Source organism: Bos indicus x Bos taurus, chromosome 3 (genome assembly GCF_003369695.1).
Source record: "Bos indicus x Bos taurus breed Angus x Brahman F1 hybrid chromosome 3, Bos_hybrid_MaternalHap_v2.0, whole genome shotgun sequence".
NCBI lineage: Eukaryota > Metazoa > Chordata > Mammalia > Artiodactyla > Bovidae > Bos > Bos indicus x Bos taurus.
Window position 1 is genome coordinate 18,896,857 of NC_040078.1, and position 72,089 is coordinate 18,968,945.

General features: G+C 40.3%; 1 protein-coding gene across 1 annotated transcript; it reads left to right on the plus strand.

Annotated features, from left to right (window-relative positions):
- Positions 1–7,048: 7,048 nt before the first annotated feature.
- THEM4 (thioesterase superfamily member 4) lies at positions 7,049–56,372 on the plus strand. The gene is made up of 6 exons (XM_027533270.1): positions 7,049–7,264; positions 20,239–20,425; positions 30,183–30,342; positions 31,322–31,423; positions 52,581–52,705; positions 55,759–56,372. Exons 1-6 carry the CDS (start codon positions 7,166–7,168, stop codon positions 55,797–55,799), a joined length of 714 nt encoding a protein of 237 aa, XP_027389071.1. The 5' UTR covers positions 7,049–7,165; the 3' UTR covers positions 55,800–56,372.
- The last annotated feature ends 15,717 nt before the right edge of the window (positions 56,373–72,089 follow it).

Sequence of the window (72,089 nt, forward strand, 5' to 3'; positions counted from 1 at the left end):
GTCTGGATGGGAGGGGAGTTTGGGGAAGAATGTATACATGTATATGTATGACTGAGTCCCTTCAATGTCCACCTGAAACTATCAAAACATTGTTAATAAGCTATGTGAGTGCTGCTTGCTCATCATGTCCAACTCTTTGTGACTCCGTGGACTGTAGCCTGCCAGGCTCCTCTGTCCATGGGATTCTCCAAACAAGAATTCTGGAGTGGGTTGCCATTTCCTTCTCCAGGGGATCTTCCCAACCCAGGGACCAAACCCACAACTCCTGAGTCTCCTGCAATGGCAGGCAGATTCTTTATCCAATACAAAATAAAAAGTTTTTTTTTTTTTTTTAAAGAAATTATGCAAGTGAGAATATAGTAGAGCAGTGCCTTAAAAATACTAGGGGGAAGAAAACTGTCAGTACAGAATTGTATACTCAGCAAAAATTTTTCAAAAGTAACAGCAAAATAAAGACATATTCAAACACATGAAAGCTGAAAGAATTCATTACCAAAGAACCCACTAGAAGACCCCCACACTACACACATAGATACATAGTTCAAGAATATAAAGGAAGTACTCAAGCTGGATCTTCACAAATGAATGAAGAACCCTGGAAATGACAACTACATGGGTAAATGAATAAGATTTTTTTCTTACTATTTAAATTCTTTGAAAGACAAATGGCTGCCTAAACAAAATAGTAGCAATGTAATGTGAGGGTTTTTAATACTTTAAAATGTAGAATGTGTGATAAAAAGAGCATAAATGTCATGAGAGAAGAAACAACACTATTGTAAGGCTCTTACAGTAGGAATGGTCCTGCATCTATCAAAGAAACTGAATGTATAGTTGAAAACCCTCCCACAAAGTAAACTCCATGCCCAGGAGGCTTCACTAGTGAATTATACCCAACATTTTTGAAAAAAAAAAGCCAATTCTACACAAGCTCTTTCAGAAAAGTGGAAAGGGTAATACTTCCCAACTCATTCTATAAAGCCAGCATCATTCTAATATCACATCTAGAAAAAGATACTACAAGAAAACAAGGTTAGTTTTACATTCAAAAATCAATCAGGGTAGACTTCCCTGGTGGTCCAGTAGCTAAGAATGCCCCTGCCAATGCAGAGACACAGGTTCCATCCCTGGATCCCTAGTCTGGGAAGATCTCACATGCCATGGGGCAACTAAGCCCCCTTGCCACAACTACTGAAGCCTGTGCACTCTAAGGCCTCCACGCTGCAACTGCTGAAGCCCAAGTGCCGAGAGCCTGTGTTCTGCAACAAGAGAAGCCACTGAGATGAGAAACTCGCACATACCACAACAAAGACCCAACGCAGACAAAAATTAATTAATTCACAATAATAAACAAATTTAGAAAGAAAAAACACACGATCATCTTAATAGATGCAGAAAAAGCATTTGATTAAATCCAACATCCATTCCTAATAAAAACTCCGCACATGAGGAACTTTAGGTAGGATTTCTACAACAAACACATAGCTAACATCATCTTTAATGGTTAAAGACTGAATACTTTCCCCCTAAGATCAGCAACAAGACAAGCATATCTGCTTTCATCACTACTATTCAACATTGTAGTGGAAGTCCTAGACAGTGCAATAAAGAAAAAAAAAAAAAAAAATAGAGCTGTCCAGATAGTAAAAGATGAAGTAAAACTCAGATAACATGACCATATTTGTAAAAAAATCTAAGGAATCTATTAAAAACTTACTAGAACTAGTAAATGAATTTAAAGTTTACAGATATAAGATCAATATATTAAAAAGTAAGTGTATTTCTCTATACAAGCAATGAACAATCAGGGATTGAAATTTTAAATGTTCTTAATAGCATCAATATATATAAACTTCCTAAAGATAAATATGAAAAAAGATGTATAAAACCTGCACTACAAATTGCAGCTGAGGGAAATTACAGAAGATTTAAATAAATGAAGAAAAATAACTTGTTCATAAGAAAACTTGTTTAAAGATATAATTTGTTCATAAGAAGACTCAATTTGCTAAGATATCAATTCAAAACCCCAGAGGTTTTTCGTAGATATTGACACAATGATTCTAAAATTTATATGGAAATGCAAAATATCTAGAATAGCCAAAACAACATTGATAAAGAACAAAGTTGAAAATAATTTCAAGACTAGTCACAACACTTCAGGAATCAAGACGGTATGATGCTAGTGTTAAGAAAGGTAACTAGATCAAAGGTACAGAATAGAGAATCCAGACCAATACACAAAAGTGGATAACCAAAGAATTCCCTGGCAGTCCACTGGTTAGCATTCCATGCGTTTACTGTAGAGGGCAAGGGTATAATCCCTGGTCAGGGAACTAAGATTCCATAAGTCTTCTGGTGTGGCAAAAAAAAAAAAAAATCAATTTTTTGATCCAGGAGCAAGGACAACTGAATTGAGAAAAGAATGCATTTATTCATATAAAGACTTGTGCTCAGAGCAGTTTTATTTGTAATAGAGAAACACTGGAAACTACCTAAATGGTCATTGACAAGTGAATGGGAAAATTGTGGTACATCCAGACAATGAAATACTAATCAATAAAAAGGAATGAATTATTGATACAAGCAACATGGATGAATCTCAAAAAAAAGAGTATATACTATATGATTCTATTTAAAACTTGAGAAAATGCAAACTAAAGTGACAGCAGATCGGTGTTCACTTAGAGGGTAGGAGGAAGAGTTTACAAAGGACATGAGGAGGAAACTTGTGGGTGCGAGATAGGTTCATTATCTTGATTGCAGTGATGGTTCCATAGCTGTATGTGTTCATACATGTTAAGTCTCTTCAGTCATGTCAGACTCTTGTGTGGCCCTATGGACCATAGCCTGCCAGGCTCCTCTGCCCATAGGATTCCCTAGGCAAAAATACTGAAGTGGGTTGCCATACTCTCCTCCAAGGGATCTTCCCAACCAGGGATTGAACCCATGTCTCTTATGTCTCCTGCATCAGCAGGTGGGTTCTTTACCACTAGGGCCACCTGGGAAGCCCTCATAGGTGTGTATGTGTATCAAAATTTACCAACTTGTATACTTTAAATACATGGGGTTTATTATATGTCCCCATTTAACCTCAATAAAGCTGTTTACAATATTAAAGGAGAATGGTGAAAATACTATTAAGTTTCATACAGTTGGCTTATTTTGTTATAGTTCTATCAAAAACAAGGAAGAAAATTTAGTCTTTATATAAGCCACACAAACACCAAAGAAAAACTTTTCCATATCCACAGGCTACCAATTCTATTGCTAGATTGTCACCTTCCCCATCTCCCTCCAAACTTGGCCAGATATTTCGTATGTGTTGTCAACATGAATACCTCGGAAAAATATCTGGTGAAGGCTCTAGGTCAGAGTGTGGGTGACTGGGCCAAATACATTGCTGCTATCTGATATATGCAGAAGTTATATTGAGTATAACTGACCTAGGAGAGCTGTTGGTACCTTTACAATCTCAGCAGAGCTGGAGTCTATTTAGGGGTTTTGATGGATTCTAACTACATGTAATATATATATATATATATATATATATATATATATATATATACACACACACTTTTAAGTTATCTGTATAAACTATCTTCTTATTTATTAAGAGAAGTCATCTTGATTTATGGATTTGATTTATAATGTGCCACTATCTGCACACACGATGTGGAAAGACAACAGGATACTTTGGGCTCTTGCTGCCAAAGAAGTATCGAAGCAATTTGTGTGAGTTAGTAAAAGAAGTACTACAATTAACAGGACAATTTGGCACCATCCATGCCCTGAGGAAACTGGAGTACTCTATTGGAAAGGAGACAACTTAGGCAGTCTGCTAAAATTACAGAACATCAACAGCCACCCCTTATGCCAAATCATCTTCAGTTTGAGTCATTCTTGCATGCTTTATTTCTCAAATTCCGTCTGTCTCAGAATGGTATACCTTACCCCCAGTTAATATTGTGGATTTAAAATACTGGGCATTCTTTCCTACTGACAAACTGATGGAGAAGTTCACATAATCATGGAAAACTGTTGTTGTTGTTAAGTCACTCAGTCATGTCCAACTCTTTTGTGACCCCATGGACTGTAGCCCACCTGGCTCCTCTGACCATGGAATTTCCCAGGCAAGAATACTGGAGTGGGTTGCCATTTCCTTCAGGGGATCTTCACAACCCAGGGATTGAACCCTAGTCTCCTGCATTGGCAGGTGGATTCTTTATCACTGAGCCACCTGAGAAGCCCCAATCAAGCAAAATATCTGATTTTTATATAAAGATATTTTAAATAAAAATACTAATTGCTCACCAAAAAAATAGACTGAGGATCTCTGAACTTAGACCCAAACCCAAAGCCAAGTTTGTTTATCTCTGATAAATCTCTCCTGATGATTCCTCCGGTCCCACCTTTACTGTGTGAGTAGTTACAGAGCTGTGTTGGCAGAAAAACTTTGTGTACGGATGTTCTGGGGGTAAGCAATTCTAGTAACCCTTAAGACTTAAAACTAAGACTGTGGTATATTGGTGAATATTTAATAAAGTAAGAAAGGAAAGCCCTCAGTTGCAGTATCTGAACGAATACTCCTAGTCAGTCAGTTTTAAGCTACCACTGTGATGTGACCAAATGCAATGTTTGGAAGGGGTGCCTAGTGTTCCCACCATACAAATGTGACAGAGATAACCTCAAGAGCACATACAACAGCAAAATGTATTAAAAATAATTAGGCAGGTTTTTTACATTCTAAAAGAACTAATCATTTATTACAGAGCTAAACGATTGTTGGTATTTCATTATATTCCTAAAGAAATATTTTTTTAAGTTTCATACACCAGAATTAGAACAGCACTTATAATTGCTTGTGGCTATGAAAAGGCAGTCAACTTCCACTTAAAACTGTAATCAGTGATGAAATATACTTCAAGAACATAAACAGTTTTTAGTATCTAATACTGTCACCAGCGAAGCCCACGGACAATTCCCAGAAAATAAAATCTGGGTAGGAAAATAAAATCTAACCTTTTTCCTTTGTGCTTAGTCTAGTTTCAGTTGCTCACAGGATGCCCATGTGCAGAGATTTTACACCAGGCCTTTCAGACCAGAGTTCCTAGTGCAAAAAGGCTGTGCCCCCACACCTCAGCTCCAGGAACCATATTCAGAAGCACTGCAAGCAATATTGCAATTCAAGATAGCTATCAGGCCCAGGGCAGGTATGCTGCCCCTCCCTACATTGCCTTCTGAAAGCTTGAGCCGCAAAAGTGGGGGCAGGTGCTTGCCAAGAACCCACCCCCTCCCTGCTGACAAGAACCCTATGAAGCAGCCAGGCCAAAGGCCTATGAGGAAGACCCAAGTACTTTAGAGCTGGAGCTCACATCTCTTCATTTTTTGATTTCCTTTGATTCTGAACCAGACTTGATCTCCTACTGGCTCCAAGATACCAGGCAGAAGAACCTTTATTGGGGACTGACTCAGGGGTGTTGTAACAACACCTTCATTTTTAAAATACAACTTATTAACTGTAAGTTTATATAACTTACATTTTAAATAATGGAAGTGTTTAAGAATTGGCTAGCCAAATTCTTACCATTTTAAAGAGTCTGTACAAGCCCCATTTCAACACATTACTAGCCTGGGGTCATTTTCTTTGTGAGCAGGATACAAGGTAACCTCAAATAACTTCTAACTTAAGTGACTCCTACTAAAATAGAAGGTCCTGGTGACAAGTAAAACTTGATATATTCTTTTTAATACAACAATGAAGAAATAAGAGGACAGGTACAGTTTAAAAGTATATAGTGTTACAGGGCTTCCCCCTTGGCTTAGCAGGTAAAGAATCCACCTGTAATACAGGGGACACAGGAGACCCAGCAGGATTCCTTGGTCAAGAAGATCCCCTGGAGGAGGAAATGGCAACCCACTCCAGTATTCTTGCCTGGAAAATTTCATGGACAGAGGGGCCTGGCAGGCTATAGTCTTCAGGGGTCACAAAGAGTCAGAGATAAGACTGAGTCACTAAGCACAAACCCACCCACGGTGTTAGGTGGTGCACTGGACTTTGAGCTCAGTTATGTCTCCAGAGCTAAGAGATGACTGCATCCTTCAGGTGTTGCTACAATTTCTATTTTTGAAAAAGTCAGACTTAAAGACTTTTATAGTTCTACTCCCTTAAAGATGTGTGTGCAGGGGTGTGTGTGGGTGTGTGTGTGTGTGTGTGTTTGGGGGGGTGGTCTCCAAGAAAAATATTCTATTCCTACAATCTTCTGTGTGCGTTCCTACCCGCCTGAGGGCTTAAGTCAGCTGCCAGCAGTGCAGTGCTAAGTCTCTTCAGTCGTGTAACTCTTTTGCGCCCCCATGGACTGTCGCCCACCAGGCTCCTCTGTCCATGGGATTCTTTCTCCAGGTAAGAATACTGGAGTGGGTTGCCTAGCCCTCCATGGAACCTGCGTCTCTTACGTTTCCTGCATTGGCAGGCAGGTTCTTTACCACTAGCGCCACCAGCGGCGGGAAGGAGAACTATTAGGAAACAGCACAGAATTTTCCCCGGTGGCTCAGATGGTAAAGCGTCTGCCTACAATGCGGGAGAGACCTGGGTTCGATTCCTGGGTCAGGAAGATCCTCTGGAAAAGGAAATGGCACCCCACTTCAGTACTCTTGCTGGAAAATCCCATGGACGGAGGAGCATGATAAGGTACAGTCCATGGGGTGGCAAAGAGTCGGACACGACTGAAGTGACTTAGCAGCAGCCGCAGCAGCAGCAAGAGATGGGGAAAAGACCAGCGAATCCTCACCAGCTTAGGTGCCGGGGCTGGGGGGCTGAGCCATAGTCGCGGACCCGCACTTCTGGCTTCCTCGCCCTCCCCAGGCCGCGCGGCCGCTGTTGCCGCTCTCCCCTCGGTCCAGTGGCCTTCACAAGTCTTAAAAGTTTCCCCAGAAAAGGTTCAGGCGCGGGAGGACAACTAAAGGCCTTAACCGACACTGCGCTTGCCTTCACGCCCCTCCCTCCCTCTGCCCCTCCGAGACACGTGACACCTCCCACCGGCGCGCCAGGCCCCGCCCTCACAGCGCCTCAGTTAAAGAGGAAGAGCAGGCGGGTGGGTAGCTGCGTGTGCGAGTCAGCTTTTACCTCAGCTGGCGCGAGCCAGCTCCCTTACTTCTGGAAGCCATGCTGAGGAGCTGCACCGCAGGACTTCGCTCCATCTGGGCTCTGCGCGGCCGGCGGGAAGGCGCCCCCCGGCTATCGATGGATCTGCAACCCGCGCGGGTGAGTCCAGGTAGCCGGGCAGCGAAAATGGGCAGAAAGGCAGGACTTTTTCGTCAGGAACTAGCCTGTGATAAAGGGGTATGCTGCTGCTACTGGTGCTAAGTCGCTTCAGTCGTGTCCGACTCTGTGTGACCCCATAGACAGCAGCCCACTAGGCTCCTCTATCCCTGGGATTCTCCAGGCAAGAACACTGGAGTGGGTTGCCATATCCTTCTCCAATGCATGAAAAGTGAAAAGTGAAAGTGAAGTCGCTCAGTCGTGCCCAACTCTTAGCGACCTCATGGACTGCAGCCTACCAGGCTCCTCCATCCATGGGATTTTCCAGGCAAGAGTACTGGAGTGGGTTGCCATTGCCTTCTCCGGATAAGGGGTAATGTTCAGCTGTTTATCCCTTTCCTCAGCCAACTGACCTCAGAATGAAAGCTAACATTAGCTCCAAAAGATATCAGTATTAACAAGGTCACCGGATCTTTCAGTCTTGAGAGTCAATCCATAAGAAACTGGACAGGAGGGTGACACGGTTTTGAGGCAGTGTGCAGGATGCTTGAATCGCATCTGCAAGTCAAAGTATACCACTACTACTAATAAAGAAGGGTTATGACTTAAGCAAGGTCACGTGCTTAAGAAAACACGTGGTAGAGTTGGAATCTGAACCTAAGCAGTCTGGCAAATAACCATTACCTTATACCCTCAGGAGGATCAGTTTCCTCAAGTTTAACACTTGTTACAAGATTTACATGAGATAAGGCAAGTATGTAACAGCAGTGTCTGGCGTTAGTATTAAATATTGTTGTTGTGAAGTCGCTAAGTCCTGTCTGACTCTTGTGACCCCATGGACTGTAGCCCGCCAGGCTCGTCTGGCCATGGGGTTTCCCAGGCAAGAATACTGGAGTGAGTTGCCATTTCCTTCTCCAGATCTTCCTGATCCAGGGATGTCGCCTGCATCTCCTGCATTGGCTTCTTTACCCCTGGGCCACCAGGGATGCCCTAAATAACTCTGGCCTGTTGGAGAACTGTTTCCTCCTCTACGTACCCTTAGTACTCTCCCATTGTTTTTGTTGTTCAGTCACTGTCATATCTGACTCTTTGGGACTCCATGGACTGTAGCACAGCAGGCTTCCTTGTCCTTCACAATCTCCTTAGGTTTGCTCAGACTCATGTCCATTGAGTTGATGATGACATCCAACCATCTTATACTCTGTTGCCCCCTCCTCCTCCTGAATCTTTCCTAGGATCAGGGTCTTTTCCAATGACTTGACTCTTGCATCAGGTGGCCAAAGTATTGGAGCTTCAGCTTCAGCATCAGTCCTTCCAATGACTATTCAGGGTTAATTTCCTTTAGTATTGACTGGTTTAATCTCCTTGCTGACCAAGAGACTCTCAATAAATAAATATTGCCTGTTCTTATATCCCTATCTTTTGATTCATTGATATATTCAATTAATATTAATCAAGCACTAACAATATGCCAGACATCAGTTTCTAATGCTGTAAAGACAAATAAGAAACAACGCTTTCAGAGAGCTCAAGTCTAATTTGGGAGAAAGGAATGAAAGTGCAAAATTTTAAAATAAATGTACTAAGGGAAGTACTAAGGGTTCATAGAGGAGGGAACAACTCTGTTTTGAGCATGAACTAAAAGCTGTTGTACCTTGTTTTTATTTTTTTTTTTCAACTTAGGCATTTAGGCATTAATATCATAAGTCATTCCCATGTTACAATTTGAAAACACCAATACTAAGAGAACAGAGCACTGGATTCAGATAAATTATCTTTTAGTTATCTTCAAGTTATCTTTAAGCACTTGAAAACTTTAAAAACAGGTTCAGGTAGGGGAGAGGAGACTCAGCAGGCTTCCTGAAAGGACAAAGACAAGAACAATATCATTTCACTTTAGTATAGCAATCCAAGATTTCTTTATCTACTAGAAAAAATAAGATTTTCTTTCTTATCATTTTCTACTCAGCAATTAATACAAATATTTGCTGCCTCTCGCCAGCTATATCTAAGGAATATGTAAAAATAATAGTTTATAAGGATACTGACTTAATTCTAGATAATTAAATTAAATTGTACTGCTTAAATTGCCCTCTCTGAAGGAGATCAGTTAGGTGAAAATAATCATTTTAGACCCTTATAGGACACGCACAAATGGATTCCATTTGTGATAGTTAAAACCATTTTAACATCTCTGAAAATGTTAAGAATTTTGAAACAGTTGCTATACAGTACTTAGTATTAAGCAGTCTACTTGAATTGAATAATGAAATAATGTTCACTTTGGAAGATTCAAGGTAACTAATAATAATTTACAATAAAATTAGCTTCCCCAATTATTTTAATATTAAAAATAATAAAGACAATTAACTTAATATTAGTTATTGCAGAGCACATGCTTCTCATTGCAGTGGCTTCTTTTGTTGTGAAGCACAGGCTCTAGTGTGTGTAGGCTTCAGTCATTGCAGCACACAGGCTCAGTAGTTGTGGCTCCCAGGCTCTAGCATGGGCTTAGTAGTTGTGATGCACTGGCTTAGTTGCGTCGCAGCATGTGGGATCTTTCTGGACCAGGGATCAAACCCATGTCCCCTGCATTGACAGGCAGATTCTTATCCACTGTACCACCAGGGAAGTCCAAGGCTGATACTTTTAATAGAAATATTAATTAGTATTGTAATGGAATTCTAATGGTATTAGCTGTAGGGAATAAGTAATAATTGATGAAATGAGGATGTTTTATTGATATTTATTTCCCCAATTACTTAATTTTTCACTAGAAGTCTAAAAATTTGGGGTTGGGTATACAGAAGAGCATTAAGTATGGGCCATTTATAAGAGCAAAGACATCAAAAGAGTATTTTGAAGTTATAGGCTCATTCCCAGGCTTATGCAGAACATGCTTCTCTTTTCAACGTTGGGTTAAAAAATATCTACAAGACTGTGGTTGGGAGCCTCCAAATAGGGCTATTCAATAGTCATGTTTCCTTCTTCTGGGCCTTTTGCCTTCTGCCAGTTCTTCTCAATTTTCTAGAGACAGGAAATGATACTTCATTCCACTTATCACCATCTTAAGGCATTCAGGATTATCTTGAATAAGTGGTTCAGTTTGTACTGTTTTACTTAAATTCTTTGTTATAAGTGGAAACCTGACTTTGACAAGAAAAAGTGAAAGTCACTCAGTCGTGTCCAACACTTTGCAACCCCATGGACTGTACAGTCCATGGAAATCTCCAGGCCAGAATACTGGAATGGGTAGCCTATCCCTTCTCCAGCAGATCTTCCTGACCCAGGAATCGAACTGGGGTCTCCTGCATTGCAGGCGGATCTTTACCAGCTGAGCTACCAGGGAAGCCCATAACAAGGATGTCAGCCATAAATGGCTGCCGATTAGGTTCACCATATTTTAACCACCAGACTGTGTGCTGTGTGCTTAGTCACTCAGTTGTGTCCAACTATTTGTGACCCCATGGACTGTTACCCGCCAGGCTCCTCTGTCCATGGAATTCTCCAGGCAAGAATACTGGAGTGGGTTGCCATGCCCTTCTCCAGGGGATCTTCCCAACACAGGGATCAAACCCAGGCCTCCAGCATTGCAGGTGGATTCTTTACTGTTTGAGCCACCAGGGAAGCCTGATCCTCTGCTCTCACAGTCAGAGTGTCCTGGTTGAGGAGATGTGTAACTCGCTTGGCATCAAGTTGCAGACATTCATCAGTTTTATACAGTTCAATAAAATGCTGATGAATAAAGTCATCTGCTATTTCTTTCAATTCGGGACAGTCTAGACACTCTGCTAGCACACTTAAACTGAGACAGTTTGAAGCATCAGCTTGTTCTTCCAAAAAATCAACACACAAACTTCCCTGGGGTCCAGTGGTTAAGAATCTGCCTGCTAATGCAGGGGACATGGGTTTGATCCCTGCTCAGGGATGATTCCACATGCCATGAGGTAATTGAGCCCATGCTCTGGAGTCTGCAGGCTACAAGTTCTGAACCCACATGCCACAGCTATTGAAGCCCAAGCACCCTGGAGCCCATGCTGTGCAACAAGAGAAGCCATCGCAATGAGAAGCCCTGCTTACCTCAACTAAAGAGTAGCCCCCACTAGCTGCAACTAGAGAAAGCCCACATGTAGCAACAAAGACCCAGCACAGCCAAGAAAAGAAATCAGATTTTCTTCACAGGTTCAGTCTGGTACTAGTTTGCTGCATCTAACAAAGACTGAACATTGTTGCTATTCACAGAAATTCTCATGGTATAAGCAAATTCCACAAGTTATTTGATAATGTCAGATGCAGCAGCTTTGAGTTCTATTTCAAAGGTCTGTGATTCAAGCATGTGAGTTGTGAGCATAAAGTTTAAAAAAATGACTGGCTGCACCAAGGACAACATGATGAGGTACCTTTCGTTCCTGGGCCATAAGAATCACATCACACAATGTTTTCTTTGTATTTATGTAGCTTGTCAACAAGGTTCTGCAGTCAGTTTCTCCCAGCATGATTGCAAGTTGACCCTGGGTATAAATCCCTGGGTAGACTGTAGATTCAACTATAGTTGGGTAGTGAATTTAAATCACTATTTCTGAATGTTATTCATGATACTGATGAAGCCAGCCAATTTGGCAAATTTCTTCTCACTGGGGCCTCTGTTTACCAAATACTGAGGCTGAGAGAATGCTGCTGCAATGCCCTGCTCCCCAACAGGCAAGCAAGCCAATGTGGTAGGACATGGCCCAACCACCCACTCAAGCTCTCCAGAGACAACAACACGGGCTTTATGGCATTTCCCTTAGAACCAGAGCCCAGCCAACTTACTTTTAAAGAATAAAGAGTGCAGATCCGTTATTAATCCTGTGTCATCACTAACTCAGTGGACATGAACTTGAGCAAACTCCAGGAGATATGGAGGACAGAGGAGCCTGGCATGCTGCAGTCCATGAGGTCATACAGTCAGATGTGACTTAGGGACTGAACCATACCACCATCTTACACACTGGAAAATAAAAATGTCCTGTGCTAATCTCACAACAAAGATAGATTCATTTCTTTATATGTTGGTGTCTGGTAGTCTATGTTGGGAATATTTAACAATATTTATGGGCTTCGTAACAGTAGTATTTATAGGCTTTACAAATCATGCCTCTTTTGGTCCAGTAACTTAATCTTAAAAGGAGATACATTAAAAAGTTGTAACTTAAGCCCCACTTGAAACACACATAATCAAACATCTAGCAAGACCTTTCCCCTATTCAGGGCAACAAAAAGTAGTGATTATCCCTAACATTTATCCCTCATGCACAGAGTCTGTGCTGTGAATTTATAGGTACCTTTGCTTCTAAGTATCACTTAGTTCTCATCTCCTTGAACTGAAACTTTCATTATTTTTATTTCCCACAATATCATAGTGTTCATCTGTGGTCCCAAACTCATTCCCCAAACTAAAATTAATGGTTCCATTCCTACTTTCCATCTCCTGACATTCACACAAACATTAACAAAAACCTCCTCTTTCTTTTCCTTCTGTCCACTCCAGTCTTCAAACCACAAGTCAGGAATTATCCAATTCTGACCAACCTAGATAGCATATTCAAAAGCAGAGACATTACTTTGCCAACAAAGGTTCGTCTAGTCAAGGCTATGGTTTTTCCTGTGGTCATGTATGGATGTGAGAGTTGGACTGTGAAGAAGGCTGAGCGCCGAAGAATTGATGCTTTTGAACTGTGGTGTTGGAGAAGACTCTTGAGAGTCCCTTGGACTGCAAGGAGATCCAACCAGTCCATTGTGAAGGAGATCAGCCCTGGGATTTCTTTGGAAGGAATGATGCTAAAGCTGAAACTCCAATACTTTGGCCACCTCATGTGAAGAGTTGACTCATTGGAAAAGACTCTGATGCTGGGAGGGATTGGGGGCAGGAGGAGAAGGGGACAACAGAGGATGAGATGGCTGGATGGCATCACTGACTCGATGGACCTGAGTTTGAGTGAACTCCGGGAGTTGGTGATGGACAGGGAGGCCTGGCGTGCTGCGATTCATGGGGTCGCAAAGAGTAAGACACCACTGAGCAACTGATCTGACTGATTTCTACTTTCTCTTCTCCCATGATCAGTCAGTCTCTACAACCCTTGGTCCCAATATCCTAGATATCTCTTAAATCTTTTTCATTCCTTTCTACCTAGTTCAGCTTCTGACCATATTTCTCCTGAATCTCTGCAACAGTCTTTTAACTGGTTTCCTTACCATTGCTTCTCACCTTACAATTTATCCTTTACATCAGAGGGAGCTTTCTAAAACCTCAGTTCATGCTACTGCTTTGCTTAAAACTCCCTAAGGCACTCCATAATGGAAAAAAAGTACTTTGCTACTCAATTGGCTTGTATTCTTCATGATTCTTTACAGACTTCTTTTCTTTAAATAGCTTCATCCTAGGCAATAACACTTACGAAATCAGTGTGATGCACTATTTATGTCCTTTTATAATATTAATTTTAAAATACACGCCTTATTGTTGTATTGTTGTACCTAAAATCGTCTTTCCTATTGACCTTTTGAAACATTAACCTAGAAGATGAAATCTAAGCTTTCGTTAAAGCCAAAGAGCCACTATAGTGTCACCCCTCTTCTGTTGTGCCATCCCCATCTTGCTACTGTTCTCTTTGTACCTTTCAGCCATAAAGACTGAAATCCTAGCATTTCCCCATATTTCTCTGCCTTTGCTTGGAGCAGCCTGCCTGTTGTTTCTTTAGTGAACTTTTCATCCTTTAGAAACCACCTATATCAGTTCTCATCTTTTTGAAGTTTTACCTAAAAGTCACTTCTTCTGCATCTGTATCTACTTCTGTTGTAGCATTTTTCACACTCAAGGCTACAAGCACTTGAGGAGCGGATCTAAGTCTTCTTTCTTTATGTTACCTGTACCTGGCCCAGAACCAGAGCATATAGTAGGACTCAAAAAAGTTTGTTGCAGGACTTCCCTGGCAGTCCAGTGGCTAAGATTCCACACTTCCACTGCAGGGGACGTAGGTTCCATCCCTGGTCGGGGAACTAAGATCCCACATGCCATACAGTGTGGCCCTAAAAAAGGGGGGAAAAAAGCTTGTTACGTTCATCTGAATCCCCTCAGACTTCAAAGTTAAAATCAGACAGGAGAAACTCCTAAACTCATTCTATGAGGCCACCATCACCCTGATACCAAAATCAGACAAAGATGCTACAAAAAAAGAAAATTACAGGCTAATATCACCGATGAACTTTGATACAAAAATTCTAAACAGAATTGAACAACACATTTAAAAGATCATACATCATGGTCAAGTGGGCTTTATTCCAGGGATGCAAGGATTCTTCAGTATATACAAATCAATGTGATATACCATATTAACAGATTGAAAGATAAAAACCATATGATCATCTCAACAGATGCAGAGAAAGCTTTTGATAAAATTGAACACCAATTTATCATAAAAAACTATTCTCCAGAAAGTAGGCATGGAAGGAAAATATTCAACATAATAAAAGCCATATACAACAAACCCAGAGCAAACACTATTCTCAACAGTGAAACCTGAAAACATTTCCTCTAAAATCAGAAACAAGACAAGGGTGCCCACTCTTGCCACTATTATTCAGTGTAGTTTGGGAAGTCCTGGCTGCTTCTCAATCAGAGAAGAAAAAGAGATAAAAGAAATCTAGATTAGAAAAAAAGAAGTAAAACTCTTACTGTTTGCCGATGAAATGAGACTATACATAGAAAGCCATAAGGATGCCACCAGAAAATTACTAGAGCTAATCAATGAATATAGTAATATTGCAGGATGTAAAATTAACACAGAACTCCCTTGAATTCCTATACACTAACAATGAAAAATCAGAAAGATAAATTAAGGAAACAATCCTATTCACCATTGCAACTAAAAGAATAAAATACCTAGGAAAGTCTACCTAAAGAGACAAAAGACCAGCATGCAGAAAACTATCAAACAGTGATGAAAAAAAATCAAAGGTGACACAAACAGATGGAGAGATATATCATGTTCTTGGATTGGAAGAGTCAATATTGTGAAAATGACTATGCTACCTGAAGCAATCTATAAATTCAATGCAATTCTATCAAACTACCAATGATATTTTTCACAGAACTAGAACAAATAATTTCACAATTTGTATGGAAACACAAAAGACCCTGAATAGCTAAAGTAATCCTGAGACTGAAGGATGAAACTGGAGGAGTCAACCTTCCCGACTTCAAACTATACAACAAAGCTACAGTCATCAGGACAGTATGGCATTGGAACAAAAACAAATATATGGAACAAACAAAAAACAAACAATGGAACAAGATAGAAAGCCCAGAGATGAATCCACCCACCTATAGGCACCTTATCTTTGACAAAGGAGGCAAGAATATACAATTGATATTATACATATTTCAATGCCATTCTCCCAAATCATCCCACCCTCGCCCTCTCCCACAGAGTCCAAAAGACTGTTCTATACATCAGTGTCTCTTTTGCTGTCTCGTATACAGGGTTATTGTTACCATCTTTCTAAATTCCATATATATGCATTAGTATACTATATTGGTGTTTTTCTTTCTGGCTTACTCCACTCTGTATAATAGGCTCCAGTTTCATCCACCTCATTAGAACTGATTCAAATGTATTCTTTTTAATGGCTGAGTAATGCTTCATTGTGTATATGTACCACAGCTTTCTTATCCATTCATCTGCTGATGGACATCTAGATTGCTTCCATATCCTGGCTATTATAAACAGTGCTGTGATGAACATTGGGGTACACGTGTCTCTTTCAATTCTGGTTTCCTCAGTGTGTATGCCCCAGTCCAGGTTCGATGCAGGATACTGGATGCTTGGGGCTGATGCACTGGGATGACCCAGAGGGATGGTATGGGGAGGGAGGAGGGAGGAGGGTTCAGGATGGGGAACACATACGTACCTGTGACCAATTCATTTTGATATATGGCAAAACCAATACAATATTGTAAAGTTAAATAAAATAAAATAAAAGAAGTCAGTAAACAGAATCAAGTCCAAAAAAAAAAGAATATACAATTGAGAAAAGACAATATCTTCAATAAGTGGTGCTGGGAAAACTGGACAGGTACATGTAAAACACTGAAATTAAAATACTTCCTAACACCATACACAAAAATAAATTCAAAAGGAATTAAAGACCTATATATAAGACTAGAAACTATAAAACTCTTAGAGGAAAACATAGGCAGAACACTCTGACACAAATCACAGCAAGATCCTCTATGATCCACCTCCGAGAGTAATGGAAATAAAAACAAAAATAAATAAATAGGACCTACTTAAACTTAAAAGCTTTTGCACAGTGAAGGAAACTATTAACAAGGTGAAAAGACAGCCCTCAGAATGGAAGAAAACAATGGCAAATGAAACAACTGACAAAGGATTAATCTCTAAAATATATCAACAGCTATTGCAGCTCCATACCAGAAAAACAAACAATCCAATCAAAAAGTGGGCAGAAGACCTGAAGAGATATTTTTCCAAAGAAGACATACAGATGGCTAATAAACACATGAAAAGATGCTCAACATTGCTCATTATTAAAGAAAGGCAAATCAAAATTACAATGAGGTGTCACCTTTCACCGGTCGGAATGGCCATCAAAAAAATCTACAAACAGTGAATGCTAGAGGGGGTGTAGAGAAAAGGAACCCTCTTGCACTGTTGATGGAATGTGAATTGATACAGACACTATGGAGAACAGTATGGAGGTTCCCTAAAAAAACTAGGAATAAAACTACCGTATGACCCAGCAATCAGGCATATACCCTGAAGGAAACCATAACTGAAAAAGACACATGTACCCTAATGTTCACTGCAGCACCATTTACAATATCAGGACATGGAAGCAACCTTGGTGTCCATCAACAGATGAATGGATAAAGAAGCTGTGGTACATGTAACAATGGAATATTACTTAGCTATAAAAAGGAATGTATTTAAGTCAGTTCTAATGAGGTAGATGAACTGTTTTACAGAGTGAAGTAAGTCAGAAAGAGAAAAACAAATATGTAATAACACATATAGATGGAATCTAGAAAGATGGTACTGATGAACCTACTTGCAGGGCACCCAAGGAGACACAGACATAAAGAACAAACTTGTGAACACGGTAGAGAAAGGAGAGGATGAGACGAATTGAGAATAACATTGCAACATATACATTATCATATGTAAAATAGATGGTGAGAATTTGCTGTAAGATTCATGGAGCTCAAATCCATGCTCTGTGACAACCTAGAGGGATGGGATGGGGTGGGAGGTGGAAGGGAGGTTCAAGAGAGAGGGAACAGATGTATACCTATGGCTGATTCATGTTGATATGTGGCAGAAACCAACACAATATTATAAAGTAATTACCCTCCAATTAAAAATAAATATTTTTAAAAGTCAGGTGGGAGAGCCCAGGATCAAGGAAGTCATTCTAATTCCTAGAAGTCTTCTATTATCTCTATCGCACTGGTCTGTAAAAGGATGCTAGAACTGATCAAACCTAGAGTTTCTTATTTTGAAGGAAAACTATAGATGAGGTAAACCCAAATTCAGAACTCCAAAGCTTACACATCCTATACTATCTCTCAATTGACAAGTATTGGTCAATATACACTAATTATGACTAATTGTGTCTGTTATGTTACTTGCAGAATTTACGTACTTTAAAAACTACACAATTGGAACTAAATTCTAAGGAAATAATCCAAAGTAGAGAAAATACCATATTCATAATGTTCCAATGGTCCTTTTCATTTAAAGCAGCAAAAGATTGGAAACAATTTACATGTACAATTTAAATGGTTGAGTAAAATATAGTATATCATTTTAAAGGACTATTTTTCTGCTGTTGAAAATGGTGATAACAGATTAAGGACATGAGAAAGTCAACACTAAAGAATTTTAAGTGATGAGGTAAAAGGAAAAATTATATTTCTTACTGAGATTACAAGTATACTAAGAAAAGTTAAAAAATTTGGAGGAAATATATCAAAATTTTACCATTAGTTATATTAATATGAAGAGATAATACATGGGTTAAAGTTTTTTTTGTTTTTCTTTTCTTTCCTTACCAAAATTTTTGAGCTGAAAATCTGAAGGGACAAGGCAATCTAAAACCATAGAAAAAAAAACAAAGGTACAAGTATTGGGCTAGGGAGTGGAGTAGTCTCAGTCGTACTCATATTTCCCCTCATGAAGTCAAGACTTTTTTATAGCTAGAAAGTTTTTAGTTCCATAGAGTTCTTAAGACAGGCTCCCTAAATTCTTACCATTTGATCAGGACCCAACCCTGAGGTCAGCAGAAGCCTATTTGGCTGGTTATTCCATCACAGTAAGTGTACCTCCCTGTATGCTGGGTGTAGTCCAAGTGTTGTAGGTACTTTGAATCTGAATGACTTGGTAAGGGTGACTGGAAGTAGAATATTACAGAGGTGATAGCTTCTGCAATCTTAATGTTCTAGGACTTCTGCACAAGTCACAGTAACTGATTTTCCTTTGTGGTGCCTGTGGACATTTGCTTTGTTCAGCTCCTTTGCAGGCGACACTTTGTCCCTCATCCTCCAGGGCCGCTGCACCTTTCCACCTGCTGCGTGGGCACAGGTGTGGTAGCAGTGCTGAATGCTACAGGGAAATGGCACTGGTGGAAGCTGTGGTTATTGTGACACCACAAAGGAGAACTTTTCTCCTCCAACCTCCTCCTCCTCTTTCTTTGTGTTGTCTTTCTGTTCTCTTTCTGAAAGAACATTTAGCTCTTTCACTGACTTTGTTGCATAGTTCAGAAACCTGGGATTAGCTCTGGTATTTTTCCTCTTCCCTCACTCTCCTTTATCCAAATAGTCACCAGTTCTGCTTCATGCACTCATAATTTTTCAGCTGAGTTACTCCAGTAGCTTCCGAACAAGGCCCTCTAATTCCAATTTTGAAATCACTCTCCCTATCTTTCATATTATGACCAAATCTGATCTTGTCACTCCCTCGTTTAAAATCCCACCAAGAGCACTGCAGATGCAATTCAAACCAGTTAACTTAATGTGGAAGCATCCCACAGTCAGGCCCTTGCTCCTCCCCTTGTACTGAAACAATGCCAAACTTCCTTGAGGTCTTGTTTCTTTTATTTGTTATTTACTTGTTTGTTGACTGCACTGGTCTTCAGCAGCACACAGGGCTTCTCCTAGTTCTAGCGCACTGTTGCAGGGCTTCTCATTGCAGTCCACTATCATAGTTGCCCCTCAGCCTGTGGGTTCTTAGTTCCCCAACCAGGGATCAAACCCAAGTCCCCTGCATTAGAAGGCAGACTCTTAACCACTGGACACCAGGTAAGTCCTGAGCTCCTAGTTTCATCATCTGTAAAATGGGGATATAATTAGTACATACTTCATATGGTTGTTGTAAGGCCCCTCAAAACTGTTTCATGTCTCCTTGCCTTTGCACACAATATTCCTTTGCCTACAATACTCTTTCTGTCTGGCTGATTTCTGCTTGTCTAATTGAATCTAGTGAAGATTCAAGTCAAAGGACCCCCTCCCTGATTACGCAATCTGAGATGAATACCTCTCCCCTGTGCTCTGGCTTCCTGTGTGTTTCCCACTGGTAGCACCTTTTACGTAGAGAAAAGTTGTCTGACCTTCATCTTTCTTTATTACCAGTTTCTGGCTCACTTGTGCTTCATTAAGGTTTGAGAAAAAGAACGGGCTCTGCAGACCTGGGCTTAATACCAACTCTGCAACTAGCTAGTTGGATGACTTTGAGCAAATCATTTATCCTCTCAATCTCCCATCTCTCCTAAGGAGGGAGGACCAGGTGATGCTAGAAATTTGTTTCCACTTCAAAATGACAAGCTTTAGGGAAGAGGAAAAGCAGTAAGATAGTCTTAGAAAATAGAATATGTTATGAAATAGGATGTACCTTCCTTTACTCTCCTTTTTCTCCTTTTAGAGGTTGTTTTCTACTGAGAAAGTCATTCATAAGGACTGGGCTCTCCCCAACCCCAGCTGGAGCAAGGACTTAAAACTCCTTTTTGACCAGTTTATGAAGAAATGTGAAGACGGCTCCTGGGAACGTTTGCCTTCATATAAACGTACATCTACTCAAGAGAGTGAAGACTTCAAGACCTATTTCCTTGGTAGGAACAGCTACTGTCCCATAATATCAAATATCAAATATAAAACTTAAATATCAAATATAAAATTAAGAACAGATTGAAGCACTAGTTATCACTTGAAAAAGGAAGGAGGAACGTGCAGGGGGGGTTGCTATATTCTCCAGTTTTATAGGCCAGAAATCGCAATAAATTTTGCAGATTGTGGGAGAGCATAAAGTCTATTGCCATTAATAAGACTGCCCCCACCATGGCATCATCATCAGCATTAGCAGGAAGGGGCCCCAGAAAGCCTCCACCCTCCCACATTCTCATCACCTTTCTGTCTTGAGGCTGTCATCACTAACCTTAATTTACTATTTATCCCAATATGTGGCTCTGTCCCCCTAGGAAGCTCAGAACACTCAAGTCACCCCCTCATCTCACAGACTCTAAACTCCCACGGCAGACCACCCCACGTCCAACATACACACACATGGCACTTCTTGTCCTGTGTGTGTGTGTTTTAATTAATAGATTTTTTTTTTAGTAGTAGTTTCAGGTCTATAGTGAAAAGAATGGAAAGTGCAGAGTTCTCAAATATCCCTTACTTCCCTCTGCCAGGTTCCCATTTATTAATATCTTATGATAGTAAAGTATGTTTGTTATGATGATGAGACTGTATTGGTAACATGAACTTAAGTCCATAGTTTACATCAGGGCTCATTCTTTGTGTAATACTTTATGCAGCTGGACAAATGTATAATGACATGTATCATACTGAATAGTTCCACTGCCTTAATAATTCACTGTGTTCCTTCTGTTCATCTCTCCCTCCTCCCTCCAAACCCTTGGTGACCACTGATCTTTTCACTCTCTCCATAATTTCGCTTCTTCCAAAATACATACAGTATGTAGTCTTTTCAGATTGTTTTCTTTCACTTAATAATATGCATTTTTAAGGTATATTTATTTATTTTTTCCATAGTACTTATCTCCATAAGACAATGCTTTGTGTTTTTTTAATGGTTTATCTCTCACCACTAGAGTGTTTGCTTCATAAGGGCAGAGATTTTTATGTGTTTTATTCCCCACTATATCTCCAGTGCTTAGAATAGTACCCGGTACATAGTAAGTGCCTTATACATACTTGTAGGAAGAAGAGAAATAAGAAGGGAGGGAGGAAACACACACCAGGGAACCTGCTTAAGATGCTGTACTTGGTTTTTTGTTTCTATTTTTTACCTAAAACCTCTGCCCTTCTGGAGTAATGAGAGACAAACCACTAAGTAATGAAAACAAAGTAAGTCAGATGGTAATACACGCTGTGAAAAAAATAGATGCACTTCAATAACAACAAAAGAGAGTCCTCATATAGGAATTGGGAGGAACAATGTACAGCCACCTTTTCTACCCATTGCTTTTTTTTTTTTTTTTAAAGGAAATTTATTAGCACATATACCTCATGTATACCTGGGAGATACCCAGGGGAAAGTAGTGAGTAACTCCCCTAGATGGTCTAAGCCACTGGGTTAAATACCATTTCAACTAAAGGCAAAAGAAAAGGGTTAGGGATAGGAGGCAGTATGGGGAGATTACCAGGAAAAGATGTAAGTTGTTGCTTTCTCCCTTGAAAAGAGTCTCTTGTGATACAGAGTTTTCTGTCTCTTACTGATACAGAGATGGATATTTCCTTTATATGTAAATTTCTGAGGTTATTGATATTTCTCCCTTGCAAAAAGTTAACGTCAGTTGTTTTGTAATAGAGAACATGTTGGGAGCTTCCCCGGTGGCTCAGTTGGTAAAAAATCTGCCTCCAATGTGGGAGACCTGGGTTTGATCCCTGGGTTGGAAAGATCCCTTGGAGAAGGGAGCATCTACACACTCCAGTACTCTGGCCTGGAGAATATCATGGATTGTATAGTCCAGTTTAGTTCAGTTCAGTCGCTCAGTCGTGTCCAACTCTTTGTGACCTCGTGTGCTGCAGCACACCAGGCCTCCCTGTCCATCACCAACTCCCGGAGTTTACCCAAACTTATGTCCATTGAGTCGGTGATGCCATCCAGCCATCTCATCCTCTGTCATCTCCTTCTCTTCCTGCCTTCAAGGTACTGGAGTTTCAGCTTCAACATCAGTCCTTCCAATTCAGGACTGATTTCCTTTAGGATGGACTGGTTGGATCTCCTTGCAGTCCAAGGGACTCTCAAGAGTCTTCTCCAACACCACAATTCAAAAACATCAATTCTTCAGCACTCAGCTTTCTTTACAGTCCATCTCTCATATGCATACATGACCACTGGAAAACCCATAGCCTTGACTAGACAGACCTTTGTTGATTGACAAAGTAATGTCTCTGCTTTTTAATAATGCTATCTAGGTTGGTCATAACTTTTCTTCCAAGGAGTAAGCGTCTTTTAATTTCATGGCTGCAGTCACCATCTGCAGTGATTTTGGAGCCCCCAAAAATTAAGTCTACCACTGTTTCCACTGTTTCTCCATCTATTTGCTATGAAGTGATGGGACCAGATGCCATGATCTTTGTTTTCTGAATGTTGAGCTTTAAGCCAACTTGTTCACTCTTTTCTTTCACTTTCATTAAGAGACTCTTTAGTTCTTCTTCGCTTTCTGCCATAAGTGTGGTGTCATCTGCATATCTGAGGTTATTGATATTTCTCCTGGCAATCTTGATTCCAGCTTGTGCTTCATCCAGCCCAGTCTTTCTCATGATGTACTCTGCATATAAGTTAAATAACAGGGTGCCAATATACAGCCTTGATGTACTCCTTTTCCTATTTGGAACCAGTCTATTGTTCCATGTCCAGTTCTAACTGTTGCTTCTTGACCTGCATACAGATTTCTCAGGAGGCAGGTCGGGTCTGGTATTCCCATCTCTTTCAGAATTTTCCACAGTTTATTGTGATCCACACAGTCAAAGGCTTTGGCATAGTCAAGAAAGCAGAAATAGATGTTTTTCTGAAACTCTCTTCCTTTCTCAATGATCCAACAGATGTTGGCAATTTGATCTCTGGTTCCTCTGCCTTTTCTAAAACCAGCTTGAACATCTGGAAGTTCAGGGTTCACGTACTGTTGAAGCCTGGCTTGGAGACTTTTGAGCATTACTTTGCTAGCGTGTGAGATAAGTGCAATTGTGCAGTAGTCTGAGCATTCTTTGGCATTGCCTTTCTTTGGGATTGGAATGAAAACTGACCTTTTCCAGTCCTGTGGCCACTGCTGAGTTTTCCAAATTTGCTGGCATATTGAGTGCAGCACTTTCACAGCATCATCTTTTAGGATTTCAAAAAGCTCAGCTGGAATTCCATCACCTCCACTAGCTTTTTTCATAGTGATACTTCCTAAGGCCCACTTTTTTCATTCCAGGATGTCTGGCCCTAGTTCAGTGATCACACTATTGTGATTATCTGGGTCGTGAAGATCTTTTTTGTATGCTGCTGCTGCTGCTGCATCGCGTTAGTCGTGTCCGACTCTGTGCGACCCCATAGATGGCAGCCTTGCCACCTCTTCTTAATATTTCTGCTTCTGTTAGGACAATACCATTTATTTCCTTTATTGTGCTTGTTTTTGCATGAAATGTTCCCTTTGTATCTCTAATTTTCTTGAATAGATCTCTACTCTTTCCCATTCTATTGTTTTCCTCTATTTCTTTGCATTGACCACAGAGGAAGCCTTTCTTATCTCTCCTTGCTATTCTTTGGAACTCTGCATTCAAATGGGTAAACCCTTTTCAAAAGGGTATACCTTTTCTCCTTTGCCTTTTGCTTCCCTTCTTTTCATAGCTATTTGTAAGGCCTCCTCAGACAACCATTTTGGCTTTTTGCATTTCTTTTTCTTGGGGATGGTCTTGATCACTGCCTCATGTACAATGTCATGAACCTCTGTCCATAGTTCTTCAGGCACTCTGTCTATCAGATCTAATCCCTTGAATCTATTTGTCACTTCCACTGTATAATCATAAGGGATTTTATTTAGGTCATACCTGAATGATCTAGTGGTTTTCCCTACTTTCTTCAATTTAAGTCTGAATTTGGCAATGCTGCTGCTGCTGCTGCTAAGTCGCTTCAGTCGTGTCCAACTCTGTGCGACCCCATAGACGGCAGCCCACCAGGCTCCCCCATCCCTGGGATTCTCCAGGCAAGAACACTAGAGTGGGTTGCCATTTCCTTCTCCAATGCATGAAAGTGAAAAGTGAAAATGAAGTCGCTCAGTCGTGTCCAACTCCCAGCGACCCCATGGACTGCAGCCTACCAGGCTCCTCTGTCCATGGGATTTTCCAGGCAAGAGTACTGGAGTGGGGTGCCATTGCCTTCTCCAAATTTGGCAATAAGGAGCTCATAATCTGAGCCACAGTCAGCTCCTGGTCTTGTTTTTGCTGACTGTATAGAGCTTCTTCATCTTTGGCTACAAAGAATATAATCAGTCTGATTTCAGTATTGACCATCTGGTGATGTCCATGTGTAGAGTCTTCTCTTGTGTTACTGGAAGAAGGTGTTTGCTATGACCAGTGTGTTCTCTTGGCAAAACTCTATTAGCCTTTGCCCTGCTTCATTCTGTACTCCAAGGCCAAATTTGCCTGTTACTCCAGGTTTTCTTTTCTTTCTACTTTTGCATTCCAGTCCCCTATAATAAAAAGGACATCTTTTTTGGGTGTTAGTTCTAGAAGGTTTTGTAGCTCTTCATAGAACTGTTCAGCTTCAGCTTCTTCAATATTACTGGTCGGGGCATAGACTTGGATTACTGTGATATCGAATGGTTTGCCTTGGAAATGAACAGAGATCATTCTGTCATTTTTGAGATTGCATCCAAGTACTGCATGTTGGACTCTTTTGTTGACCATGATGGCTACTCCATTTCTTCTAAGGGATTCTTGCCCTCAGTAGTAGATGTAATGGTCATCTGAGTTAAAGTCACCCATTCCAGTCCATTTTAGTTTGCTGATTCCTAAAATGTCGATGTTCACTCTTAGCATCTCCTGTTTTACCACTTCCAATTTGCCTTGATTCATGGACCTAACATTCCAGGTTCCTATGCAATATTGCTATTTACAGCATTGGACTCTACTTCCATCACAAGTCACATCCACGACTGGGTGTGGTTTTTGCTTTGGCTCCATCTGTTCTTTCTTTCTGGAGTTATTTCTCCACTGATCTCCAGTAGCATACTGGGTGTATGTGTGTGTGTGTGTGTGTGTGTGTGTGTGTGTATATAAAATGCCTAAAATGTATACATTCTTTATTTTTAGAGTCAGCCTTTTTGGTTTCCTACTTGCAACACCCTTTGTATGTTCATTCAGCAACTATCTGTTGAGGATCTGTGCTCTACAAAGCATATTCCTGAAATAAGCCTGAGTGCACAGATAGGGTTCCTGACTTCATGAAGTTTTTACAGATATTTCTCATTTTACTCATTACCTTTTAATCATGTAAACATATCTTTAGGGAGGCATTTGGGGATTGTGATGTTTTGGGGTTGTTTTCTTTTTTCTTTTGGCCATGCTGTGCAACTTCCTGTATCTTAGTTTCCCACCCAGGATTAGAACCCATGCCATCTGCGGTGGGAACAGAGAGCCCAAACCACTGGGCTAGGAACTTCCCATGATGCTTGTTTGTCTAAGGACCCCAAGTAGGCCCTTAATGTTGCCTGGCCATCGTATTTCATTTTTTCCCTTGTCTCCTCACTCTCCTGCTCTCCTGGATGACTGTCTCCTACCTTCTTTTTCTCAAGCCTTACTCTTAGCTGCTCTTGTCTCCTGTTTCATAGAAAATCAAAGCAATCAGAAGAGAATTTCCAAACAACCCCTGCTTCCTCCCTGTATCTGTGCCTGATGTTCTGCTTTGTCCTGTGGTGAATGAAGTAACCATACGCTAATGAGAGGTCAAGCTGTCGATGTGTGCACTATACCCCTTTGGCCTACTTAAGGATATCCCTTCTCTGCTACATCTTTCTCATCAGTGTACAGACATGCCACATCTCAGTTTCTTTCTTCCTAATCTCTCTTAAACCCTCTCCAGGCAGACTGTCACTCACACCACTCCATCAGAACTACTGTCACCGATGACCTTCATGTTGCTAACCAGTGACCTCACTTAGCTTTTGGCACAGCTGACGACTCCTTTCTCCTTGAACGTGGCTTCCAAGACACCACATTCTTCTACTTCACTGCCTCTTGACTTTTAGTTTCTTTTGCCGGTTCCTCCTTGTCCTCAAACTTGGTGTTAGGATGCCCCATGTCTCCAATCTTAGTACTCCTTGCTTCACTATACTCTGTTGGTAATCTCATTCAGTCACATGGCTTTAGAGGCCATCCGAAAGATAACTTCCTCATCTAATGGTTGAAATTTAGTGAGTGCGTTCAAATTTTGCTTCCACAATTTAAAGCTGTGTTGCTTTGGGCAAGTAATTTTACCTTTCCTTGCCTCAGTTTCCTCATGGCATTTGCTGAGTACTTCAGTATTTGCTGAAAGAATGAAACAAAAATAAAACCACCTTTACCAAAAAAAATGGTTATTTATAAGTTTCTTTATAGAACTACCAGTATAGAGAGAAATGAGAATTAACCATTTTACAAATAAGGGGGAAATTTAGCAGTTTGTAGTACTAATTCCATTCTAACTATTGAACACCTCACACAATTAATTGAATATACTTAACCAGTACAGTTTGGCTTCTATGCTAATAGCTGTACTGAAAGTTCTTCACTTAAGCCACTAGCAACCTAATTGTCAAATTTGATGGACATTTTTCAGTCCTTACTGTGCTCGATCTAGCTATTAATTTCATTCTCCTTGAAATGTTTTGTCTGTTGGCTTTCACAAACTTCTCTGAGCAATTTTCCCTTTCTCCTTCTATCCACTCTGTAAATATCAGTGGTTTCCAGGGTTCAGTTCCCACCCACATGTTTCTGCTCATCCTTTCATCCAACCTAACTACCCTCTCTTGCCTGAAACTTGACCCTCTTAGACTAGGGAGGAGTTTGAGGTCCTCTCTTCTACCCACACTTGCTTTCAAATCATTACTTCCTCTGCTTCTTAGAAAACCCCATTCCTTTTGAGGTTTATACCTTCTGACTTTATCACCCTCAACTTCCTCTGTCATCTACCAACCTCTCCCTCTTATGTTGAGCATTTCAGCACCTGGTTAACTCTTCCTCTCTACCCAGTTCCATACAGTATTCTCGGCAACCCAGCATCCAGATAATGGCCACTTTATTTATTTACCTCCTCATAAACTTTCTTTTGCACAGCCCCAGCAACATGCTCCTGTAGACATCTTGAGCCTTTTCGTCTTCAGAAAATGCACAACCTCCAAATTCACACATTTAGACATCCTTTTTTTTTTTTTTTTTTTAATAAATTTATTGCATCCATCACGGGTGTACATGTGTTCCCCATCCTGAACCCCCCTCCCGCCTTCCTCCCCATACCATCCCTCTGGACCATCCCAGTGCACCATCCCCAAGCTTCCTGTATCCTGCATCGAACCTGGACTGGCAATTCAACCTGGACTAGACATCCTTTTTTTGACTACAACCTTTTTCCTACCAGCTTACTTGTGCAAAGGCCCCACAGAAAAAATTATTTGGCTTCATTAAGACTCATTGAGTCATCTCATTGAGTCCTCTACTTTCTCACTATCTCCATAGCCCTCTTTTATCTGAACTTCTTTAGCGTACTTGTGCAGGATAACCCCAGCCCTGGATGAATCCAGCCATCTGCCACCACGTATTTGCACAGGCCCTCACATAGCTGGAAGAAATCACCCCTCGACTCCGAAAAGTTTGGTGGTTGTGATTTGATAGTGTTTCAGTGATCTTCTCACTCATCTTTTTTTTTTTAATAGGCTCTCTTTTTTTTTAATTTTTATTTATTTATTCAGTTTTGGTTATGCTGGGTCTTCGTTGCTGTGTGTGCTTTTCTCTAGTTGAGGTGTGGGTTTTTCTCTAGTTGCAGCAAGCAGGGGCTACTCTGTTGCAGTATGCAGGCTTCTCTTGTTGCAGAGCACGGGCTCTATGGCCCACAGGGTTCACTAGTTGCAGAGTGTGGGCTCGGTAGTTGTGGTTCCTGGGCTCTAGATCACAGGCTCAATAATTGTGGCACACGGGCTTAGTTGCTCCTTGGCATGTGGGGTCTTCCCCAGCAGGGATCAAACCTGTGTGCCCTGCATTGGCAGGTGGATTCTTTTACCAGTGAGCCACCAGGGAAGCCCCTCACTCATCTTTCTTATCGGCCTCCTTTCATCCGGCTGGCAGAGATTCTGAATGCAAATTTGATCGTGTTACTCCTCTGCTACCTTCAGTGTTATCTCATGTATTAAAAGACCAGTTCTTCTCAGATTTTAACATGAATATGAAGCAGCTGGGAATCTTGTTAAACTGTAGGTTTAACAAGTAGGTCAGGAGTAGAGCCCAAGAGCCTGCATTTCTAACAGACTTTCCCACCATCTTTTTTCCCTCATTTTTATAAGGTAACCTCAATGTTTAGTAATCTAGACCAGAAGTTCTGAAATCCTAAGTAAAAAATTAGAAAGACTTGATGCTTATCTTATCCTGAAGTCCCAGAATGTCAGAGTTGGGACAAACGTTAGGGGTCATTTGGATTTATCTACTCGCTGTATGGAGAAAATATGGAGAAAGGAGCAAATTCTAGGCTAAAGCTAAGTCACAAAAAATTTTCCGACTCTCAGGACAAGACTCTTTCTACTGTGCCATGAGACTGATTCTCAATTTTAAGTTTCTTTGGCTCTTCAAATCATTCAATTTCTCAACAACTGCTAGAATGAACATAGTGTGTGCCTATGTGCCAGTTGTTGAGCACATGGAGTCCAAAAGACAGGATGTCTGCCACCAAATGCTCAAGGCATAAATAACAGGCATCCTTTCTTGTCCTCCCCACTTCTCCCAGATCGTCTCATCTCATATCCTTTTCCAAGTTTGTAAATGTAAATCTTATAGCAATAAAGGAAACAGCATTATACATAGCAAATCATGATGAGCTGTAAAAGAAAGCTGAGAGTTTTGGGAATTAAATCTTAAAATGTATATGAAAGAAAAAATATGCCCTTCCCTCAGAGCAGTAGTTTTTAGTCTTTATTTTGAAGTTACCTACATTTTGACTCACAACTCAGAACACACAACTTGTGCACAGTTGTATAACTGAGAAAACATATCTAAATGAGTACACTAGTACTTATCCAGGATATATGTGAAGCATGAGGATTTTTTTTAAGTTTCTTTTTAAAGTCTTACAACCCACTAACTTGATTTCATGAACCATAATGGTTCTGACCCTGAGTTTCAGACTCAAGCATCATAATCACATTGAATATTGGGTTGAACTGGCTCAGTTTCTGATTCAGTATGATATCTATCTTCTGCTCAGGTTAAACTCATGTCTGCAAGGAAAATTCCTCTACTATTACATTCCTCACTCTCTTCAAATCCCATTTTAATTGCACTTATTTGAAGAAGGATTTCTGTCTATACTTTATTATATTATTCCATATTCCCTTCACATTTATGTACTGTATTTCCTGATTGCCATGTGTTAGTACTTTGTTTTGATTTCATTTATTTTTTACTGTGTCCCCACTTAGACCAATTCCACAGGAACAAATATCCTATATTCTCTTTCTTTGGAACTCTCCCATCCCCTTCGATTTTGCACCTGGCTGGCATTTTAATCAATCATCTATTGACCTGTGATTCTCACAGGGAACAGATATTTGTCTCTGACATGGTGTTTTTCTCATACCTGTTTCTCATGTGCGCATCCATCTGATTGCCCTGCAGACCCAAAGCTTGTGGAAGAAGAACGATTATCACAGGCCCAGCTCTTCACCAGAGGCTTTGAGGATGGCCTGGGCTTTGAATATGTGATATTCAAGAATAATGATGAGAAAAGGACAGTTTGCTTGTTTCAAGGAGGTCCTTATCTGCAAGGAGTACCTGGGTAAGAATGATAGCCTAGAAATGTGGATCTAAGAAGAGTATCGCCTTGTATCAATGGACTACAATAAAGGCATTCAAGTGGTAATATAGATATATATTTACTGACATGGATATATATATATATAGAGAGAGAGAGATGCAAATTATTGAATGACAAAAGCATAGGACGTAGTGCAAGCATATAATTTTAGAGAGTATCATTAACATGTTAATAATGGTTTGTCACTAGATGGCCTTATAGCCTTCCCTGAAGGTGGCTCAGCAGTAAAGAATCCACCTGCAATGCAGGAGATGTGGGCTTGATCCCTGGGTCAGGAAGATCCCCTGGAGGAGGGCATGACACCCCACTCTAGTATTCTTGTCTGGAGAATCCCATGGATAGAGGAGCCTGATGGGCTACAGTCCATGGAGTCACAAAGAGTCGGACACGACTGAGCGACTTAGCACACTTTCATCTAGATGTATGCCCAGAAGTGGGATTGCTGGATCATATGGTAACTCTATTTTTAGTTTTCTAAGGATCCTCCATACTGTTCTCCCTAGTGGTTGTACCAACTTGCATTCCCCCCAACAGTATAGGTGAGTTCCCTTCTCTGACCTAGCAACAGCAGCAGATGGCCTTATAATCTTTAGTTTCTTTTTCTTCTGTTTGTCTGCATTTCCTAAATTTTTAAACAATGATTTATATAGGTTGATAAAAACATAAATTTCCTAAATTGCATTTCAGCTTTTTGCTTACTTGTGACCTGATTATTATTAGGTTCTAGCTTTGTTACAAATACTACAGTATTATGCTATGAACAAAACAAAGGTGAGAAGAACATGAATATAATTTGATATTTAGTACCTTGCATGTGAACTATTAAATAAGTGGAACTTTCAGAAATAAATTATATGGGATGCTTGGATAATTTTTGTCTCTGAAGAGGCTGTTCTCAAAACTTCTGAATACCTTTCTTATTTCCTCCTGTTGTACCTAGATTGCTTCATGGAGGTGCCATGGCAACAATGATAGATATTGCTCTTGGTTCGTGTACTGGCGGAGCTGTCATGACTGCAAATCTCAACATCAATTTTAAAAGGTAAATTCATGGGTATTCTTTACTTCTTAGTTGGATTCCCCAGCAGCAGACCCTGAGAAAAGGATTTCTGTGCAAGAAAGAACGTACTCGGAGAGGAAACTAGCTAGGGCATGGGAGAAGGACAGGGAAGGAAGTCACCCAAGGTTAGGCTCTCAGTCCTGCAAAGGGTAGCTTCATCCTGAACATGCAAAGAATTCCAGAGTGAAATGTGTACCTCGGGATTGTCCCTACCTCAGGCAAGGGAGCTGGAGTCTTCATATTCTCTCACACATTCGTCATAAGAAAAGAACTACCCTGGGACCATAAATTCCCAAGTACTTCTCGCTCACAGTCTTTCAGTAGAGCAGGCTCTAAGAAAAGTATCCAAAAAGCAAAGGGAAAAAAGGATTGAAAGGAATCTGAGTGAAGCACTAAATACCTCTACATAACAAAACATAAGTTTTATATAACATTACACAAAGAAATAAAAGGGCAGCAAGAAAATTTTGGTATCCATTAAAAACAAAGCTCAGCATGATCTTATCTAATTCTTCAATTATGCAGCTATACCTCTACAGTTAATCAAATATTATGGATATTGGCATAAGCATAGAGAAGGAGACCAATAGGGCAGAACAGAGTTTAAAAACAGAGGTTAGTAGAGAAGAGCTCCAAACAAGGTTCTGAGGGTTATTATTTCACACAGTAGGAAGCATGTAGGTAACAAAACATCTCCATATTATATTCCAGAGAGTTGGATGGCTTCTGTTGGATGGCTTCTGTGGCAGTCATCAGGGAGCCATGCTTCATAGATTATGGGTTTATTCACTTTAAGTAATACTTATCCAGGTATGTCCTACTCAGGGCATCCTATAGAAAAAGACTCTTCCCCCCTATCATGTATCATCAGTTTATTTCAGGGGTCAGCATAACTTTTTCTACAAATCTTTTATGCTTTATGGGCCATACAGTCTCTGCAACTACTCAACTCTGCCAGCATAGCACAAAAGCAACCACAGACAATACATAAATAAATGGATAAAGCTGTGTTCCAATAAAATTTTATTTTTAAAACAAGTAGCTGGCCAATGAGACATACTTTGCCAACTCCTGGTCTAATTACCTGCAGGCCCAGTGAGAAAAAATTAGTCAGAATCACTTGCCCCCTGGGAGCGTTTCTCTTTGCTCCCCACAAGACACACACACACACACACACACACACACCAAAAAGTTGGAGGCCAGCTGCTTTAACTTCATCCTCCCCAACTGCCAATAATAGTAACTTCAAAATAAAAATAACTTTAACAAGATAGAAACTTATGTGAAAGAAATCTAGTATGGCAGCTCCAGAGATGCAGGCTCTTTCCAGCTCATCTTTTCACAGTTCAGAGTGGCAATAAAACCTGTCATCACATGTCCTGCACAGCAGGATTGAGGAATAAGGATAGAGTTGTCTTCTCTCTTTCAAAAAGACTTCTTGTATGTACTGCACAACACACCCATTTAATCTCATTAGCATTAAAAGAGATTGGGAAAGTGGGTCCTTAACTGCTATTACTGTCACCCCAATTAAATTCAGTGTCATCAACTAACACAACTACAGACATTTTTTAAAATTTTATTTATTTTTTGTCTTGGTTGCTGCACGAGGGCTTTCTCTTGTTGCAGCAAGCAGGGGACTACTCTTTAGTTGCCATATGCAGGCCTGTCATTGCAATGGCTTCTCTTGTTGCAGAGCATGGGCTCTGGGACACACAGGCTTCAGTAAATTGTGGCTTATGAGCTTAGCTGCCCTAGGGGCATGTGGAATCTCCCCAGACCAGTTATCGAACCCATGTCCTTTGCACTGGCAGGTAGATTCTGAACCACTGGACCACCTGAAAGTCTACAACTATAGACATATTAACAAATCCACACATAAATAATACAATATAAATTATTTTAAATACTAAAACACTAATTAAAAACATAATTGGATTTAAGTAAACATCAAGTTAGTTTCTTCTAATTATCAAATTATCTCAGTGATTACAAATCTTATTATTTCATCTACACTTAACCTTGTATTTCCCAGGTGGCACTAGTGGTAAAGAACCTGTCTACCAATGCAGGCGACATAAAAGACATGGGTTTGATCCCTGGATTGGGAAGAATCCCTGGAGGAGGGCATGGCAACTCACTCCAGTATTCACACCTAGAGAATCCCATGGACAGAGGAGCCTGGCAGGCTGCAGTCCATAGGCTTGCAAAGAGTTGGACACAACTGAAGTGACTTAGCACACATGCACATTCCCATTTGCACAGAATTTTTTAAGTTTGATGTATTCCCCTTTTTTTTAAATTTTGTTGTCTCTGTCTTTGGTGTCATATCCAAGAAATCATTACTGAACCAACATCATGAAGCTTTTCCCCAATGTTTTCTTCTAGGAGTTTTATAGTTTTAGGTCTTTCATATAGGTCTTCAGTCCTTTTCACATTATTTTTCTTATATGTGGTTTAAGGCAAGAGTCCAACTTCATTCTTCTACTTGTGGATATCCAGTTTTCCCAGCACCATTTTTTTAAGAGACTGTCGTTTCCACATTGAGTTGTTTTGGTCACTTGTAGAAAATCATTTGACCATATATGTGAGGGTTTATTTCTAGGCTTTCTATTCTATTCCATTGATCTATATAGTCTGTCTTTAGCCAGTACCACATTATCTTGATTATTGTAGTTTTGTAATGTTTTGTAATCAAGAAGTGTGAGATTTACAACTTTTTCCTTCTTTTTCAAGATTGTTTTGGCTCTTTGGAGTCCCTTGAGATTCACGTAAACTTTAGGTGGATTTTTCTTTTTCTACAAAAAAATGTCATTGAGGAGAGAACAAGATGGCAGAGAAGCAGGTGGACATGGAGAACATCTCTCTCACGGATACATCAGGAATACACCTTCAGACACAGAAGTGCATGCAGAACACCAGCTGAGAGCAGATGGAAGTACTTGACCAGCAGAAAAGAATATATAGAACCATGCAAAACTTGGTAGGATAAAGGAACTAGGGGGAAAAACAGGAATGTTAGCGGGACCGGACCTGCCCTCGGCGGGTGGCGGAACTGAGGCAGGGGTCCGATCCCCACACTGGGGCAATTGTCTGAGTCAGAGGAGAAACATTTAAGGCTGAGAGTAAGACAGCTGCTTTGTGGCAGCCTAAATGGAATGAGAATCAGACAGTCCTTGCCACAGCTATACATGCCCCAGACAGGGATGCAGGTCCCCTGGAAGGCGCAGAGGCTGGGAGCTGGAGTTTAGGGGTTGTGGAGCAATCCCAGGGCGAGGGCTGCTGTTGACTGTGGAGAGACGGATCAAGGGGAGGTGAGGAAGGAGACTGTGGTGGGAAATACCTGTGGAGGAAAACCGGGCGGCCATGGAAGCCAGGCGATACTGCTGAGTCACACGTAGCAGGTGGAGCCTCCACCATAGCCTCTCTGTCCCCATATGCCAGTGTTGGCAGCTGAACAATAGAGAGGCTGGCCCATCAAACACCTGATGCACTGAACTACAGAGTAGGACCCCACCCAGGGTGCTCCTTTAAGTGACTGGTGTGCCAAACTACAGAGTAGGACCCCAGCCAAGGGGGCCCCTCTGTGTGCCTGACACGCGGAACAACAGAGAAGGGCCCCAGGTAAGGGAGCAAGCACTCTAAGTGCCTGAATGGGTGGAGCTACAGAGAAAGACTGGCCAAAGAGGCCTTCTGATCACCAGCTCCAAGAGACTCGAAAAAAGACTCTGAGAGTGCCATAACTCCTATGGTGGAGGCAGTTCATGTCCCTGCACACTTGGTGCTGCCAGGGTCCCCACAAGCCAAGCAGCTGTGCCACCTTCATGCTCAACTCTCACTGGGGCAGAGCTGCCACAGACAAAAAAAAAGTCTTGCATCTATGCGCACAGGGCTGCTTCGGTCCTGTCCAACTCTGCACTCCTGTGAACTATGGCCTGCCAGGCTTCTCTGTCAGGGGGATTCTCCAACCAAGAATACTGGAATGTATTGGCCAATACTGGTTGCCATACCCTTCTAGAGCACTATATTTCCTGCTGCCCTAGCCACCAACTCCCCTGAGTACCTGGTGCTGCCAGAACCCCTGTGACCCAAGCAGCTGCACCATCTCCACACCTGGCCCTCACGTGGGCACACCCAAGTCTTCCAGGGCAGCCTCAGGAGCAAACCCCAGTGGATGACCCACATGTAGAGGTGGAAATAAAACCACAGTTGAAACCCAGAGGCAGTGTGGCTACAGAAGAAGACCCAAAACCTTCCCACCAGATGTACAAGCTGTAGATTAAATCTACAGAATCAACTAGGCAGACTCTGTGTCTATGAAATATATAAAAGGCCACTGAGAGCTCCCACAAAAGAAAACGTACTAGCTCTGATAGCTGTGGACATTGGAGGCAAGAACGCACAGGAGTGGGACCAGATTAGAATCTGAGCTGCCCCCACAGCAGATCCAGAGATCAGCACAGTGTTGGAGGGCATCCTAGGGAGGTGAGGTGCACTGTGACTCCCAGAGGGGGAAAGAACTCTGACACCAGTGACTCAAGAAAAACATTTATTATTCTTATGTTTTGACTTGTTCTGTAGATACTTTTGGATTTTTTTTTCTCCTTCTTGTAGTTGTCAATTTTATTGGCATTATGAAATCTAATTAAGCTTCTGAGCTTTTTTTTTTTCCTCAGTCACATTTTTTATTGTTGTTTTAAACCTCTGCTTCTATGTTGGGCTTTTGCAGTTCTGGGGAGTTTTCCTTTTTTTTTTTTTTTTTTTCTTTTCTCTTTTTTTTAATTTCAATTTTTCATTTTTTAAACCAATTACTATCTTTCTACATATATTCCTTTGTTTCCTTTTCCTACTGTTCTTTTCCCCTTGCAGTTCAGTTCAGTTCAGTCACTCAGTCTTGTCCAGCTCTTTGTGACCCCATGGACTGCAGCATGCCAGGCCTCACTGTCCATCACCAACTCCCAGAGTTTACTCAGACTCATGTCCATTGAGTCGGTGATGCCATCCAACTATATCATTCTCTGTCATCCTCTTCGCCTCCTGCTTTCAATCTTTCCAGTATCAGGGTCTTTTCAAATGAGTCAGCTCTTCGCATCACATAGCCAAAGTATTGGAGTTTCAGCTTCAACATCAGTCCTTGCAATGAATATTCAGGACTGATTTCCTTTAGGATGGACTGGTTGGATCTCCTTGCAGTCCAAGGGACTCTCAGTAGTCTTTTCTAATACCACAGTTGAAAAGCATCAATTCTTCGGTGCTCAGCTTTCTTTATAGTCCAACTCTCACATCCATACATGACTACTGGAAAAACCATAGGATTGACTAGATTGACCTTTGTTGTCAAAGTAATGTCTCTGCTTTTTAATGTGCTGTCTAGGTTGGTCATAACTTTTCTTCCAAGGAGTAAGCATCTTTTAATTTCATGGCTGCAATCACCATCTGCAGTGATTTTGAAACCCAAAAATTAAGTCTCACTGTTTCCATTGTTTCCCCATCTGTTTGCCATGAAGTGAATGGGCCAGATACCATGATCTTAGTTTTCTGAACATTGAGCTTTGAGCCAACTTTTTCACTCTCCTCTTTCATTTTCATCAATTAGTCTCTTTAGTTCTTCTTCACTTTATGTCATAAGGGTGATGTCATCTGCATATCTGAGGTTGTTGATATTTCTCCCAACAATCTGGATTCCAGCTTGTGCTTCATCCAGCCCAGCGTTTCTCATGATGTACTCTGCATATAAGTTAAATAAGCAGGGTGACAATATATAGCCTTGACGTACTCCTTTCCCGATTTGGAACCAGTCTGTTAGTTCCATGTCCAGTTCTAACTGTTGCTTCTTGACCTGCATACAGATTTCTCAAGAGGCAGGTAAGGTGGTCTGGTATTCCCATCTCTTTCAGAATTGTCCACAGTTTATTGTGATCCACATAGTCAAAGGCTTTGGCATAGTCAATAAAGCACAAGTAAATGTTTTTCTGGAACTCTCTTGCTTTTTTGATAATCCAACGGATGTTGGCAATTTGATCTCTGGTTCCTCTGCCTTTTTGAAATCTAGCTTGAATATCTGGAAGTTCAGGGTCACATACTGTTGAAGCCTGGCATGGAGAGTTTTGAGCATTACTTTACTAGCATGTGAGATGAGTGCAATTGTGCGGTAGTTTGAGCATTCTTTGGCATTGCCTTTCTTTGGGATTGGAATGAAAACTGACCTTTTCCAGTCCTGTGGCCACTGCTGAGTTGTCCAAATTTGCTGACATATTGAGTGCAGCACTTTCACAGCATCATCTTTTAGGATTTCAAAAAGCTCAACTGGAATTCCATCACCTCCACTAGCTTTGTTCATAGTGATGCTTCCTAAGGCCTACTTGACGTCTCATTCCAGGATGTCTGGCCCTAGTTGAGTGATCACACCATTGTGATTATCTGGGTCATAAAGATCTTTTTTGTATAATTCTTCTGTGTATTCTTACCACCTCTTCTTGATATCTTCTGCTTCTGTTAGATCCATACCATTTCTGTCCTTTATTGAGCCCATCTTTGCATGAAATGTTCCTTTGGTATCTCTAATTTTCTTGAAGAGACCTCTCGTCTTTCCCATTCTATTGTTTTCCTCTATTTCTTTGCACTGATCACTGAGGAAGGCTTTCTTATCTCTCCTTGCTATTCTTTGGAACTCTGCACTCAAATGGGTATATCTTTCCTTTTCTCCTTTCCTTTTTGCTTCTCTTCTTTTCACAGCTATTTGTAAGGCCTCCTCAGGCAGCCATTTTTCTTTTTTGCATTTCTTTTTCTTGGGAATGGTCTTGATCCCTGTCTTCTGTATAATGTCACGAACCTCCGTCCATAGTTCATCAGGCACTTGATCAGATCTAATCCCTTGAATCTGTCACTTCCACTGTATAATCGTTAAGGGATTTGATTTAGGTCATACCTGAATGGTCTAGTGGTCTTCCCTACTTTCTTCAATTTAAGTCTGAATTTGGCAATAAGGAGTTCATAATCTGAGCCACAGTCAGTTCCCAGTCTTGTTTTTGCTGGCTATATAGAGCTTCTCCATCTTTGGCTGCAAATAATATAATCAATCTGATTTCAGTATTGACCATCTGGTGAAAACAAAACTAACAAATTGACCCAGTGAATAAAGGAAACCAAAAATTATATCTACCAATTAAGAACAAAACTAACTAAAACACAAACTGGAAAACAAAACTAAAGCAAGGTGCCAAATGGGAAATAAAGCAATGAAAATAAAACTAACAAATATGTTGAGAGGAAGGGAAAGAAAGGAAAGAAAGAATATATATGCAATAGTTTTGTTCTTAACTGGTAGATATAATTTTTGGTTTTCTTTGTTCATTGGGTCAATCTACTGACTTTATTTTTGTTGGACTGTTTTTATTTTGCTTATGGGTGTATAAATGCTGGGCTGGAAGAAGCACAAGCTGGAATCAAGATTGCCAGGAAAAATATCAATAACCTCAGATATACAGATGACACCACCCTTATGGCAGAAAGTGAAGAGGAACTAAAAAGCCTCTTGATGAAAGTGAAAGAGGAGAGTGAAAAAGTTGGCTTAAAACTCAACATTCAGAAAACTAAGATCATGGCATCTGGTCCCATCACTTCATGGGAAATAGATGGGGAAACAGTGGAAAGAGTATCAGACTTTATTTTTGGGGGCTCCAAAATCAGGGCAGATGGTGATTTCGGCCATGAAATTAAAAGACGCTTACTCCTTGGAAGGAAAGTTATGACCAACCTAGATAGCATATTCAAAAGCAGAGACATTACTTTGCCAACAAAGGTCCGTCTACTCAAGGCTATGGTTTTTCCAGTGGTCGTGTATGGATGTGAGAGTTGGACTGTGAAGAAGGCTGAGCACCGAAGAACTGATGCTTTTGAACTGTGGTGTTGGAGAAGACTCTTGAGAAAGTCCCTTGGACTGCAAGGAGGTCCAACCAGTCCATCCTAAAGGAGATTGGTCCTGGATGTTCATTGGAAGGACTGATGCTGAAGCTGAAACTCCAATACTTTGGCCACCTCATGCGAAGAGTTGACTCATTGGAAAAGACCCTGATGCTGGGAGGGATTAGGGGCAGGAGGAGAAGGGGACAAAAGAGGATGAGATGGCTGGATGGCATCACCGACTCGATGGACATGAGTTTGAGTGAACTCCGGGAGTTGGTGATGGACATGGAGGCCTGGCGTGCTGTGATTCATGGGGTCGCAAAGAGTCGGACACGACTGAGTGACTGAACTGAACCGATGGGTATATATGTATACGTGTATATTCAGTCACACTTTTTATTGTTGTTATAAACCTCTGTCTCTATGTTGGGCTTTTGCAGTTCTGTGGAGTTTTCCTTTTTTTTCTCTCTCTCTTTTATAATTTTAACTTTTTTAAACCTATTATATTTTTTCTATGTTTATTCCTTTGTTTGCCTTTCCTACTATTCTTTTCCCCTTGCAGTTAATCTTTAATGTATATAAATCTTCTTCATCTACCTCTGTTTAACTTTGCATGTCTATTCTTTCTTATTTTTTCTTTCTTTCCTTTCCTCTCAACATATTTGTTAGTTTTGTTTTCATTGCTTTATTCCCTACTTGGCACCTTGCTTTAGTTTTATTTTCCAGTTTGTGCTTTAGTTAGTTTTGTTCTTAACAGGTAAATACAATTTTTTATTTCATTTGTTCTCCAGGTCAGTCTACTGTACTGTATTTTTATGGACTATTTTGACTTTGCTTTTGGGTATATATGTATACTCCATTATTTTAATTATTATTTGCCTAATTTTGTAACTGCCATTTGTCTGGGGTTCATCTTTGCTTTGGAGAAAGCGATGGCACCCCACTCCAGTACTCTTGCCTGGAAAATCCCATGGACGGAGGAGCCTGGTAGGCTGCCGTCCATGGGGTCATGAACAGTCGGACACGACTGAGCGACTTCACTTTCACCTTTCACTTTCACGCATTGGAGAAGAAAATGACAGCCCACTCCAGTGTTGTTGCCTGGTGAATCCCAGGGACGGGGGAGCCTGGTAGGCTGCCGTCTATGGGGTCAAACAGAGTCGGACACGACTGAAGTGACTTAGCAGCATCTTTGCTTTCTTGTTTTGGGGTATTTGTTTTAATCTTACTTAATGCCATAACAAACCACTTGTGGAATCTTCATTCCTGACCAGAGATCAAACCCTGAGCCTTTAGAATGGGAGCATTGACTCCAATACCCTAGACTCCCAGAGAACTAACCCTAGGGAGTATCAAATGGTGAGAACTCACACAAAGGAAACCACTTGAATACAAGACCCAGCATCACGCAACCACCAGTAGCACCCTGTGCAGGATGCCTCATCTAAACAACAAACAAAACAAAAATATAAGCCCAATCATCAGTAGACAGGATTACCACCTCACTCAGCCTTGGCCATCAGAGGAAAAACAAACAAAAAACTCAGCACAAATCTCACCCTGTACAAAGCTTACACAAACCACTGGGCCAACCTTAGAAAGGCAGAAACCAAAAGGAAGGAGAATTCAGCCTTGAAGCCTGGGAAAAGGAGACCTCAAACACACACACACACAAATAGTGAAAAGGCACAGAAATACTATACAAATGAAGGAAAAAGTAGAAACACAGAAGTCCAAATAAATGAAGAAGAAATAGGCAAACTACCTGAAAAAGAATTCAGAATAATGATAGTAAAGATGTTCAAAAACCTTGAAAACACAATGGAGAAAAATGCCATTGACATTTTAATGGGGATTGCCCTGAATCTGAAAATTGCTTTGGGTAGTAATGACATCTTAAAAATATTGAGTCTTCATTATCAGAGAAATGCAAATCAAAACCACAATGAGGTACCATCTCACACTAGTCAAAATGGCTGCTGTCAAAAAGTCTAGAAACAATAAATGCTGGAGAGGGTGTGGGGAAAAAGGAACCCTCTTATACTGATGGTAGGAATGAAAACTAGTACAGCCACTATGGAGAACAGTGTGGAGATTCCTTAGAAAACTGGAAATAGAACTGCCATACAACCCGGCAATCCCACTGCTGGGCATACACACTGAGGAAACCAGAATTGAAAGAGACATGTGTACCCCAATGTTCATCGCAGCACTGTTTATAATAGCCAGGACATGAAAGCAACCTAGATATCCATTGGCAGACAAATGGATAAGAAAGCTGTGATACATATATATAATGGAATATTACTCAGCTGTTAAAAAGAATGCATTTGAATCAGTTCTAATGAGGTGAATGAGACTGAAGCCTATTATACAGAGCAAAGTAAGTCAGAAAGAAAAACACCAATACAGTATATTAACGCATATATATGGAATTTAGAAAGATGGTAATGATGACCCTATATGCGAGACAGCAAAAGAGACACAGATGTAAAGAACAGACTTTTGGACTCTGTGGGAGGAGGCGAGGGTGGGATGATTTGAGAGAATAGCACTGAAATATGTATATTATCATATGTGAAATAGATCGCCAGTGCAGGTTCCATGCATGAGACAGGGTGCTCAGGGCTGGTACACTGGGTTGACCCTGAAGGATGGGATGGGGAGGGTCAGGATGGGGAACACATGTACACCCATGGCTGATTCATTGAATGTATGTCAAAAACCACCACAATATTGTAAAGTAATTAGCCTCCAATTAAATAATATATATATATATAGAGAGAGAGAGAGAGAGAGAGTCTTCTAACTAATGAACACAAGATGTCTTTCCATTTATTTGTGTCTCTAATTTCTTAGTCTTTTGTCTCTTTGATTAAGGTTATTCTTAAGTATTTTATTCTTATTGATGTTGTTTTTAATGAAAGTGTTTTCTCAGTTTCCTTTTTAGATTGTTCATGGTTCGTGTATAAAAATGCAATTGATTTTTTATGTTGATTTTATATCCTGCAACTTTGCTGAATTTGTTCATTAGTTCTAATGGTTTTTCTGTGGAATCTTTGGGAGTTTCTGTAGATAAGACCGTTTCACCTGTGAACAGAGATTATGTACTTCTTCCTTTCTGATTTGTCTGCCTTTCCTTTCTTTTTCTTGCCTAACTACTCGGGCTAGACTTCTAGTACTTTGTTGATAGGAATGGCAAAAGTAGGCATCTTTGCCTTCTTCCAAATCTTAGAGGAAAAGTATCAAGTCTTTAAACCATTGTGTATGGGATTAGCTATAGGCTTTTCATATGTGGCCTTTATGATGTTGAGATAGTTTCTTCTTATTCCTAGTTGTACCTTAGATTTTTAGCCCCTCACCCAGATTGTCACTGTATCTCATTCTCTTGTTTAACCCTGTGTCTCATCAACCAACTCTCTGTCTCACTTGAGTGAACCAAATTAAAGTTAGAATAAATTTGTCGACTTCTACCCAAAAGCAAAATGTGATTTAGATAGCAGTTATGTTGACTTTAAAGATTAATTTGGGAGAAATTGTCATCCTTACATGTAGTCAATATTTTATATAATTTATGACTAAAAATTAGATCCTAGAAATGGCTTTCCTAACATGATAAATAATATATTTTAAATTAAATTTTTAGTATTTTTCCTTGTTTCACAGTTTTTAAAATATTTTTCTCTGTTTACATAAAGGTGAAGAATACACTACAACCTCAATTGTCAAAAAAAAGTGGGGGGTTTCATCTGGAAACAAGTTCAGCAGAGTATTTATCTGGATTACAGTTTAGTGCAACAAGTGTTTGTGTGTTGAGCACACGCAACCTGCCAGGTCTTATATTTAGTCCTTGTCTCATCCAACAAACTATTCACATAAATCAGTTACTTTGTTATTTATTTGTTATCCACAATTGGAAAGTGTACTGAAAATAAGTTTTACCTGAAATCACATGGATAGAGAGAATACAGCCAGGGTTAGAACTCAAGTCCTCTAGGTCTGGTACTTGACACTACAATGTACAACCTCCATTCTCTTCTGAGGATTAAAGATCAGAATAATGCATTAGATTATATAAGTAGTCTAGAAGTTAATATTTATCAGACCCTGTATTTTTGTATGAAGTTGTTAGATTCATAATAATAGTAGTAACAGTAAAAAAGCATGCTTAATCAACTGATGGCCCTCTGGGATGCTAGAGACAACCACCTGGGATTAAAATTTAATTGAAGATAATTTATAGTGTCAGTTTCGGGTGTCTTAACCTACCCTTCTGCTTCTAACAAGCAAAACTACTTTCTTTTTATACTGGTTCTGGTCTTCACTGATGTGTGGGCTTTTCTCTAGTTGTGGTGAGCTGGGGCTGCTCTCTAGTTGCAGTGTGCAGTGGCTTCTCCTGTTGCTGAGCACAGGTTCCAGGGCACATGGGCTCAGTAGTTGTGGTTTCCAGGCCCTAACGCACTGGCTCAATAGTTGTGGCACGCAGGCTGAGTTGCTCCACGGCATGGGGATCTTCCCGATACCCAGAATTGAACCCATGTCTCCTATGTTGGCAGGTGGATTCTTTACCACTGAGACACCAGGGAAACTTGCAAAACTGCTTCTTAATCATCCCAAATACTTTTCAGCCCCCTGATCCAAATGTCACACTTGATTTATTTCCTTGTGCTTAGTACATTAAGATAATTAGACAAAGAAGCTAAGTTGAGTTGTGGTGACTAGGCAGCCAAAAGGATTAAGATCTCAACATTTCTATAACCCATCCATGGTATATTGGTTGGGAAGTTCTAGATTAGACTTTTTCATGCAACATAGCAGACCAGAAATTCTGAAGGACATTCCTCGTTGAGAAAAACTAGATCCTGCGCCAAAATGTAAGGAAATAAACCACCGTGAGAATCAGCAGAAACAATAAGCAATGGACTTGGACCCTCAGGGGCTTAAGATAGCATGATAATTAGATATATAGTATAAAATAATTATGTATGAGATGTTTAAAGAAATAAAAGATGAAATCACAAAAAGAGAAAGCAACACAAAGCTGTAAAAATTAACAGGATTGCCACAGAACCTAAAACTTACAGAAATGAAAATATTGTATAAAAACAGAAGCATCTCAGCAGATAGATTAAGATCAGATCAGATCAGTTGCTCAGTCGTGTCCGACTCTTTGCGACCCCATGAATCGCAGCACAAGCCAGGCCTCCCTGTCCATCACCAACTCCCGGAGTTCACACAGACTCACACCCATCGAGTAAGTTATGCCATCCAGCCATCTCATCCTCTGTCACCTTCTCCTCTTGCCCCCAATCCCTCCCAGCATCAGAGTCTTTTCCAATGAGTCAACTCTTCGCATGAGGTGGCCAAAGTACTGGAGTTTCAGCTTTAGCATCATTCCTTCCAAAGAAATCCCAGGGCTGATGTCCTTCAGAATGGACTGGTTGGATCTCCTTGCAGTCCAAGGGACTCTCAAGAGTCTTCTCCAACACCACAGTTCAAAGGCATCAATTCTTCAGTGCTCAGCCTTCTTCACAGTCCAACTCTCACATCCATACATGACCACAGGAAAAACCATAGCCTTGACTAGACGAACCTTTGCTGGCAAAGTAATGTCTCTGCTTTTTAATATGCTGTCTAGGTTGGTCATAACTTTCCTTCCAAGGAGTAAGCGTCTTTTAATTTCATGGCTGCACTCACCATCTGCAGTGATTTTGGAGCCCAGAAAAATAAAGTCTGACACTGTTTCCACTGTTCCCCATCTATTTCCCATGAAGTGATGGGACCAGATGCCATGATCTTCGTTTTCTGAATGTTGAGCTTTAAGCTAACTTTTTCACTCTCCACTTTCACTTTCATCAAGAGGCTTTTGAGTTCCTCTTCACTTTCTGCCATAAGAGTGGTGTCATCTGCATATCTGAGGTTATTGATATTTCTCCCGGCAATCTTGATTCCAGCTTGTGTTTCTTCCAGTCCAGCGTTTCTAATGATGTACTTTGCATATACGTTAAATAAACAGGGTGACAATATACAGCCTTGACGAACTCCTTTTCCTATTTGGAACCAGTCTGTTGTTCCATGTCCAGTTCTAACTGTTGCTTCCTGACCTGCATACAGATTTCTCAAGAGGCAGGTCAGGTGGTCTGGTATTCCCATCTCTTTCAGAATTGTCCACAGTTCATTGTGATCCACACAGTCAAAGGCTTTGGCATAGTCAAGAAAGCAGAAATAGATGCTTTTCTGGAACTCTCTTGCTTTTTCAATGATCCAGCAGATATTGGCAATTTGATCTCTGGTTCCTCTGCCTTTTCTAAAACCAGCTTGAACATCAGGAAGTTCATGGTTCACATATTGCTGAAGCCTGGCTTGGAGAATTTTGAGCATTACTTTACTAGCATGTGAGATGAGTGCAATTGTGCGGTAGTTTGAGCATTCTTTGGCATTGCGTTTCTTTGGGATTGGAATGAAAACTGACCTTTTCCAATCCTGTGGCCACTGCTGAGTTGTCCAAATTTGCTGGCATATTGAGTGTAGCACTTTCACAGCATCATCTTTCAGGATTTGGAATAGCTCAACTGGAATTCCATCACCTCTGCTAGCTTTGTTCGTAGTGATGTTTTCTAAGGCCCACTTGACTTCACATTCCAGGATGTCTGGCTCTAGGTCAGTGATCACACCATCGTGATTATCTGGGTCATGAAGATCTTTTTTGTACAGTTCTTCTGTGTATTCTTGCCATCTCTTCTTAATATCTTCTACTTCTGTTAGGTCCATACCATTTCTGTCCTTTATCGAGCCCATCTTTGCATGAAATGTTCCTTTGGTATCTCTGATTTTCTTAAAGAGATCCCTAGTCTTTCCCATTCTGTTGTTTTCCTCTATTTCTTTGCATTGATTGCTGAGGAAGGCTTTCTTATCTCTCCTTGCTATTCTTTGGAACTCTGCATTCAGATGTTTATATCTTTCCTTCTCTCCTTTGCTTTTTGCTTCTCTTCTTTTCACAGCTATTTGTAAGGCCTCCCCAGACAGCCATTTTGCTTTTTTGCATTTCTTTTCCATGGGGATGGTCTTGATCCCTGTCTCCTGTACAATGTCACGAACCTCATTCCATAGTTCATCAGGCACTCTATCTATCAGATCTAGGCCCTTAAATCTATTTCTCACTTCCACTGTATAATCATAAGGGATTTTATTTAGGTCATACCTGAATGGTCTAGTGGTGTTCCCTACTTTCTTCAATTTAAGTCTGAATTTGGCAATAAGGAGTTCATGGTCTGAGCCACAGTCAGCTCCTGGTCTTGTTTTTGCTGACTGTATAGAGCTTCTCCATCTTTGGCTGCAAAGAATATAATCAATCTGATTTCAGTGTTGACCATCTGGTGATGTCCATGTATAGAGTCTTCTCTTGTGTTGTTGGAAAAGGGTGTTTGTTATGACCAGTGCATTTTCTTGGCAAAACTCTATTAGTCTTTGCCCTGCTTCATTCCGTATTCCAAGGCCAAATTTGCCTGTTACTCCAGGTGTTGCTTGACTTCCTACTTTTGCATTCCAGTCCCCTATAATGAAAAGGACATCTTTTTTGGGTGTTAGTTCTAAAAGGTCTTGTAGGTCTTCATAGAACCGTTCAACTTCAGCTTCTTCAGCATTACTGGTTGGGGCATAGACTTGTATTACTTAAACACAGCTGAAAGTGAACAGAAATAAAGATCTGAAAAAATCAAAAAGAAAAAGAATTCAATAGAAAAAGAAGTGAAAAACAAGAGAGGTTAAGCTAAGAGGACAAGTGAAAAGTCTTAATGTGCTGTGGTTGGAGTTCCAGAAGACAGCAGAGTGAATGGAAAAGATCTAATATTTGAAGAGATAATGAGTGAGTATATTCTAGAACTAAAGAAAATCATGAGCCATAGATACAGAAAGTACAACTTGATATAAGAAATATAAATAAAAAGAAATCTGTATCTTCAGAAATTATAGAATACTAAAGGCAAAGTGATCTAAAAGCAGTCAGAAATAAAAGACAGGATTCTCATAACAGAGTAGTCTTGCCTCTTAGAAGCAGTGTATGTCTTTTCAGCAATAGTGCATGTGAGAAGATAATAAAATATCTTCAGAGTGCTAAAAGAAACATGTAACTTAGAATCATGCTCTTGGCAAAACTAAACTTGAAAAATGAAGTTTTTTATTTTTACCTAAACAAAAATGGGAAACATTTACAAACAGGACAGTCCTAGGGAACTTCTAAGGAATATACTTAAGAAAGAAGAAAAGTAATACCACCAGACAGGAGGATGAAAGAAAGAATAATGAGCAAATATATCAGTAAATATGTTGATAATGTACATCTCCACAAAATCTATATGTAAGTAGTAATAATGGCTGTCTTCTGGGGATTTCAAAAAAGAACAGCTAAAATACTGAACGAAAATAGTATGGGGACTTCCTTGATGGTCCAGTGGTTAAGACTTTGAGCTCCCAGTGGAGGGGAACTAAGATCCCACATGCTGTGTCCAATAAATAAATAAAATTTAAAAAGCATTTTAAAAAATAATATGTAGTTTGGGGAGGGGGTAAACATAGGTGAACATAATTAATTTTTGTATTTTTCTGTGGCAAAGTGATTAAAATAATAATGAAAAAATGAGTATATATAGTTAAAGCCTAACCAGTAGAAGAGTCAAAACCAAATAACTATATAAATAAATAGAAATTTTTAATTTTTTGAAATGTAAGAAAGGGAGGGGAAGCATCATTAGAGTCAAATAGAATACCAAAATAAGATGGTAGAAATAGCTCTTAATGAAACACTAAGTACACTAACTATAAATGGACCAAACCATCAGTTCAGAGAAAGAAATTATAAAATTGACTTTTACAATACAAAAATCTATAAACTGTTTATATGAGACATATCTAAAACATGACACAGAAAATGGAAGGGAAAATATGCTAGGCAAAAGAAAGTGGAGTAGCCACGGAAAAAAATAAATTATCAAAAATTAATACTGGGGGTAGAGGAGACTACTTCATAATAATGAGATTCAATTCAGTAGTGGATAGAAACAATTCTAATCCAGTATGTATATAATAAAATAATTTTAAAGTTAGTAGATTCTTAGGAATAAATTAATCTGTTTTCATAGTGGGAGATTCCAGCAAGCTGTTCTCAATTATTAATCAAGCAGACAAAAAAAAGAAAAAAATTTGAACACCTCAAGATCACAAGTATGATTTATTAGACATATGTTGAACCCTATATTCAGTAATTAGAGAAAAATATACTTTCTGCTTAGACATTCTTGGAAAATTTACAAAAACCAGTCAGGATTAGTCCATAGATCAAACCTCAATATATTGTAAAGAATCAAGATATTATAGGCCAAGTTCTCTGTACATTAAACTAGAAGTCAAAAATACGGACTTTTTTTTTTAATGTAGTAAATTAGTTGGGATAGCACTAGGTACATTTATAACGCTTAACGTTTTACCTGATTAAATCAATAGACTTTTTGTTTGCATTGTCTTATGTGTGAAAGTTAGTAAAGGACCCACCCCTGAAATGATTCAAAGACCTGGATCCTTCCTGGGTGTGGCTGCTCTATCCTCTTAGGGCCTCAATGACTTCTTTATTCAATTATTCAGGCTTTCTAACCCTTTTCTTTTTTTTGTCAACTTCAAAAACTTTTTTTTTGGCAACTTTTTCCATTTCATCTGAGTTTTTAAATTTATTAACATGAAGTTATTAATAGTGTTCTCAATTTTTCTTACCTCAGTTAAGTACTTAGTTATGTCCTTTTTGGTCCCAATTCAGTCAGTTGAGTCCAGTCACTCAGTCATGTCTGACTCTTTGCTACCCCATGTACTGCAGCACGCCAGGCCTCCCTGTCCATCACCAACTCCCGGAGCTTACTCAAACTCATATCCATCGAGTTGGTGATGCCATCCAACCATCTCATCCGCTGTCGTCCCCTTCTCCTCCTGCCTTCAATCTTTCCCAGCATCAGGATCTTTTCCCATGAATTGATTCTTCCCATCAGGTGGCCAAAGTATTGGACCTTCAGCTTCAGCATCAGTCCTTCCAATGAATATTCAGGACTGATTTCTTTTAGGATGGACTGGTTGGATCTCCTTGCAGTCCAAGGGACTCTCAAGAGTCTTCTCCAACACCACAGTTCAGAAGCATCAGTTCTTCAGCACTCAGCTTTCTTTATAGTCACATCCATATATGACTCCTGGAAAAACCATAGCTTTGACTACATGGACCTTTGTTCAAAGTAATGTCTCTGCTTTTTAATATGCTGTCTAGGTTGGTCATATCTTTTGTTCCAAGGAGCAAGCGTCTTTTAATTTCATGGCTGCTGTCACCATCTGTAGTGATTTTGGAGCCCAAAAAAATAAAGTCTGTCACTGTTTCCATTGTTTCCCCATCTATTTCCCATGAAGTGATGGGACCAGATGCCACGATCTTAGTTCTCTGAATGTTGAGCTGTAAGCCAACTTTTTCACTCTCCTCTTTAACTTTAATCAAGAGGCACTTTACTTCTTTTTTGCTTTCTGCCATAAAGGTAGTGTCATCTGCATATCTGAGGGTTTTGATATTTCTCACAGCTATCTTGATTTCAGCTTGTGCTTCATCCAGCCCAACGTTTCTGATGATGTACTCTGCATGTAAGTTAAATAAGCAGGGTGATAATATACAGCCTTGATGTACTCCTTTCCCAATTTGGAACCAGTCTGTTGTTCCATGTTCAGTTCTAACTGTTGCTTCTTGACCTGCATACAGATTTCTCAGGAGGCATCAGGTGGTCTGGCATTCCCATCTCTTTAAGAATTTTCCACAGTTTGTTGTGATCCACACAGTCAAAGGCTTTGGCTTAGTCAATAAAGCAGTAGATGTTTTTCTGCTTTATTTATTTATGCTTTCTCTGTTTTCTTGATCTGTTTGTCAGACTCACCATTTAACTTTTTAAGCCTCTTTGTTGTATATGTATTTTTTCTCTTTTATTTTTAAAATTTGCTTGTGTCTCTATTATCTTTCTTTTTGCTTCTAACACACATCTAAGTAAGTTGTCTAATAAAACTGGATAAATAAAATTATATGAAGCCTGTTTTTTATGCCAATCAAGCTTATCTGTGCCTAAATATTAGTTGCACTAAGAAAATTATATTCTATAAACAGTTATATTATTTTGTATTTCTCCTTTCTTTACTCTCTCTTATTAAACAAGGAACTTTTCATTCTAAGCAACAGACCTCTTAATTCACAATAGTGCAAGGAAAAAAGGAACGTATTGGCTTGCATGGTGGAGAAGACAGATATGTCTGGGTGCAGACATTCAGTGATGCCATTGAATCTGTGCCTGTGTCTCAACCACACTTTGCTTTAGACCTTCTCCATCCTTGGGTAGCCTTTCCCAATTTAGTGCGACAGCTAACAGGCAGGCTTGTATCTTGCAAGCCTAGCAACTCAAGCAGAAAGAAAACCCAGCCCCAAGGGCTCCAGCACAAGTTCCAAGATTGAGAGTCTCAGCTCATGCTCATATGCACAACCAGTCACTGTTGGGGGGGGGGGGAGTCAGGGGGTGTGGGGGATAAAAGTCAGCTGTCAACCCTAGTCAACATACATGGGTTAAAAATGGTGCTGATTCCCCAAAGAAAAGGGAATGTTGGTGTGTGGATGAGTGGTGAGAGAGAGAACAGATGGATAAATGAAAGGAGTGATGTTAGTAGGAAAGGAAGATGCTGAGCAGGCAAGAACACCTAATGTCCCCTAGATCTTAGTAAATACTGGATTGGCAAAGCTCAGTTTTTTCATCAAGAAGTTCAGGAAAAGCTAATGGGAGCAAAAACTGGACAGAAGGGTAATCAGAATGTTCATTTCCTTTCCTCGTGGAGTAGTTCCTTAATCCACATGATGGTACTACAGGAACACAAAACACATCTCCCCGCTCTACTTCGTGTTTCTACCAACTAAAATTTTACCTTTAAAGGGTTAACATTTTTCACTACAGCACTTTCTCTAAGATTCCCAGAGTTGACTATAGACGCATATAGCCATATATCCAGTAGACACATATAGCTATATAAATTTAAATATAAATTAATTGAAACTAAAAGACGCTTACTCCTTGGAAGGAAAGTTATGACCAACCTAGAGAGTGTATTGAAAAGCAGAGACATTACTTTGCCAACAAAGGTCCATCTAGTCAAGGCTATGGTTTTTCCAGTAGTCATGTATGGATGTGAGAGTTGGACTATAAATAAAACTGAGCACCGAAGAACTGATGCTTTTGAACTGTGGTGTTGGAGAAGACTCTTGAGAGTCCCTTGGACTGCAAGGAGATCCTACCAGTCCATCCTAAAGGAAGTCGGTCCTGAATATTCATTGGAAGGACTGATGCTGAAGCTGAAACTCCAATACTTTGGCTACCTGATGTGAAGAGTTGACTCATTTGAAAAGACCCTGATACTGGGAAAGATTGAGGGCAGGAGGAGAAGGGGATGACAGAGGATGAGATGGTTGGATGGCATCACCAACTCAATGGACGTGGGTTTGGGTGGATTCTGGGAGTTGGTGATGGACAGGGAGGCCTGGCGTGCTGCGGTTCACAGGGTCACAAAGAGTCGGACACGACTGAGTGACTGAACTGAACCAAACTGAATAGAAACTAAACTAAAGATTTAGTTTCTCATTCACAATAGCCATATTTTGAATGCTCAGTAGCCATCTCTGGCAACCATGTTGGACAGCTCAGCTGTGGCCCATCGTTTCTGTCATCACTTACAGTTCTGTTGGACAGCTCTGACTTAGCACATTAAGCTAATACCAGCAATTTGTTATTCAGTGTCTTTCTAGTGACAGTTACTCTAAAGTGGATGGGTGAGAAATTTTGATTATGACAGAGAAAACGAGAGACGCTGACTAGGATTTCAGCTCCCTTCAGATGGGACAGTCCCTGCCATCACAGAGCTGGAATCCCTGGTGATCTCTTTGCACGTACCCCACAACAGCAGGCTGGGACTGGATGCCCAGGAGCCACCTGAGCGCAGTGTGCTTGGGAGCAAGGGAGTGTGAGCGTCTGGTGATGTCAGCCCCACTTTAGGAGCAGTTTATCTAAGTCAGTCAGTACCCACTGATACCCACATGTCATAAATTTCCACCCCTGTCATGCACTTCATCATCTCTCAGTGTTACATAAATCTGATAAAAACAGATGTTTTTTCCTTTTTTGTTCTGCAGACCTGTCCCTCTTTGTTCTGTTGTTGTGATAAATAGCCAACTTGATAAACTTGAGGGGAGGAAATTGTTTCTTTCCTGTAATGTTCGAAGTGTTGATGAGAAGACACTATACTCAGAGGCAACAGGTAAGAAGCTGCCACTTGCTATTTTAGGTTTGGTTTCAGCTGTTTGGGGTTTTTTTTGTTTGGGGAGGGGTGGAATTGATTTGGTTTTTTAATCCATGCATGCCCAGAAATTCTTAATTCCCTGTCATGCAGAGAACAAGCTATTCTTATTCACTGTTTTCCAGTATCTCTCAAAATTATAGTCATGTGCCTTTTGACCCATTTTCAGGATTTTATTCCAAAGGTGTACTAACATGTGTTCAACATTACAATGTGTGTAAGGTTGCTCTGTTGTTTAGTTGCTGAGTCTCATCTGACTCAATTGGGACCCCATGGACCCCCTGCCAGGCTCCTCTGTCCATGGGATTCTCCAGGCAAGAATACTGGAAAAGGTTGCCGTTTCCTTCTCCAGGGGATCTTCCCGATCCAGGGATTGAATTCACATCTCCTGCTTGGCAGACATATCCTTTACCACTGAGCCACCTGGGAAGCCCCTAAGGTTGCTCTAGAGTTCTAGTATTGGTGCCACTCATTCAGTGTTATTTGACCTAGCCAAAGATTGGCCAAACATAGATATCTATCAATAGGAGACTAGGTAAAGAGACTGCAGCTCATCCATATACTATATTGTGTGTGCCGTAAAAATTATTGTGGAAGAAAATGGCAACCAACTCCAGCATTCTCGCCTGGGAAATCCCATGGACAGAGAAACCTGGCAGGCTACAGTCCATGGGATTACAAAGAGTCAGACACAACTGAGCAATTAAACAACAAATAAGAATAAGGGAACTCTTTGGGTATGATATGGAGCTATATGTCATTACTATACACTGAACGAAAAATACAAGATACAGGACAGTGACTGTATTTATGCTATCATTAGTGCAGAAAAAATGATAGGTTCTTCCCATTCTCTTCCCTTTTTCTTCTTCCTTCCATTTCACCCTTCCTTTCTTCTTAAATATTTCTAAAGCTATTAGGGAGAGTCGGGGTGGGGCGTGGTAGGCCCAGGGGTGAGGGCAGGGCCATGGGGAGGGATGGCTACATCAGCCCGTCGCTGTCTAGGAGCCTGAGTGGAGTAAAGGATGTCGGCACAGGGCAGTGGCCCAGCACAGGATGTCAGAGTCCAAGTAGGGAAAGGGAAGAGTTCACATGGGGAGCAGCATGGGTGGCGGAGCCCACAGGGGAAGGGTGGCATCTGCACAGGCTGGGAACCAGAGTTCCAGATATGGAAAAAGTGCAAGTGAGAATGAACCCTATGGTCCTGGATTGGAGTTGGAGATATTGGACATGGATATTTTCTGTCTTTTGCTCTTGCAAATACTGTTGTAATCAGTAACTTTGTATATTGTCAGCTCTCACAGGGCCTTTGCAAGTGATGGGTCCTGGAAGCCTCATCTTCAATAGCTTCAGATTTAGGAAAGCTAATTTAGATATCCAATACTTTTTGTTTGTTTTTTTCTTCTTATTTTAATGGAGCTCAGATTCACATGTTTGGGTTAGTCAGAATCCTTGATGTAGAATATATATACTCATTATTAGTATTTACATGAAAGGTAATCTTTTACTTACTCGTTCACTAATGTGTTTATTTTTTCTAATTTAACAAACATCTTGAAATTTTCAATCAAACAAGAACAGAATCTTAATAATATTATATCCCTACCTAATTACTTTTCTCCATCTCATCCTTCTGTTTTTCCTTCAGAAGTAACTCACTGCCTTCAGAAGTGATCTCAAATTTTGTGGTTTTCATTCCTTTATACATTATTTTTTTAAGTTTTATTAAGAATATATGTGTGCCTAAGTAATATATTGTTTAGGTGTTTGTTTTTGAACTTTGTAGAAAAGAGATTGTACTGTATGTGCTTTTCTGGGATTTGATTTTTTTTTCCCCACTTAGCTTCATATAACAAGTTCACACATGTTGTTGGTTCTGTAGCTTGTTCGTTTACTACAGTATAATATTGCATTGTGTGACTATACTGCAATGAATTTATCTCCTCTTCTAATGGTGGAAGTCTGACTATTATGAATGGGGCTACTATGAACATTCTTATTCATGTCTTCTGCTGGTATATATGGGCAAGAGCTTGGCCTATGCTTAGGAGTGAAATTTCTGGGTTGTGGGGTGTAAGAATGTTCAGCCTTACAGAGGAATGCCAGATTATTTTCTCAAGCTGTAACAAATTACATTCCCACCAGCAATAGATGAGATTCTCTTGATTCCCTATTTTTTCCAGCAATTGATAAAATCAAACTTCTTGATTTTTGCCAAATGGTTGTAAAATGATATATCAGTATGATCTTAAGTTGCATTTTCCTGATATATTTATTAATCATATTTGTCTCCCATTCTGCAAAATTCCTATTTGTTCAGCCTCTTTTATTGTTTTTTTCTTACTTTTTAAATTGGTTTATAGAAATTCTTTATATTTTTATTAAACTAATCTTTTTGTTGACTATATAAGCCGCATATATCTCCTAGAATATGTAAGTTGCCTTTTATTTGCTATGTTATCTTTTTATGAACAGAAGTTTTTGATGTAAATATATTCACATTTATTAAATTTTTTCCTTTACAGTTAATGCTTTTGTGTCTTGTTTAAGAAATTCATTTTTCCCTTAAGTGTCAGCTTTTGCAGCAATGATGGATAAAAGAAGCAGGAGGAAGATCATGAATAATTTGAATCCACAGTTAATTTAAACCCCATCCCAGGCTGTGGTTTGTGCTTCCTGTCTCATTAAATCTTTCAGTATCATAAAGGTACCAGATGGCTCAGTTGTAATTTTACTTCCTTTCACCTTCTTGACTATCTCTAATGAAAGTGGTAAAGAACCATGAAATGACCAAGAGGTAGACGACTTGGTTACCCAGGAGTTGCTAATACAGTATTGTGATAGTCAAAAATTGATTCTTAATTTAGCTGAAAAATGAGAGTATGCAGATATCCTGAGAGTACCAATATGAATCAAAGTGCTTTTCTTTGTGTGTATTTATATATTTCTACTTAGAGAAGTTTCATCAGGTCAAAGTCAGTTGACTTATAATCATCTCCTTCTATTTTGTTTAGGTTTATTTATAAAGCTGGATCCTGAAAAAAGTTCAACATAAAAGAGCTTCTGGTGAATTCCATAGCAGTCTGCATAAGGCTGCCCCTCCTCCAGAAGAAGCAGTGGTCTCCAGTCCTGCTCTTGTCATCCACTGTTAAATCCCCATCAGGCAAAACCTGCTAACACAGACCTTCCTAAATAAGTCTTTTGAATTCAATTCCAGGAGCTCCATTTCCACCTTCCAAACTTTTTTAACACAGAGACACTCTCTGTGACAGTATCAGCAATTCTTTCTGTCTCCTTAGGATGAGTGTCTGGTTCTCCTAAAATCTGAATGGGCTCCTTAAGGTTGCTCAGGAGTGATGTCTGATCCATTGCAGACTAGAGGAAAAATTCATACTGAAACTTTTACCACAAACTTGGAAATGCCAGAAAACTGAAGAAAGGAATGAATATGTGGGTACATGAGTGTGTGTGTGTGTGTGGTGTGTATGCATTATAAATTACAAAACTAGCTTTGTTGTATCTAAACAAATCTTCTAGGCTACAGTAGGAAACAACCAGTTTCTATAGAATCAGACCCTTCACCTCTGTTGTCTTGGAGTCTAGGGATTAAACTACTTTACCATTTTAACATAGACTGTTATTATCTCTTACCAGTAGCATGGTTTATCATCACTGGAAGCAGCCTGTATTCATTTCCTAAGTGTCTTAATCCATTTGGACTTCTATAACAAAATACCACAGGCCAGGTAGCTTGTAAAAAACAATAATTTATTGTTCACAGTTAAAATGAGTTAAAATGGAAAGTCCAAAGATCAGGATGCCAGTGTGTTCACCTTCTGATGTGGGCCCACTTACTAGTTCATATCTGGTACCTTCTCATTGTGTCCTTACATGGTGGAAGGAGCTAGAGATCTCTCTGGATCTTTTTATAAGGACACTATTCACATTCTTGAAGGCTTCACCTTAAGCACATCCCAAAAGCCCTGCCTACTGATACCATCATATTGGGCATTAGGACTTCAACATATGAATTGGGCCAGCCCAGGGTGGGGTGACCCAAACATTCAGACCATAACATTAAGGCTGCCATCATGAAGTACCACATACTAGGTGGCTTAGAACAACAGAAATTCATTGTCTCATGGGTCTGAAGACTTTAAATCCAAAATCAAGGTATCAGCAAGGCTGTGCTCCCTCTGAAGGTCTAGGGAAGGGACTATTCCATGCTCTCTCCTAGCTTCTGGTTGCCTAATGCGTTCTTTGGCTTGTAGATGCATCACCCCACCTTCAAATGGTATTCTCATGTGTGTCTTTGTATCATTTTCCCTCTGTCCATGTTTCCCCATTTTATAAGGATACCAGTCATATTGGTAGGGTCCACCTTAACAACCTAGTTTTAATTTGATTACCTCTATAATTGATTACCTAAGATGGGAGGGTCATGGTGGAGAGGTCTGACAGAATATGGTCCAGTGGAGAAAGGGATGGCAAACCACTTCAGTATTCTTGCCTTGAGAACCCCATGAACAGTATGAAAAGGCAAAATGATAGGATACTGAAAGAGGAACTCCCCAGGTTGGTAGGTACCCAATATGCTACTGGAGATCAGTGGAGAAATAACTCCAGAAAGAAAGAACAGATGGAGCAAAAGCAAAAACAATACCCAGCTGTGGATGTGACTGGTGATAGATGCAAGGTCCGATGCTGTAAAGAGCAATATTGCATAGGAACCTGGAATGTTAGGTCCATGAATCAAGGCAAATTGAAAGTGGTCAAACAGGAGATGGCAAGAGTGAATGTCGCACATTCTGGGAATCAGCAAACTAAAATGGACGGGAATGGGTGAATTTAACTCAGATGGCCATTATATCTACTACTGTGGGCAGGAATCCCTTAGAAGAAATGGAGTAGCCATCATGGTCAACAAAAGAGTCTGAAATGCAGTACTTGGATGCAATCTGAAAAATGACAGAATGATCTCTGTTCGTTTCCAAGGCAAATCATTCAGTGTCACAGTAATCCAAGTCTACGCCCCAACCAGTAACGCTGAAGAAGCTGAAGTTGAATGGTTCTATGAAGACCTACAAGACCTTTTAGAACTAACACCCAAAAAAGATGTCCTTTTCATTATAGGGGACTGGAATACAAAAGTAGGAAGTCAAGAAACACATGGAGTAACAGGGAAATTTGGCCTTGGAATACGGAATGAAGCAGGGCAAAGGCTAATAGAGTTTTGCCAAGAGAACGCACTGGTCATAGCAAACACCCTCTTCCAACAACACAAGAGAAGACTCTACACATGGACATCACCAGATGGTCAACACCGAAATCAGATTGATTATATTCTTTACAGCCAAAGATGGAGAAGCTCTATACAGTCAGCAAAAACAAGACTAGGAGCTGACTGTGGCTCAGATCATGAACTCCTTATTACCAAATTCAGACTTAAATTGAAGAAAGTGGGGGAAATCACTAGATCATTCAGGTATGACCTAAATCAAATCCCTTATGATTATACAGTGGAAGTGAGAAATAGATTTAAGGGACTGGATCTATAGAGTGCCTGATGAACTATGGACAGAGGTTCGTAACATTGTACAGAGGAGACAGGGATCAAGACCATCCCCATGGAAAAGAAATGTAAAAAAGCAAAATGGCTGTCTGGGGAGCCAGACAAATAGCTGTGAAAAGAAGAGAAGTGAAAAGCAAAGGAGAAAAGGAAAGATATAAGCATCTGAATGCAGAGTTCCAAAGAATAGCAAGGAGAGATAAGAAAGCCTTCCTCAGCAATCAATGCAAAGAAATAGAGGAAAACAACAGAATGGGAAAGACTAGAGATCTCTTCAAGAAAATTAGAGATACCAAGGGAACATTTTATGCAAAGATGGGCTCAAAAAGGACAGAAATGATATAGATCTAACAGAAGCAGAAAATATTAAGAAGAGGTGGCAAGAATACACAAAAGAACTGTACAAAAAAGATCTTCATGATCAAGATAATCATGATGGTGTGATCACTCACCTAGAGCCAGACATCCTGGAATGTGAAGTGAAGTTGGCCTTAGAAAACATCAATATGAACAAAGCTAGTGGAGGTGATGGAATTCCAGTTGAGCTATTTCAAATCCTGAAAGATGATACTATGAAAGTGCTGCACTCAATATGCCAGCAAATTTGGAAAACTCAGCAGTGGCCACAGGACTGGAAAAGGTCAGTTTTCATTCCAATCCCAAAAAAAGGCAATGCCAAAGAATGCTCAAACTACCGCACAATTGCACTCATCTCACATGCTAGTAAAGTAATGCTCAAAATTCTCCAAGCCAGGCTTCAGCAATACGTGAACCGTGAACTTCCTGATGTTCAAGCTGGTTTTAGAAAAGGCAGAGGAACCAGAGACCAAATTGCCAATATCCGCTGGATCATCAAAAACGCAAGAGAGTTCCAGAAAAGCATCTATTTCTGCTTTATTGACTATGCCAAAGCCTTTGACTGTGTGGATCACAATAAACTGTGGACAATTCTGAAAGAGATGGGAATACCAGACCACCTGACCTGCCTCTTGAGAAACCTATATGCAGGTCAGGAAGCAACAGTTAGAACTGGACATGGAACAACAGACTGGTTCCAAATAGGAAAAGGAGTACGTCAAGGCTGTATATTGTCACCCTGCTTATTTAACTTCTATGCAGAGTACATCATGAGAAATGCTGGGCTGGATGAAGCACAAGCTGGAATCAAGATTGCTGGGGGAAATATCAATAATCTCAGATATGCAGATGACACCACTCTTATGGCAGAAAGTGAAGAGGAACTCAAAAGCCTCTTGATGAAAGTGAAAGAGGAGAGTGAGAAAGTTGGCTTAAAGCTCAACATTCAGAAAACGAAGCTCATGGCATCTGGTCCCATCACTTCATGGGAAATAGATGGGGAACAGTGGAAACAGTGTCAGACTTTATTTTTGGGGGCTCCAAAATCACTGCAGATGGTAACTGCAGCCATGAAATTAAAAGATGCTTACTCCTTGGAAGGAAAGTTACGACTAACCTAGACAGCATATTCAAAAGCAAAGACATTACTTTGTCAACAAAAGTCCATGTAGTCAAGGCTATGGTTTTTCCAGTAGTCGTGTATAGATGTGAGAGTTGGACTGTGAAGAAGGCTGAGCGCCGAAGAATTGATGCTTTTGAACTGTGGTGTTGGAGAAGACTCTTAAGAGTCCCTTAGACTGCAAGGAGATACAACCAGTCCATTCTAAAGGAGATCAGTCCTGGGTGTCCTTTGGAAGGAATGATGCTAAAGCTGAAACTCCAATACTTTGGCCACCTCATGCGGAGAGTTGACTCATTGGAAAAGACTCTGATGCTGGGAGGGATTGGGGGCAGGAGAAGGGGACCACAGAGGATAAGATGGCTGGATGGCATCACTGACTCGAAGGACGTGAGTTTGAGTGAACTCCGGGAGTTGGTGATGGACAGGGAAGCCTGGTGTGCTGCAATTCATGGGGTTGCAAAGAGTCAGGCAGGACTGAGCGACTGAACTGAACTGAAAGTGAAAGTGAAGTCGTGTCCAACTCTTTGCGACCCCATGGACTGTAGCCTAGCAGGCTCCCACATCCATGGGATTCTCCAGGCAAGAGTACTGGTGTGGGTTGCCATTTCTTTCTCCAGGGGAATCTTCCCGACCCAGGGATCAAACCCGGTCTCTCTCATTCCAGGCAGACGCTTTAACCGCTGAGCCACCAGGGAAGCCCTGAACCTCTATAAAGACCATATTTCCAAATAAGGTCACATTATAAGATATTCTGAGGGTTAGGACTTTGCCATACCTTTTTAGGGGCAGGGGACACAATTCAAACCATAACAGAACTTCAGACAAGAATAAAAGTAAATTGAGAAACCAATATCGTAGAAAATATATTCTCTTCCAGTAGATTGAGTTGAATCTATTGCAGGCAATGGATTCTTTGGGCTTCAGGTTCTTGCTTGTTTTCTCCTTATTGAAAGTTTAGGCTGAACTGAGATCACCATTTCGAAGGTCAAACTGGTTTAGTATTGACAATTTCCTATGGCTCAACCTAATAAATTAGAAATATCTTTGTGGGGGCTTCCCCAGTGGCTTCCCTGGTGGCTCAGTCATGAAGAATCTGCCTGCCAATGCAGGAGATATGGGTTTGATCCCACATTCCTCAGAGTAGTTAAGGCCATGTGCCACAACCATTGAGCCTGTGCTCTAGAGCCCAGGAGCTGCAATTATTGAGTCAACGCACTGCAACTACTGAAGCCCACATAATCTAGAGCCCATGTTCCACAAGAGAAGCCAACACATTGAAATGAAAAGTGGCTCCTGCCCACCACAACTAGAGAAAGTCCTCACACCAATGAAGACCCAGCATAACCAAAAATAAATAATACAATTTTTGAAAAAAGAAATATCCTTGTGGTACCCTAGCCAGTCATCCTTCCACAGGCACAAGATCAGCTGGACTCCTCTACTTCCAGGGCCAACTGATCCTGGGATGGCCAAGTCTCCTGTCCTAGAAGCTCTGTCTGTAGGGCCCACCTGAAGTTCCCAAACTCCAAGAAAAGCCCCAGCAGATGACTCACTGCAGAGGCGAGGCTGGTAGTTTCATCTCCCTGGAAACTCAGAACTTGCGAAAGTGTCAGGGAAGTGCCTGGGCTTGCAGCTCTGCAGTTTACATGTCTGGCAACAACCACCCTTTCTTCCCAGTCTTCCTTCCATCTAATCCTAGGACTACAGAGACAGTGGGCTTTTATGACAGCTCTGTCTCACAGCTTGCTTTCAAGGACACTAGGCATGTTAAAAATGTGAAGCTGAAAGAACAAGCCAGCACTGCCATCTATTCTCTCACTTAATTAGTACAATTTAGACAGTGAAAGTACTTAATCATTTGGTCAGACTTACAAAGCTTTGGTAAAGAACCCGCCTGCCAATGCAGAAAACATAAGAAATGAGAGTTGGATCCCTGGGTCAGGAAGATCCTCTGGAGGAGGGCATGGCAATCCACTCCAGTGTTCTTGCCTGGAGAATCCCGTATACAGAGGAGCCTGGCAGGCTACAGTCCATAGGGTCGCTAGAGTCAGACACAACTGAAGTAACTTAGCACGCACACACGAAACTGCTACAACACACCAGACCTTCATCCAAGGGAAAAGAAGCTAACAGGAAGAATGCCAAATGACTGGTTTCTCTTCTTTCTGTCAAATATGCCCATACCTCCGCTTCTAGCCATTGTGCAGTTTTAGTTCCGACACTGCTTTGTCTACGTCCAAGGTACGTGGAAGCATATGGGTGAAACTACACCAAATAACTAAGGGAAAAGCTCAGTAGCTGTTAACACAGGGTTTCCCCCATAGCTAGTGAGGGCAAAATGGGTTCCCTGTTTTGCAACAGACTGTTCCTAGGCTTGAGCAAGCCCTGGCATTCTTGCCCTTATCAGATTTTTACTTTGATAAATACATAAGATTAGCAAAAGGTGGCTAAACAGGAAGGAGGTAAGAGCCCAATTGTTGCAACCTTCACTCTATTACTAGCTTGCTGTGTAATGCATGCAGTTGTTCCTCACTGCCCATTTCCCCTCTACACTGGATGGAAAATAACATTTTGAATGAAGATTAGGAATAGATGCTGGTCAGTGTTAAAATATCCTTGAACTATCAGTGCAAACATAACAATGCAGTGAGTTTTTGCTCTTAACCCCATGCTTCTAAATGTCTAAGAAGCGCAATAAGAAGATAGTCACGTACAGAAGTACGTTACTGGAGAAATAAAATATAACGGAAAATAAAGGTAACTTTTTTCCTCTAATTGGAAAGTGAATGGAAACAAAGGGAAGTCAAGAAAAACTTACTCTTTATTAAGCAACTTCCTGTCTCCTGTGTTGCCCACCCCATTACCTTCTCAGGACCCTGACATTCCCTCTACCCTAGGGAGCTGTAAAGTCATACTGGTGTTCTACTAGTAACCAGCCATCATGGAGCCCTAGCAAAACATATTTTTCAGTGCCAACTATAGTGGTAGGAACAAGATAATCTCTTTCAAATTTATATCATTGAAAATAAACCATGGACTTTTCTTCTCAGGAAGGATTCAAATGTCTTCTGATAGTATTCTTGGTCTTGCACTTCTATGGTCAACACAGAATTGCAGAATTAGCTCATTCTTCTTAAGTGAAGATTTAAAATTAAGTGGACTGCAGACAAAGGTGCCACAAGAAAAAAGAAAAACACCAAAAGATTAATGTCCTTTTTGAATATGGTTACACACATTCTCAACAAGACAGAAGTAAACTGGATTTCAACAGCACATGTAAAAGATTATATACACCACGACCACAGGGGTTATCCCAGAAACACAACAAGAGTTCAACACAAGAAAATCAGTAATAGAACAAAGGCATAAAACTACATGATCGTCTCAATAGATGCAGAAAAGTCATTTGAAAAAATTCAATATCTTTTAATGACAAATATACCAAAAAACAGAAATAGAAAATAACTTCATTAACATAGTAAAAGGCACCTATGAAAAATCCACAGCTAGTATCATACTGAATAGTGAAAGACTGAAAGCTTTCCCCTTTAACTCAGAACCAAACAAAAAAGGATTCCTACTTTTACTACTGCTGCTGCTGCTGCTGCTGCTAAGTCGCTTCAGTCGTGTCTGACTCTGTTCGACCCCATAGACGGCAGCCCACCAGGCTCCCCCGTCCCTGGGATTCTCCAGGCAAGAACACTGGAGTGGGTTGCCATTTCCTTCTCCAATGCATGAAAGTGAAAAGTGAAAGGGAAGTCACTCAGTTGTGTCCAACTCTTAGCAACCCCATGGACTGCAGCCTACCAGGCTCCTCCATCCATGGGATTTTCCAGGCAAGAGTACTGGAATGGGGTGCCATTGCCTTCTCCATTACTACTGCTATTCTACATAAAACCAAAGTCCTAGACAATAATTGAATAAGAAAAATAAAAGGCATCCAAATTGGAAAGGAAGAAGTAAAGCTATTTTTAGATGATATGGGTTTATACATAGACAATGCCAAAGAATCTACCAAAAACAAGCTATAGCTAATAAATGAATTCAGCAAAGATACAGCATACAAGACTGCATATAAATTTTAAACTTTTGTGCATCAAAGGACATTATCAAGAAAGTGGAAAGGCAACCCATAGAATGGGAGAAAATATTTACAAATTATGTATCTGATAAGGGTTTAGGGCCCAGAATATATAGAGAATTCTTAAAACTCAACTCCAAAGGCCCACAATTTAAAAATCAGCAAAGCACTTGAATTAACATTTCTCCAAAGAAGGAATACAAATTGCCAACAAACACAGAAAGATGTTCAACATAATTGGTCATGGCTGCTGCTGCTAAGTCACTTCAGTTGTGTCCGACTCTGTGCGACCCCATAGATGGCAGCCCTAGGGAGTTTCATATCAAAACCGCACTTCATACTCACTAAGATGACTATAATTTTGTAATGGGAAATGTGTCAACCAGAATGTGAAGAAATGGGAACCCTCCTACATTGTTGGTCAGAATATAAAAGGGTGCTGCTATTATGGAAGTTTGGTGGTTCCTCAAAAACTCCTAAAGGAAAACATAGGCTAAACACTCTCCAGCATAAATCACAGCAGGATCCTCTATGACTCACCTCCCAGAATATTGGAAATAAAAGCAAAAATAAACATGTGGGACCTAACTAAAATTAAAAGCTTCTGCACAACAAAGGAAACTATAAGCAAGGTGAAAAGACAGCCTTCAGGATGGGAGAAAATAATAGCAAATGAAGCAACTGACAAAGGATTAATCTCAAAAATATACAAGGAACTCCTGCAGCTCACTTCCAGAAAAATAAACAACCCAATCAAAAAAGGGCCAAAGAACTAAACAGACATGTCTCCAAAGAAGACATACAGATGGCTAACAAACACATGAAAAGATGCTCAACATCACTCATTATCAGAGAAATGCAAATCAAAACCACAATGAGTTACCATTTCACGCCAGTCAAAATGGCTGCTATCCAAAAGTCTGCAAGCAATAAATGCTGGAGAGGGTGTGGAGAAAAGGGAACCCTCTTACACTGTTGGTGGGAATGCAAACTAGTACAGCCACTATGGAGAACAATGGAGATTCCTTAAAAAACTGGAAATAGAACTGCCATACAACCCAGCAATCCCACTGCTGGGCATACACACTGAGGAAACCAGAATTGAAAGAGACATGTGTACCCCAATGTTCATCGCAGCACTGTTTATAATAGTCAGGACATGGAAGCAACCTAAATGTCCATCAGCAGACAAATGGATAAGAAAGCTGTGGTACATATACACAATGGAGTATTACTCAGCCATAAAAAAAGAATACATTTGAATCAGTTCTAACGAGGTGGATGAAAATGGAGCCTATTATACAGAGTGAAGTAAGCCAGAAAGAAGAACACCAATACTGTATACTAACGCATATATATGGAATTTAAAAAGATGGTAACAATAACCCTGTGTGCGAGACAGCAAAAGAGACACTGATGTATAGAACAGTCTTTTGGACTCTGTGGGAGAGGGCAAGGGTGGGATGATTTGGGAGAATGGCATTGAAACATGTATAATATCATATGTGAAATGAATCACCAGTCCAGGTTCAATGCATGATACAGGAAGCTTGGGGCTGGTGCACTGGGATGACCCAGAGGGATGGTATGGGGAGGGAGGTGAGAGGGGGGTTCAGGATGGGGAACACATGTACACCTGTGGTGGATTCATGTCGATGTATGGCAAAACCAATACAATATTTTAAAGTAATTAGCCTCCAATTAAATAAATAAATTTATATTTTAAAAAATATTAAGCACAGAATGACCCAGGAATTCATTCTCAGGTGTATGTTCAAGAAAAATAGAAACATGTCCACACAAACTTATACACAAAAGTTTATAGCCACATTATTCATAATAGCCAAAAGGTGGGGGAAAAAAAAAACCCAAATGGAAAATAACAAATGTTGGCAAGCACATGGAGAAATTCTAACCCTCATATGATGCTAGTGGGAAAATAAAATAATGCAGCCACTATGGAAAACAGTTTGGCAGTTCTTCAAAAAGCTAAACATAAAAATTACCATATGACACAGCATTTCCAAAGGAATTGAAAAGACATTCTCCAGCCATCAGAGAAGAAAAAGAAATAAAAGAAATCCTGATTGGAAAAGAAGTAAAACTCTCACTTTTTGCAGAAGACATGATTCCTTACACAGAAACCTCTAAAGATGCCACCAGAAAATTATTAGTGCTAGTCAATGAATTAAAGTTGCAGGACATAAAATTAATACACAGAAATTTCTTGTATTTTTATACACTAACAATGACAATTCCTATCTCTTTCAGAATTTTTCACAGTTTATTGTTATCCACACAGTCAAAGGCTTTGGCATAGTCAAGAAAGCAGAAATAGATGTTTTTCTGGAACTCTCTTGCTTTTTCAATGATCCAGCACATGTTGGCAATTTGATCTCTGCACTTTCTAAAACCAGTTTGAACATCTGAAAGTTCACAGTTCATGTATTGCTGAAGCCTGGCTTAGAGAATTTTGAGCATTACTTTACTAGCCTGTGAGATGAGTGCAATTGTGTGGTAGTTTGAGCATTCTTTGGCATTGCCTTTCTTTGGGATTGGAATGAAAACTGACCTTTTCCAGTCCTGTGGCCACTGCTGAGTTTTCCAAATTTGCTGGCATATTGAGTGCAGCACTTTCACAGCATCATCTTTCAGGATTTGAAATAGCTCAACTGGAATTGCATCACCTCCACTAGCTTTGTTCATAGTGATGCTTCCTAAGGCCCACTTGACTTCACATTCCAGGATGTCTGGCTCTAGGTGAGTGTGATTCATGGGGTCGAAAAGAGTCAGACACGACTGAGCGACTGAACTGAACTGAACAATGAAAAATCGGAAAGAGAAATTAAGGAAACAATCTCATTCGCCATTGCAACAAAAAGAATAAAATATTTAGAATAAACTTCTGAAGAGACAAAATTTCAGTGAGAGTTGTACTGTGAAAAAAGCTGAGTGCCGAAGAATAGATGCTTTTGAACTGTGGTGTTTGAGAAGACTCTTGAGAGTCCCTTGGACTGCAAGGAGATCCAACCAGTCCATCCTAAAGGAGACCAGTCCTGGGTGTTCATTGGAAGGATGGATGCTGAGGCTGAAAGTCCAATACTTTGGCCACCTCATGAGAAGAGTTGACTCATTGGAAAAGACCCTGATTGTCAGGAGCCACGTTAGGCATTACTGACAAAAATGGAGGCACAGCCCCAACCCCCTCCTCATCCTGCAGGCACGGTCCTGGGATGAAGGAGTTAGGTCTTGTGATTCTGACTTGTTTTCTCCTTTCTTCAGTTGAGTTGGTTGGAAAGAATGTTAAGGTGCTTATTGTTCTTGAGAGGAGCATGAGAAGGCACAAAGCCTTCTGCAGTTGTGCCCAGAGAATAATCCGTAAAGTTAACCATTGACATTTGTTCAAGGATCTTTACAAAGAATGTTCCAGAATGAGCACGTAGCCCGCAGCTTGAGGCCATGGGAAGGATTGTTATCTGAAGGATTGTTTTTGAGGGAAATGTTTATGGCAAAAGAAATTTGCTGAATTTAGGGTTTAGGAATAATTAAGAATGGTTAGAAGCTAAAAATTTAAGGAATGTTGTAGTGTTAGCATATTTTACATAGCTTGTAGGGATTAGGAATTTTAGACATATTAATAGCTAGAAGCCTTTTTAGGAGATAGTGAGCTTAACATAGGGGCAAACAGGATTTAGAAAGATAAGAAATAAACTGAGAAAAAAAAAAGAAATAAACTGAGGAATGTGGCATGAGTTACAATGTAATCACAAGTTAAGTATAGGACACATAAAAGGAAGTAGATAATAGATAGTACACCCGATTCTGAGAGAATCAACGAAGCAGGAACTCTGTTTGAAGGGCAACAATGATCTCTGGAGACAATAAATCTGGGTGAGGGGGAACTGAAAATGTCAAACCTCTGACCTAATGCTTTTGTCAAAATATAAAAGAGAACCTGAAGCTTGAAATAAACATGCAGTCCTGCACTTTGAGTCAGAGGCTGCATCATTCTCCGCCGACACTGCTCATCCCTTCAGGCTGATTCCCTGGCTGCTGGAGCTGGACTCCGGGACCTGATGCTGGGAGGGATTGGGGGCAGGAGGAGAAGGGGACTGCAGAGGATGAGATGGCTGGATGGCATCACCGACTTGATGCACATGAGTTTGGGTGAAGTCCAGGAGTAGGTGATGGACAGGGAGGCCTGGCATGCTGCAATTCATGGGGTCGTAAAGAGTTGGACACGACTGAGTGACTGAACTGAACTGATATATGGAATCTAGAAAGACTGTACTGATAAATCCATCTACAGGGCAGCAGTGGAGATGCAGACATTGAGAAGAGACTTTTGGACACAGTGGGAGAAAGAGAAGGTGGGATATTTGAGAGAGTATCATTGAAACATATACATTACCATATGTAAAGTAGATAGCCAGTGGGAAAATACAGAATGACACAGGGAATCCAAAGCCTGTGACAACCTAGAGGAGTGGGATAGGGAGGGAGGTGGGATGGAGGTTCAAGAGGGAAGGGACATACATTTATCTATGGCTGATTCATGTTGATGTATGGCAGAAACCATCACAATATTGTAAAGTAATTATCTTCCAAAGAAAGAAATCCCAGGGCTGATCTCAGGAGGAGAAGGGGACGACAGAGGATGAGATGGCTGGATGGCATCACTGACTCGATGGACGTCTGAGTGAACTCTGGGAGTTGGTGATGGACAGGGAGGCCTGGCTTGTGCTGGGATTCATGGGGTCGCAAAGAGTCGGACACGACTGAGCGACTGAACTGAACTGAATTATCTTCCAATTTAAAATAAAAGACTGAAAAAAAAATAAAATTTAATTTTAAAAAAGAGAGACTCTAACAGGACTTATTGTTAATTGCAATGTTTTTTAATTTTATTAATATTATTATTATTTTCAGTCTGGAGCTGCAGTGTGCAGGCTTCTCTCCAGCTGTGGCCCGTGGGCTCACTACTTGTGGCACATGGGCTTGGTTGCCCCACAGCATGTGGGATCTTAGTTCCCTGACCAGGAATCTAACCCAAATCCCCCACACTGGAAGGCAGATTCTTAACCACTGGACCTCCAGGGAAGTCCTCCACTGCAGTATTTTTCAAACTGCCAAAAGGAAGAAAACCAAGTGCCCATCAGCAGATAAATGGGTAAACATAATCCATAAAACATAATATTATTCAGGCATAAAAAGAAGGAAATTCTGACACATGCTACAACATGAATGAATCTTGAAAATACGCCAGACACTAGAGGACAAGTATTATATGATTCCACTTGCATGAGTTATCTAGAGTAGGCAAATTCATAGAGACAGAAAACAGATTAGAGTTTAAAAGAGGGCTGGAGAGAGTGAGGAATAGGGAGTTATTGTTTAATAGGTACAGACTTTCTGTTTGAGACGATTAAAACATTTTGGAAATAGTGATAGTTACACAATATTGTGGATGTAATTAATGCCATGAGTTGTACACTTGAAAGTGATTAAAAAGGCTAGTTTATGTTATATATATATAATACATATACCACAACTTTTAAAATTTAATATAACATATAGAAAGCATTGAATTATACTTTCCTGTGTGAATTGTATGTTAAATAAATGTTATATCAATAAAGCTGTTTTAAAAAAGAGATAATATTAACAATGCAAGCACATGTCCCCCTCACTATCCCGAAGTATAGCATTCCTATGAAGCCTTTCATAAGCTGAAATAAGGTAAAGGGAAGAAACAGTTTCCTAAGGACACGTCTTGCTGGTAAGTTGAGACAAAGCACAGATGCTCACAGACACGATTCAAAGGTGTGGCAGCTTGATGCTAAGGTGCTGAAGACGCTGAAATTCCCTGGGAAGGAGTTGATGGTGCCACTCGGGGTGTCTCGGGGTACCTGCCGCCTCTAAAAGGCTCACTGCAAAACAAATGAGGAATGCTATTTTTGCTTTTTGACTTTTTTCATAGAAGCAAAAGTCCTCTTCAGATTTCTTTCAGTTAGTGAAAACAGAAACAGGTACTTTTATAAAATCAAAGTTGAGTAAAGCAAATTTTTCAAAAGCAAACAAAACAGCAGAGCCATCCCTCATTACCAGGAGTCCTTTGTCAGTCACATTACAAGACTGAAACAATGACTGATGTATTCGGTTTCGTTGATCTCATTTAAAATACTATTACATTAAGCTGTTTATAGTAAAAGCAAAAATATGATTTGTATTGACACCAAATAAATTATTTTAATTGTTTAAAAATTAAGTGGGCTGGAAAATGTATCAATTTTGTGTTTGTGCTGTGTTTATTTTGCAAATCTTCTTTAACTTATTGCTCAGAGGAAATCAAAATTGCCGAAGCAAGAGGCTAAAGTTTTTGTTTCCTTCTACTCCTTCTCAGCAGGTTCTTCCTAGGCTACAGTCATTCTCAATAGCAGAACATTTTCAAACTCATTCAACTTATCTTTGACCCTCAAAAGCCTTTCAGTACAATGATCTGAATCTTACCAAATTGCCTAATAATCAGACAAAGTGATAAGAAACCAGAAAGTTTTCCCACTCATTTCTTAATCTCAAAATCTTAATAAAACTACCTAACCTTTTTCCCTGAAGGAAAAGTATTGTGAAATAGATACAAACTGTTCTTTTTTTTTTTTTTTTCCTATAACACCTTTACGCAACACTATTTGGTCTGTTATGTAAACAGGACGGAGGTTAGCAAATTTTATCCAAAAGAACCAGAGGGTAAATATTTTAGGCTCCTTGGTCATACAATCTGTCACAGACATGGTAGTTCCAAAGCAGTTACTGATAATAAAAGTAGCCTCCCTTATCCATAGGCGATACTTTCAAAGACCCCCGATAGATTCCTGAAACCTCAGATAGTGCTGAACCCTATATATACTACATTTCCTCCTCTACATATATACTGGTGATAAAGTTGGGGCTTCCCTGGTAGATGAGCTGGTAAAGAATCCACCTGCAACACAGGAAACCCAGTTTGATTCCTGGGTCAGGAAGATTGCCTACATAGGCTATCCGTTCCAGTATTCTTGCCTGGAGAATTTCATGGACAGAGGAGCCTGGCAGGCTACAGTCCCCCAGGTCGCAGAGTTGGACATGACTGAGCAACCTTCACTCACTTCATTATGATAAAGTTTAATTTATAAATTAGGCACAGTAAGAGAACAATAATAACTAACAATAAAATAGAATAACTATAACAATATACTGCAATAGTTATGTGAATTTGATAGCCCTCTCTCACAATAGCTTATTGTACAAACTTAATGCCTTTTCCTTCTTAAAAAGCACGTCCCTTGCACTCTGGCCATAACTTTCACAGTCTGAGGTGCAACAGCAAACTAGCACAAAGTTCTTTTTCCTTTTTCACAACTTCATGACAGAAGATGAAGTTCTTCATGGATAGAAGATTCATCCTTACCATCCTTCTTAGCAACCTCAGCATAGGATTTTTTTTCTTTGCTTTTTCAGTTGAGAACTTTCACCTTTTCACTTAAAGGAGACACTGTCTCTTTGGGAATTCTCTTGGACATATTTGAATTGCCAGTATCACTACTCTTGTGCTCTGGGTGCTCAGTCATGCCCAACTATTTGCGACCACGTGGACTATATACGGCCCACCAGCCTCCTCTGTCCATGGGATTCCCTTGTGTTCAAGACTTCATGCCCCTTATCATAATCCTGCTCTATGTGGCTCTCATACTCAAAAACTTGAGGAATCAGAAAATCTCTCCTAACATTCTAAATGATTCCCTTTTAACTTCTCCCAACTCTGAGAGGGGAACCAAGCTTTCCCCACTTCTGAAAGTTCCTGTACTCCTCCAGATTCTTCTGATCAAACTAAGAACTCCAGCTCCCCAGAGGAACAATCCCTGCAGGGACAACATTTTATCAGCCAGTCTGCCCCTGTTACCGGGGTCAGTTTGAGCACTGCTGCTACTGCTGCTAAGTTGCTTCAGGGTCCAACCCTGTGCGACCCCATAGACAGCAGCCCACCAGGCTCCCCCATCCATGGGATTCTCCAGGCAAGAACACTGGAGTGGGTTGCCATTTCCCTCTCCAATGCAAGTGAAAAGCGAAAGTGAAGTCGTTCAGTCGTGTCCAACTCTTGGCCACCCCATGGACTGTAGCCCACCAGGCTCCTCCGTCCATGGGATTTGAGCACTATTTAGTCTATATTTTAGCTATG

What these genes read in the sequence shown, in the direction of transcription:
- THEM4 (XM_027533270.1), top strand. Translation starts at nt 7,166, where the DNA reads ATGCTGAGGAGCTGCACCGCAGGACTTCGCTCCATCTGGGCTCTGCGC. An exon ending in TATCTGCAAGGAGTACCTGG is followed by an intron (nt 30,343 to 31,321) that starts GTAAGAATGATA and finishes TGTTGTACCTAG; the next exon opens with ATTGCTTCATGGAGGTGCCA. An exon ending in ACTATACTCAGAGGCAACAG is followed by an intron (nt 52,706 to 55,758) that starts GTAAGAAGCTGC and finishes TATTTTGTTTAG; the next exon opens with GTTTATTTATAAAGCTGGAT.